Source organism: Aristolochia californica, unplaced genomic scaffold (assembly GCF_029961685.1).
Source record: "Aristolochia californica isolate CCGP_79_NKW_82.1479 unplaced genomic scaffold, dmAriCali1.0.hap1 SCAF_11, whole genome shotgun sequence".
Classification (NCBI taxonomy): domain Eukaryota; kingdom Viridiplantae; phylum Streptophyta; class Magnoliopsida; order Piperales; family Aristolochiaceae; genus Aristolochia; species Aristolochia californica.
In genome coordinates this window covers 8490625-8562713 of record NW_027181782.1, presented here as the reverse complement: position 1 = coordinate 8562713, position 72089 = coordinate 8490625, and the positions used below count along the sequence as shown (strand labels likewise).

The 72089-nt window shown below is 35.4% G+C and overlaps 3 protein-coding genes and 1 pseudogene across 3 annotated transcripts; 3 read left to right on the top strand and 1 right to left on the bottom strand.

The window, feature by feature from the left end:
* The first annotated feature begins 14728 nt into the window (after positions 1-14728).
* On the top strand, positions 14729-15295 carry LOC137943569 (uncharacterized). Its single transcript, XM_068789053.1, has one exon. It carries the CDS (start codon positions 14729-14731, stop codon positions 15293-15295), a length of 567 nt encoding a protein of 188 aa, XP_068645154.1.
* Positions 15296-26153: 10858 nt separating this feature from the next.
* On the top strand, positions 26154-38389 carry LOC137944074 (protein trichome birefringence-like 13). Its single transcript, XM_068789587.1, has 6 exons — positions 26154-26592; positions 26963-27140; positions 27680-27820; positions 32312-32432; positions 37781-37915; positions 38005-38389. The coding sequence occupies exons 1-6, from the start codon at positions 26208-26210 to the stop codon at positions 38254-38256; spliced, it is 1212 nt and encodes a 403-aa protein (XP_068645688.1). The 5' UTR covers positions 26154-26207; the 3' UTR covers positions 38257-38389.
* A 4615-nt stretch (positions 38390-43004) lies between these two features.
* On the top strand, positions 43005-44233 carry LOC137944397 (uncharacterized). Its single transcript, XM_068790072.1, has 3 exons — positions 43005-43245; positions 43413-43677; positions 43857-44233. Exons 1-3 carry the CDS (start codon positions 43101-43103, stop codon positions 44074-44076), a joined length of 630 nt encoding a protein of 209 aa, XP_068646173.1. The 5' UTR covers positions 43005-43100; the 3' UTR covers positions 44077-44233.
* Positions 44234-51157: 6924 nt separating this feature from the next.
* On the bottom strand, positions 51158-71823 carry LOC137943568 (arogenate dehydrogenase 2, chloroplastic-like; annotated as a pseudogene).
* Between the last annotated feature and the right edge of the window lie 266 nt (positions 71824-72089).

The following is a 72089-nucleotide window of genomic DNA, read 5'->3' as shown; positions in this document are numbered from 1 at the left end:
AGGGGTGGCATAGAATCGAGACGAGCTCAAACCTATCAATGTTCGAATTGGGCTTGATTTAAATATTTTGAACTCGAGCTCGACCCGAACCCAGCCTCGAGCCTAAAATTGTAATCGAGCTCGAGCCCAATAATTTTAACCGATTCTGAGCTCCAACATACATTTAAAACTTGTCAAATAATTTTAAATGAGTTCGAGCTCAAAAACATATGTCAAATAAATTGTATATAAAATTATGCATACATTTTACTTAATATTGGGCTTGACCTCTACCTAAAATTAGGTATAACCTATGTACATAATACCTGCAAAAAATTGTCTATACACTCTGCATAAAATTATTCATAAACTCTAGATAATAATATGCATAAACTTTATACAATAATCAAACACAAAAAATTAAATAAATATCAATATCAATTTATACTCACCCAAATAAAAACTATAAATCCAGTATAAATTTATAAACTATACTACTATTGACATCATCGTTTCCATGATGAGCAAATATCTGAGGCATTTTCTATGTTACTAGCATCCTGAACTATTTTTGTGCAATTATTTGACAAATTTAGTTTTGTTTATTAGTATCTTCCATAGCATGAAATCCTGTAAAGGTTTAATCTATTTGTACCCAGTAGCTTCATACTCTTGTCTATTAGACTCAACCATATAGTATTATTTTTAGTAGATGATCATGTGGAGTTAATATGTTTTTGTTTCAAGTTATTCAAAGAGATCATATAGACGACATTTTCCTTCTGATTTTTTCATTGAAGAAAACTTAAACTGGTGGAGTTAAATGGTGGGTCAAGTGGGAAAAGTACAGTAGTGCTATGCTCCTATGTACAATTTTCCTATTGTGCTTATGAAGATATCAACCATTCTTAATGCTCTTTTTAAAGGATATATTCTCACCAATCTTGTGAATTGTCCAGGGATATGTACCTTGTGCCCTAAGGTTTTGAAGTTAGAAATATCTCTTTTGAGAATGAACATTAGAAATACATGCCACTGAATAGTGTTGATATTTTATACTTGCATTCGATTGGAAAATTACCTTCTCTGAAGAAGAATTTTGGGCGCAATACTATGTTAGCTTGAGTAAGCATTGGTGCTGAGATAATGTCTAGACGCAACATTTTCTGATTATATACTGGATGTTTTAATATTAATGTTTATATATAAAGATGTGGCACCTTCATTTTGCCATCTCCATCCCAAAATGTGAGTTGTCACTCCTGAGCATCAATAATTTGGGTTGAGTCTTGAAATCAGAATGCTAGTATAAAGCTGGTCATCAAAAAGAGCAAGGCAACTAAGGAAAGATGATAGAACAGTGCAAAATAATGGAAAGCTCGAATCCAATAACAGGTGAAAAGTTTAAGGACTCAGAAAACCATCACGTTTTGTATGCATCTATTTTTTTTTATATATTGAGAGTCCAATGTAAGTGAGAGATCCTATCCCCAAAAACAAAGAGAGATGAAACACAGAGCCTTGAGGGCATCTTTGGATGTCAGCTTTCTCTTCCTACAATACTATGACCTATATTTGTATAGCTATATACTAATTAAAATCACCGCATATTTGTAGTATATTTGGTTGTCTTTTACAACAGTTCACTAAAGTGAATTGCAAAACACTTGTCTTGAGCATTTACTACTACATTTCTTTTGTTCTTTTTATTGGTCTCATCACCAGCATTATGTTTTTTTGGTGTCATCTGTCTATTCAGCCCTTGATGATGTGCAATAGGAGAAGATTTTTGTGGACATTTGCAGCAAATTCTTGTACTCCTGAGACAACTTTGATGTCAAAACTCTTTTTTTTTCCTAAAGCAACAAATTTTCTGGCATTATGCTTCAAGTGTTTCATGAACACTTATTCTTTGAAAAAAAAACTTTCTCATTTAATTCTGCAAAAGTCCTCTCTGTATGCCGACATGTCTGTATGAATCATGCAAGGTATAAAATAATCCTATACATACCTAAAAGACTGGCAATAATTCATAGAAATAGAACTATAAAACCACCATTAAAACTATAAAAAATGGCAATAATTCACATAAAAATAAGGGTAGGCTGATCTGACTTGAGGGGTGCACGTTTTCCCTCCTTTAATCACTAGCTTGGTTTCGAAAGGCTCTGCTCACCTCTAGCTCTGGTCTCCACTCTAATGGCATCAAGCTCCTCTGGTCACCACTATAATGGCCGCAAGCACCTCTAGCCGAGAGAGAGAAAGGGGAGAGAGGGGGTAGATGAGCTTCCTTTTGTCCTGTAACCTTTCAATAGGTTGCTCAGCTCTGTAAATTGTTCCTTGGTTACAAAAAATTGATTGGCGACGAAGAACGAAGAGATTGAGGAAGAAATCGTAGAAATATATGATGAAATCGAATAAAAATGAAAACTTACCTAAAGGGCCAGATTGCATACCTCTTCTTTCTTTGTTTAGGCTTGGAAAAGATCCGGCTGAGGGAACTTCATAACAACATCAGTGATTTCCTCCAGATTTTCATATGATTTTGTTAAGCCTCTCGAACCCCTGATTCACTACTCCTCAAAATCGAAGCCCAAAGAAACAACAAAAAGTCGAAGAGAGGAAAGGAAGGTTTGCCAAAAATATTAGGGCTCGGGCCCAAAATTGCTCGTTAAGTAATGAACCGGCTCGTAAGCCACCAAACCTAATCATGATTCGCTCGAGCTGGACTCATTTAGTTAAATAAGCCCGAACCTCATCTCGAACTCGGTTCGAGCTTGGGATTTTTTTAACCGAACTAAGCCGAGCTCGAGTTGTTCTTGAACCGATTCGATTCAATGCCACCTCTACCCTTGAGTGTCTCAAACATTTCCAGAGTTAAGTAATTTATCACTTTTATTGATAATTTTACTCAAGTCACATGAATATTCCACTTTGAAGAGAGATCTGAAATTTTATCCATATTTAAGTCATTTCATGCTATGGTGATCACTCAATTTGGATGGAAAATAAAAGTACTTTGGTCTGATAATACCAAAGGGTATCTCTCTAGTGACCTTGACTCCTTTTATCAAGAAAATGGTATTATCCATCAGATATCTTATGTTTATACCCTTCAACAGAACAGTGTAGAAGAATGGAAGAACCGACATCTCCTAGAGGTAGCCCATGACTTACTATACTACATGAAGGTACCATATTTCTACTGGCCACATGCCATACTTACTGCTTGTTTTCTTATTAATAGGTTACCCTCATCTGTACTCGGTCATAAATCCCCATACTCTTTATTATTTCAAAATTATGAACCATTTTCACTTCCTTCAAGATTTTTCGGTTGCACATGTTTTGTTCATGTGACATTACCTCAGAAAAATAAAGTTCACCCAAAATCTATCAAGTGTATCTTCTTGGGATACTCTCTCACACAAAAAGGTTATGTTTGTTATAACCCTATTCTCTAAAGGTTAATTGGGTCTAGGGATGTGACCTTTTTTTAAAACACTTCATACTACTTCAAAAATGCTCATCCGGGTCTCTCATTTGTACAAGCCTCTCCTTGATTGGTTATGCCCTTGTTGCAGATATTTTTTAACCTCTTGAAGCATCGAACGATACCACACCTACGAAGTTTATGGATCCCACCAAAGTAAGCCGTCTTCTTTCTATTGTCAATTTCTTACATCTATTTCTTCCACCTTTGTGCCATAGTCCTATCAGGAAGCTCCGACGCATCCAGGATGGAAAGCCAATGGAAGAAGAAATGCATGCACTATATGAGATTTAGATGTGGACTCTAGTTCCTCTTCCTTCACACAAGAAACTCGTGGACTACAAGTAAGTTTATACCATTAAACACAATCTCGATGAATCAGTTGCTCGCCTTAAGTCACACGTCATTGCCAAAGGCTATATTCAGTGCTATGGAATCGATTATGCAAAAACATTCTCTCTGGTGCCCAAACTGAACTCGGTATGTATATTGTTATCCCTTGTTGCTAATTCATTACGGTCGGTATATCAGCTTAATGTAAAAAAATGTTTTCTTGAATCGGGATATTAAATAAACAATATATATATGCTATAACCACCTGAATTTTTAGTTGAGGGGGAGTTGATATACAGATTGAGAAAATCACTATATGGTCTAAAACAGTCTCCTCAAGCTTGGTTTGATAAATTTAGCTAAGCAATGATACGGGTTGATTTCATTGATGCTCAGTAGATCACTTTGGGTATTTATTAAAGACAACCCCAAAGGGAAAGTACTCCTTACAATCTATGTAGATGATATTGTCTTAATCGGCAATGATTCAAATAACATTCAAGAGGCCAAAAACAAGATATGTGAAAAGTTCAAAATAAATGATCTTGGACTACTTAAATGTTTTCTAGGTATTGAGGTGTTACAATTGAAGCATGAGATCATATTATCTCAAAGAAAATATGTCTTTGATCTACTTGAGGAGATAGGAATGATGGGATGTAGACCAGCAGATACCCTATGGATTCAAATACCGAGCTATCTGCAAGCTCTGGAGAAGATGTTGATATAGGGAAAATATCAAATACTTGTGGGAAAACTTAGTTACCTCAATGTAACAAGACCAAATATATCATATACAATAAGTGTGGTAAGTCAATACATGCACAAACCACAACTTACTCATTGGCAAGTTTTGGAAAGAATATTACGATATTTGAAAGGAGCTCCAGGACGAGGACTTCTCTATAAAAACCATGGTCACTTCAACAAAAAGGCTTCTCATATGCAAACTAGGTTGGATCCTTGGATAATACAAAGGCCACTTCTAGATTTTGTACACTGGTTGGAGGAAATTTGGTTACATAGAGAAGTGAGAAGCAGAATGTGGTTGCAAGGTCGAGTGCAGAGGCAAAATATAGAGCTATGGCACACACATTCAGTGAGCTTATATGGATCGGATCCTTTCCACTGATTTGGGATTCTATAATGGAGCTTTTATGGATCTACATTGCGATAATCAAGATGATATACATATCACTTCGAATCCGATCTTCCTTAAAAAAAACATAACATATTGAGGTGGACTGCCACTTTATATAGGAAAAATTCCAAGTTGGCATAATATCTCTTAGACATATCTCATCACAAGAACAAATTGTAAACATCCTCACAAAGCCAGTCACTCACAAGATCTTATCCACCATTTGCAGCAAGTTGGGCTTTTATAAAGTTTTCCCACCCCTTGCTTGAGGGGGAGTGTTAGAAGATGAGCTCAAGTTCACACGTCCAAGAGAGGTGGCATCATGGTAAATAAGAAGAGATCTCATAAAGATGGCACGAGTATATAATTACTCAAGAAGAAATATGTCTACTTATGTAAAACTTGTAGCCCTAAGGGCATTATAAACATTGTAACATCCTCTCAAAAAATAAAAATAGAGGCCCTTGGATTGGGGTAGAGTATCAAGTTCTCTCCCCTTCTCTCAATTTGTCCAAGCCCTTTGCAAGCCTAAAGACTCTTATCTTCTTTCTCATTCCCTCTTTTCTTCTCTAGCCAAGTTCTCTCTTTCCCTTTCTTTTCTTCTCTTCTTCTTCTCTTCTTCTTCTCTTCTCCTCTCACACTCTTCTTTGCTCAAGGTCCTAATCAAGAGATCCTAAATTCAACACCTACAATAGTCAATTCAAAACTTAAAATCTTCCTCTACAACATAATGGGCCACAATGTTAGAACAATGCTCTGATACCATGTTGACTTTTAAGACTCCATAGATTACATCATGGTGAAAGAAGAAGAACACAAGTTGGGGAGAAAACAAGAGGAAATATGAGGATATGAACTTATTCCAAAACCTCCTCCTTAAGCTCTATTTATAACTAATAAAGGTACAATATTACAATTATATCCATCTCCTAGTAGGAGTGAAGAAGAGACAAGAAACATAAACTAATTACATCAATGACACCCTAATTATATCATATCTTCCAACAGAGTTTGAATTAAAAGATTCAATGGGCAAATCATATATTGGACTCACACAAAAGATATCAAATAAGGAGACAAAAATTTAGCCAAGAACTATTAATTTGAATCAATTTATTTCAAAGAGTGATCAAATATAGTTAGTTACCTTACAACCTTGAGGTAGGTTTCTTCATAAAATTGGATAGAAAAAAAATGTTTCTTTGATTGAGGGAACTCTGAAGAACTGAGGCAGTTGTCTCCACAAAGTTGGGACTAGATATAGTTTAAATAGAATAGATTCCAATATTAAAAAAATAGCCATTTTTCCTCTAAAAATGACTCTTACTACTCTTGAAAAATTGATCAAGGTGGGATTTGTTGAATTTAGGACCCCATTAATAATATCTCGAACAAGGGGAGAGAGAGAAACAAAAAGGAAAAGAGGGCTCTCGGGTAGAGAGAGGAGAAGAAGAAAAAACTAAAGAGAGGAGAGGGATTTCTTTCACGTGAATGAGAGAAGAGTGAGCTTGATTGAATGCCTCAACCAAGACCCCCTATTTATACTATTTCCAATACATAATTAGAGAAACTCCTTAATCAATTAGGATTCCTACTTTCCTTATAATACATCGATTTAAGGAAGATAAATCAATCATATAAATCAAGGAAGATATGCAAATCTTTCCAACTCATGTTGGGAAAGATACCAGCTCGTCATGCCCATGCAGGTCCCACTTGATCCTCATATCTTTCAATGTATTCCAGCTCATGTGGTGACTCCTCTTGGCTGACGTCCTCATGGTGGGTCCCACCATAGTTGCACGTCATGGTGGGTCTCACATTGTAACACTCCTCCTCAAGCTAAGAGTGAGAAAACATCGTAGATGCCCAGCTTGCTGTAGATGGTGGACAAAATTTAATGAGTGACTAATTTGGTGAGAATGTCTACAACCTGGTTTTGCGAAGATATATGTTTGAGGGATAAGATGTCTACAGTAATATTTCCCTTATGAAGTGACAGTCTATTTCAATATGCTTTGTTCTCTCAGAGAAGATTGGATTCGATGTGATGTATATTGCGGTCTGATTATGACAATATAAATCCATAGAAACTTCTTTGTAGAATCCAAGTTTAATAAGAAGGGATCTGATCCATATGAGTTCACAGGCCGTGTGTGCCATGGCCATGTATTCTGCTTCTATACTAGACCATGCCACTACATTCTTTTTCTTGCTTATCCATGTAACCAAGTTCCCTCCAACCATCGTACAATATCCCGAAGTGGATTTTCTATCATCCGGAGATCGTGCCCAATCAGCATCTGAGAATCCTTCGATGTTGAAGTGACCATGATTTTTATAAAGAAGTCATCTTCTAAGTGCTCCTTTCAGATATCGCAATATCCTTTCTTGTGCTTGCCAATGACTGAGTTGTGGGTTGTGCATATATTGACTTACCACAATGACTGAGTTTTGGCCTCATTACGCAGAGGTAAATAAGTCTTCCCACCAATCTTTGATATTTTCCGATGTCTACTTCTTCTCCAGTACCTGCACATAATTTTGTATTTTGGTCCATAGGAGTTTCTAGTGGTCTGCATCCCATCATTCGGGTCTCCTCTAGTAGATCAAGGACATCCTTCCTTTGAGATAATATAATGCCATGTTTGGATTGTAGTACTTCAATACCCAGAAATATTTGAGCAGTCCAAGATCCTTTGTCTGGAATTCTGCACATATCTTTTCTTTTGTTTTCCGGATTCCCTCGGGATCACTACTGGTTATAATGATATCATCAACATATACTGCCAAAACTACCTTCGCCTTTGATGTGTCTTTTATAAATACTGAGTGATCTCCAGAGCATCTGTGAAATATGGCCCTATGAGTGCTTGGCTAAAATTTTCAAACCATGCACGACGAGACTATTTCAGACCATTGAGGGCTTTTTTTAGTCGACAGATGGACTCCCTCTCAACAACATACCCAGGAGGTTATTGTGTATAAATTTCTTCTCTAATATCCCCATTCAGAAAATCATTTTTTACATCAATTTTGTATACCTTCCAGGAAGAATTAGCGGCCAGATATAATAATACACGTACCAAATTCATTTTTGCCACTAGAGAGAAGGTTTCTTCATAATCAATGCCATAACTTTGTGTATAGCCTTTAGCAATGAGGCGAGCTTTCAAGTGAGCCACAAATCCGTTTAGATTATGTTTCACTGTAAATACCCATTTGCAACCGATGGGTTTCTTATCAGATGGAAGTGGTACTAGTGCCCCTGTCTAATTTTCATAAAGTGCATGCATTTCTTCATCCATTGCCGCCTTCTACCCTGGATGTTTGAGAGCTCTTGATAGGACTGGGGTACAAATATGGAGGAAATAGCCGAGAGAAATTGATAACATACAGGGGACAGACGATGATGACACACAAAATTTGTTATGGGATAAAAGTAGATGGCATGGTGCATGATCTGGGTTCTTTTCTGAGGGCAATAGGACAAGTATCATATTACGGGCCAAAAATAACTGGAGAGGATGGACTTGCCTTGGTGGGATACATAAACTCAGAAGGTGTGGTGTCAGCCAATGTTTCTAGGGGCTGATTTGTTTCTATAGCATGGGGCACAACCGGTTGAGAAGAACCTAGTACTAAAGATAGACCTAGAGGAGAATTGCCAAAATAATATGGAAAATCTTCAAAAAATGTGACATCCCTGGACACAACTAAACACTGAAGAGTGGGATTATAGCAAACATATCCCTTTTGGATGCGAGAGTATCCTAAAAAGATACACTTGATAGATTTTGGATCAAGTTTACTGTGTTTGGGGGAGGAAATATGGACAAAACATTGACACCCGAAGACTCTAAAGGGTAGTGAAAAAGGATCATTATTGGGTAATAATAAAGAGTAAGGGGATTTATTACCAAGAATGGAAGATGGTAACCGGTCTATGGGAAAGCATGCGGTAAGGATTGTATGTGGCCAATAAAAGTATGGAACTTTCATGGCATATAGTAAACCGCGAGCTACCTCAATGTTGGAAGATATGGCCCAAGCCCACACAACCATGGAAGGCCCACAAGATGGGCCCAAATCCATAAGAAGTAGGACCTACCATGATTACCACAAGCTGGTATCCTTACCACATAAGTTGGAAGATCAAGGACTCACAAAGACATCTTTATCTTATGGTCATGTCCTAGAGGAGTTCTAGTTTGAGTTATGTTTGTCTTTTATCTATATTGAGTTATTTAATTATGCTAGGATTTATCTTTAACTGTTAGAGTTTGGGTGTAATTAGGACAAATATAGTTTTATTGTAATTGGACTCTACTACCTTCCTCTATTATAAATATAGGTTCATGTATTCTGATTATAATAAGTTAATGAAGTCAATGAAGTATTTTTATTTTCCATAAATTCAATAAGGTATCAGAGCAAGGTCTGTGAGTTGACTTGGTCAACCCACAGAGATAATGAGATCCTTTTCTCTAAACCCTAAAACCTAAGTCTAGGTTCAAAGTTATTTTTTTTAGTCCCTACACCTGTAGTTTGCTTTGCGTTTTTCACCTCTATACTGAGATTTTTATATTACAAAATATATATTGACATAAATATATTTGAGTCTAATTTCCAAGGAAAAATGATTTGTTCCAATTGGATTTATCTACAAAAATAAATCGATATTTGAATGAGCGAAGTTCACATTGCAAAAGAGGTTCGAGCAGCATCAAAAAGCTTCAACTTTCGAGGTATATTATGCTATAAAAATTGAGACTTTATATGGATATATATCAAAATAAAGAAAGATTTGTAAGTATATTCTCTAACATATTCAACCAATTTTCAATCGGATTTATTTACAAAGATAAATCAATATTTGAAGTAGCGAAGGTCAGATTGGAAAAAAAGGTTCAAGCAGTAGCAGAAATCTTCAACTTTCGAGGTATTTTATGCTATCAAGAATGAGACTTTATATGAACAATTATATATCAAAATAAAGATATGTAATTATATTTTCTTTCCTATTCAACCAATTCTCGATCTGACTTTTTTTATAAGGTGATATTGATCTTGGAAGAGTCAATGGTCATGCAGTAAAAAAAGGAGAAACAATGCTTAGTTTGGCCAGATGACAGAGACCGAAATATATCAGATTATTTATATTCTGATAATTAAATTTTATGAAGATAAGTTATACTTGGATGAAAGGTATTTAAGTCTAGTTTCGTAAGGAGAAATTTTATGTCAATTTGATCTATATTTAAAGATATATTTGCATTGGAAGATTCAAAGGTCATGTTGGTATTCTGTTGTATTGAAAAATCTGCATTTATGTCCTTTGTTTTGCATCACTGTTTGAGATATATCAAGAAAATATCTCACTTCTCCCTGGTTTGGGGGCTTATTTACACATCTCTATTATTTGGGCTTATTGCTATATCTATGATATTTGGTTCAAGCTGGTATCACTGCCATTACCCCCCTGCTTGAGGGGGAGAAGTAGAAGAATTACAAGAAAGTGGTATTTTATTTCATATTTTGTGGATAAGTATATGTGACCAAAATATTCAAGAAAAGGGGAGCACAAAAGATGAAACTTCTACATCTAAGAAAAAATATTTATATCTGATTATGATTATTTCATGTGTCCTTCTACAAGGTTTATTATTTGGTTTGAGTTATATGAGTTGGAAGATGGTCGTGTTATATTCAGCTATAGCTATTATATCTCTTTAGGGACATTAGTATTGAAGAAGAGGTGGCCTCATACCATTATTTATTTGTCCCCATAAAAAATATCAAAAATGTCAATGGTTGGGATTCCATGACGAAGGAACTTAATACCCGTCAAAAATATCAAAAATGTCAATGGTTGGGATTCCATGACAAATGAACTTAAAACCCCATAAAAATATCAAATGTCAACGGTTGGAACACCATGATGGAGGAACTTATTATTACATCTATGTTATACCCCCCTGAATTGGCCAGTTGGGCCTCAAGGAAGAGAGCACCAGCATGAGGGGGAGTGTTGGAAGATTGGAGGACTGCCAATTTATACAAAAAGATTCTATACATCATTTGCAACAAGTTGGGAGTTCTTGATGTTCACTCACCCCCAGCTTGAGGGGGAGTGTCGAAAGATAGGGCCATCTTTATCTTATGGTCATGTCCTAGAGGAGCTCTAGTTTGATTTATGTTTGTCTTTTATCTATATTGAGTTATATAATTATGTTAGGACTTATCTTTAAGTGTTAGAGTTTGGGTGTAATTGGGAAAAATGTAGTTTTATTGTAATTGGACTCTACTACCTTCCTCTACGATAAATAGAGGTTCATGTACTTTGATTATAATAAGTTAATGAAGTCAATGAAGTATTTTTCTTTTCCATAGATTCAACACTCAAGAATATGACGGTTCTCCCGTTCAGCTACACCATTTTGTTGAGGAGTATAGGCGCATGAGGTTTAATGAATAATGTCATTTTCTTGACTAAAGGAGTCAAGGTCTTTGGAGGTGTATTCTTCGGCATTATCTTACTAAAGTATTTTAATTTTCTGACCAAATTGAGTGAGTACCATAGCATGAAAAGATTTAAAAATTAATGGTATTTCGGAACACTCTTTAAATAGAAATAACCAAGTGGTACGAGTGAAGTCATCAAAAAATGTGATGAAATATTTTTCTTGAGAAATGTTTGAGACACTCAAGGGTCCGCATACATCAGTATGAATTAAGGCAAATAGAGTGACACTTTTAACTTCTAGTCGAGGTGAGTATGTAAACCTCTGATGTTTACTCGTTTGACAGACTTCACATTGAAACTTTGACTTTATTTTCTAAGTAGAAAAAAAATGATGAAGAAATTGTGCAAACGGATGTCCCAACCGGTTCTGCCATAACCTGGTTTCAGTTTCACTGGTTGAAACGGTATTTATTTTTGGCACATCTAGGTATTAGAGCCCCCCTTGTTCATGACCTCCATCAATCACCTGCTTCGTTATAAGATCATGAAACACACATGAAGTGGGTGAGAAGGTGATGGAGCAATTAAAATGTTTGGTGAGTTGACTAACTCATAAAATATTTAAAGGTAAGGTAAGAACAAAAAGGATATCAGATAGCGGAAGTGATGGTGTAACAGAAGTGGATCATTTCCCTTGAACTTTAGTTTGGGAGCCATTAACTATGGTAACATATTTATGTGAAGGACACAGAGAAACTGAGTGTAATAAATATTTGTTACCTATAAGATGTTCGGAGGCACCAGAGTCAATTATCCAAGATGAAGAAGAGGTAGATAGCATACCTGAAGCAGTGGTGGCAGTGGTAGTTGAGGAAGTGCTTGGAGTAGAACCCGTCATTGTTCTCATTTTTTGGAACATCTCATACAGTTCATCAGTCAATGTTTTCTTTGTTGGAAGTGTGGTAGACTGATCTTCTTTTGTTTCACTCACTAAGGCTTGGTTAGCCTTATTCTAGTATGGTTTTCCAGTGAGTTTATAACAATTTTCTCTTGGGTGGCCTAGGATGCCACAGTAGGTGCAATCTTTCAAATGGAAGTACTGGTCTCTAGTGTGGTCAAATTTCCCACAATAAGTGCATTCCCTTCCATCTGTTCTATCAAACCCATTCCTTCCACCTCTTCCTCGACCTCCTCCATAATTTCAGCCTCAGCCTCGGCCTTGGTTAGATAATGGCCCCCTATGTCCAGAGTACATAACGGAGGATACTTCAATTTTAGAGGAAGAGGCATCTAGAATATGGAGAAGTGTGGCATATACATCATCAAAGGTGGGAACCGCATAAGAGCTAAGAAGTTGACTCTTAGCAACTTCAAGATACGGTTTGATGTTAGCAAGGCCTATGGCTTTGACTAAGGCTTCTTTTTGTTTGTTTTGGACAGAGACATCTATGGGGGTAGGCTAGGCAATTTTCTACTCTTGAAGAAGACCTCTAAACCGAGCCAAATATTCATGAATATTGTCTCCTTTTTTAGTGGTAAGCATTCTTTGGAGAATATCGTATGGTCTATGTAAGTTATCGGAGCTAGAATACAGCTTAGTACATGTCTCCAAAATTTATTTAGTCATGTCAAGATGAATAATATTATTGGAGACATGTTCTTCCATGTTGTTAATAAGCCAACTAATCGCCAAAGTATCATTCTTCAGCCACTTGTTGTAAAAAATATCATCTTCATCAATAGGTGGTCCACGAGTGGTGAGGTGACTATGGAGGTCTTTTGTTATAAGGCATCGGCGAACCAATGTGGACCAACTCCTATAATTTGATACCCCTCGCAAGGGTACATTAGTAATCTTGAGGATATAACTATTTTGACCCATGTATTCTTTAGCCGTAATAGGCAATTCACTTTTAAAAAATTCTCCAATCAACTACTAGTCAAAGAACCCAAGTATAGGTTTTTTAACCAAATCGGTTAATGGAGAGGCTTTAACATAAAAGCTAAAAGATCAAATTTCTGAAAAAAAATTCTCAAATAATCATTCATAAGAGGCTCAATACCATTCTTCTTTATCAAGGAATCTCATTCCCATAGAGTTATAACTCTTTATGCAAAAATTTCAACATAAACTAGTCTCGGTCAAAAAAAATTTCAAACTGACAAAAACTACCTTGATAACTTCTTCTAATCCAAGATGAAAATATTTCCACAACCTCATAATATGAATACATGCATAAAAAAATCTCTAAACCATCCTTTTAATATCCGAAAACTAGTAGCATAAATCAATAATATCATAAACAGAAATAAACTTATCTTATGGGCTTCAATCTTGCTTCATGAAGACCCTTCTATGATCATATCTGCTTAGAGCATTCCTTTGACATGGGGATCCTAAATTGGTTGCTCTGATACCATGTTGAATTTAGGACCCCATGAATAACATCTCAATCAAGGGGAGAGAGAAAGAAAAAAGAGAAAAGGAAAAGAGGGTTCTCGGGTAGAGAGAGGAGAAGAAGAAAAAACTAAAGAGAGAAGAGGGATTTCTTTCACGTGAATGAGAGAAGAGGAGAGCTTGATTTAGTGCCTCAACCAAGACCCCCTATTTATGCTATTTCCAATACATAATTATGGAAACTCTTTAATCAATGAAGATTCCTACTTTCCCTTATAATACATCAATCTAAGGAAGATAAATCAATCGTATAAATCAAGAAAGATATGCAAATCTTTCCAACTCATGTTGGGAAAGATACCAGCTCGTCATGCCCATGTGGGTCCCACTTGATCCTCATATCTTTCAATGAATTCCAGCTCATTCCAACTCATGTGGTGACTCCTCTTGGGCTGACATCCTCATGGTGGGTCCCAACATAGTTGCATGTCATGGTGGGTCCCACATTGTAACAGGATTTAAAAATACAAGAAAGTATTTAAAATCTTTGTTTCGAGCTATTGATTTCAATGTTTGGTCACATATAAATTTTGAAGACCGACAATTGTCAATTCAAAACTCAAAATCTTCCTCTACAATATAATGGGTCACAATGTTTGAACAAATGCTATTGTTCAAACATTTTTGTTCTATCATGTGCTATCTCTCTGGGGGATTGTTCAAACAACTCTCTATGTTCAAACAAGTGGATTTGATTGAAAAATTCTTTCCCTATTAGAAATTTTTGTCTAATATTCCTTAGATGGATAAATTTCTTTTAAGTGTGCTTTGTTTGAAGAGGAAGACATTGTGGAGACAGAACAAGAGGGTCAAGAGATTTCACTTCATGTCATGACTGGCTTGCGCAGTTCTAACACCATGCCGGTTCGGGCCCAGTTGCATCATCTACAGTTACTAGCTTTAGTTGACTCTGGCAGCACGCATAACTTCATCAGTCAGCCAGCGGCAGAACAACTTGGGTTAGTAATCCAGCAGCAAACAGGCCTCTCCGTCTCAGTGCCCAATGGGGCCAAAATTGCCAGTGTGGGAATATCTACAGCCACCCTCTTTAATATTGAGGGACACTCCTTTATTGTAGATTTCTTGTTGATTCCACTGACAGGATTTGATCTGGTACTGGGAGTTAAATGGCTCCAACTGTTGGGGCCTATTTTGTGGGATTTCCAGGCTCTGACCATGACCTTCACAGAGGACCAGCGTCAGATCACATTGCATAGCACCCAGGCACCAGTGCCCTGCACACTTCAAGTCGTTCAGGTCCAGAGCACCGACAACTGTAAGTTATCTCAATTACTTACAAACTTTGATGATATATTTCATGAACCTACTGCTCTTCCGCCTATTCGCCACTGTGATCACCGCATCCGATTGAAGATGGGAATTGAACCTATGGTGGTTCGGCCTTACCGTTACCCTCACCTATAGAAGGATGAAATTGAGAGGCAGTGCCAAAATATGCTCGCCCAAGGAATTATTCAGCCAAGCAGGTCTCCTTTCTCATCCCCGATATTACTGGTCAAAAAGCATGATAAGTCGTGGAGGTTTTGTGTGGACTACAGGCAACTCAACGCTCACACAATTAAAGACAAATTTTCAATCCTAGTGGTGGACGAGTTGCTAGATGAGTTACACGGTGCCACTATATTTACCAAGCTGGACCTGAAGTCTGGCTATCATCAGATCCGCGTTCATCCTTCAGATGTGGAGAAGAATATGTTTCGCACGCACCACAGTCATTTCGAGTTCCTCGTGATGCCATTTGGTCTCTCCAATGCGCCTTCCACATTCCAGGCCCTCATGAATGAGGTATTTTCCTCTCTCTTGCGGAAATATGTTTTGGTATTTTTTGATGATATATTGGTGTATAGCAAAAATTGGGACAAGCATCTTTAGCACCTTCACTAGGTATTTACTCTTCTCCGCTCCCATCGTTTGGTTTTAAATAAGGCCAAATATTCTATGGGCACCTCCGAAGTGGCATACTTGGGCCACGTTATTTAAGCAGTTGGGGTGAAGGTTGACCAGAGTAAGATTCAGGGCGTCACCGATTGGCCTCCTCCCACCTCCATTACAGCCTTAAGGGGATTTTTGGACCTCGCTGGGTATTACAGGAAATTTATCCACAGCTATGGCCAAATTGCAGCACCGCTCAACAACCTACTCAAGAAAAATGCATTCACCTGGTCCGAAACAGCGGCTCATTCCTTTCAGCAGTTGAAAGAAGCCTTATCATCAGCGCTGGTTTTGCAGCTACTGGACTTTGATGAGTTATTTTTGGTGGAATGTGATGCTTCGGGTGGCGGTATCGGTGCAGTGTTACATCAACAAGGACACCCGATCGTTTATTTCAGCCGCCAGCTTGGCCAACACCATCACAAGTTAGCAGCTTATGAGAGGGAATTGATCGGTTTAGCTAAGGCAATATAGCATTGGCGGCCTTATCTTTGGGGGCGCCCATTTCTGATTCACATCGATCATTGTAGCCTCAAGTATCTTCTTGAGCAGCGCCTCACCATCTCCCCTCAGCAGCATTGGTTAAGTAAACTGATGGGGTTTGACTTTACCGTGGAGTATAAACCTGGGAGTTTGAATGTGGGGGTTGATGCTTTATCTCGCCGAGACATTCCAGAGCCGCACTTACATGCTATCAGTCAGCCCAGAGCTCTCTTGTTAGATTCTATTAGGGAGGAGACACAACAGTATCCAGAACTTATTGCATTATATCATGAGATTCAGCAGGCGACATCAAAGAAACAGTGGATGATGCAGGATCGTCTTATCCTATTCAAAAACCGGATTTTTCTGCACCACACGTCACCACTTATTCACAGCATTCTAGCCTCTTTTCATGACAGTACACATGAGGGCCGACAAAAAACATATTTCTGAATCAGTCGGGCCTTTTATTGGAAGTGTATGAAGCGCAGTATAGCAGATTATGTGGCGGCTTGTCAGATTTGTCAACGGAATAAAGCTGAATCACTAAGTCTAGCCGGGTTGCTCCAACCACTTCAGCTACCGTCACAAGTCTGGTCAGATATTTCCATGGACTTCATTGATGGCCTTCCCTCTTCGTCCTGCAAATCCATTATATTTGTAGTGGTTGATTGTTTCTCAAAGTATGACCATTTCCTCCCTCTGGTGCATCCTTATACAGCAACTCACGTAGCTCAGCTATTGATGGATAATATTGTCCGATTACATGGGATGCCTACCTCCATTACCAGTGACAGAGACGCTATCTTTACCAGTACATTCTGGAAAGAACTATTCAAGCTGCAAGGCACAATGTTGGCGTTCTCTTCTGCCTACCATCCGCAGACTGATGGACAGACCGAGGTTGTCAACCGGACGATTGAGATGTATCTTCGTTGTTTCACGGGGGACTCACCTAAATGGTGGGTTAAGTGGCTCGCCTGGGCTGAATTCTATTACAACACCTCCTACCATAGCGCACTCGGAACTACTCCATTCAAGGTAGTATATGGCAGAGATCCGCCTCGACTTTTATCGTATGAACCAGGTGCATCCAAGGTAGCCACTTTGGACCAATCTTTAGTAGAAAGGGACGTCATGCTCAGTGAGGTGCGCACTCATCGCCAGGAGGCCCAGCATACTATGAAATTATATTATGATAAGAAGCACTGAGAAGTATTCTTTTCTCCAGGAGATTATGGATGGCTGCGTCTCCAATATTACAAGCAGCTTTCACTGAAAGCCTCCAAACGCCACAAGCTCTCTCCGAAGTATTATGGTCCCTTTCCGGTGATGGACCGCATTGGCACCGTCGCCTACCGCTTGCAGCTTCCGCCAGAGACAAAGATCCACAATGTGTTTCATGTCTCCCAACTGAAGGCCTTCCAGGGCGACTCTCCCTTGCTGCACACCCCTCTGCCACCACTACATGAGGGACATGTCCTTTCTACTCCAGTGCAGGTGTTGCAGGCTCGTCGCATTCAGGGTGATTGGGAGATACTAGTGCAGTGGGCTAATGCTGACCCCAGTGACACTACATGAGAGCCCATAGCAGCTTTCAGAGGCTTATACCCCTCTTTCGAGCTTGAGGAATAGCTCTTTCTCCAAGAGGGGGGTGATGTTATGGACTCCATAGCATCACGAGTTATCAACAGGTGTAGGAATTAAATTATGTTATTTTCCTATTCATGTAATTCAATTTGGTTTGGTTTGGTTTAGATGTAATGTGACATGAACCAGTTTACCCATGGGTCTACCTTGTATCTCCGTCCTCAACCCTATTTATGGGGACATCAAGGTGAATGAAAGCAAGCATTGAGAAAATTAGAATTAATCAGGTCGGATTCTCCCTCAGTAGTCTAGTTCGGATTCTTCCACTGAGGTCCAGGTCAAGCTTCCTTCAAAGCTCAATCATTCCATTCCGAATCCCACCATTCCACATTCCAGAAACAAGAATCCTCTTCCAGCGTCAATATTCAATATGGAGGGAAGAGAGGAAAGAAGGGTGACTCGATCCATGGCTCGGGAAGATCCTAACATACTGGATTCAATGTAATGTGTATTTCTTCTTGATTGTCATAGTATAGATCTATCGGAGCTTCTTTGTAGAATCCCAATTTATTGAGAAGAGATCTTATCCATATGAGTTCACTAACAGTGTGTGCCATGGCTCTGTATTATGCTTTTGCACTAGATCGTGCTACTATATTTTGCTTCTTGTTTTTCCATGTAACCAAATTCCCTCCAACCATCGTACAAAATCCATAAGTAGATTTTCTGTCATCCAGGGATCCGGCCCAGTTTGCATCTGAGAATCCTTCGATGTTCAAGTGACTATGGTTTTTATATTGAAACCCTCTTCCTAGAGCTCCTTTCAGATATCGTAGTATCCTTTCATAGCATACAATAAACCTCGAGCTACCACAAGAATATGACGGTTCTTCCATTTGGCTACACCATTTTGTTGAGGAGTATAGGCACATGATGTTTGATGGATAATGCCATTTTCTTGACAAAAAATGTCAAGGTCTTTGGAAACATATTCTTTAGCATATCAGACCGGAGAATTTTTATTTTTTGACCAAATTATGTGAGTACCATAGAATGAAATGACTTAAAAATAAATGGTATCTCAGAATGCTCCTTAAATATAAACAACCAAGTTGTGCGAGTGAAATCATCAATAAATGTAATAAAGTATTTTGCTTTAGAAATATTGGAGACACTCAAGGGCCCCCAAACATCCCTATGAATTAAAGAAAATGGAATAACACTTTTGACTTCTGGACGAGGAGAGTATGTACTCCTTTGATGTTTACTCAATTGGCAAACCTCACAACGAAATTATGACCTTAGTTTAAGAAAAGGAAACATATAATGAAGAGATTGTGCAAATGGATGTCCCAACCAATTGTGCCATAACCATGTCTCATTTTTAGTAGTGGAAACTATATTCATTTTTCTCACATCCAAGTAGTAAAGCCCTCCTTGTTCATGGCCTCCACCAATCACCTGCTTCGATATAAGACCTGAATGACACATGAAGTGGGTGAGAAGGTAACAGAGCAATTAAAATATTTTGTCAGCTGACTAACAGATAACAGATTCAAAGGGAAAGTAGGAATGAAAAGAATATCAGTGAGCGGAAGTGATGGTGTGACAAAAGTGGAACCTTTCCCTTGGACTTTGGTTTGAGAACCATCAACTATGGTAACAAACTTGTGTGAAAGAATCGAAGATAGAGAATGTAATAAATTTTTGTTAACTATAAGATGCTCGGAGGCTCCTGAGTCAATTATCCAGGATGAAGATGAGGCAAATAGCATACCTGAAGCGGTAGTGGCAGCAGTAGTTGCGGAGGAACTAGTAGAAGAACCCTACATTGTCTCCATTTTCTGAAATAGCTCATACTCTTCTTCAGTAAAAAATTTATGTGTTGCTGATTTTGTGGGTTGTTCTTCTTTTGTATCACTTATAAAGGCTTGATTAGCCCTTGTCAATTTTAACTGTCCATTGGCTTTATAGCATATTTCTATATAATGGCCATATTGTCCACAATAAGTACACGCCTTGGAATCCTTGTAATAGTATTGATCTTTAGTGTGGCCAATTTTTTTTACAATGAGTGCATTCTTTCCCATCTGCTCTGCCAGCACCAGTCCTTCCACCTCTTTCTCTGCCTCCTCTATAACCTCTGCCTATAATCCTCTATGATCGGAATAAATAGCGGATGACACTTCAGTAGTGGAGGAAGAAGTGTCTGGAATACGAAGTAGTGTTGCTCATACATCATCAAACTTGGGGACAGCTGAATCACTCAGAAGTTGACTCTTGGCAATCTCAAGATGGGGTTTAATATTTGCAAGACAAATAGCAATAATTAAGGCTTCCTTCTGTTTGTCTTGGATAGAAATATATGTGGCTGAAGGCTGAGCTAACTTCCACTCTTGAAGAAAGCCTCTAAAGCGGGCCAAGTACTCATGGATATTTTCTCCTTGTTTAGTATTTAACATTCTTTGGAGAATGTCATATGGTCTATGTAGAGTATCCGGGCAAGAGTACAATTTAGCACATGTCTCCAAAATTTGTTTAGTAGTGTCAAGATGAATGACATTGTTGGAGACATGTTCTTCCATGCTATTGATTAGCCAATTAATCACCAAAGTATCATTTTTCAACCATTTGTTATAAAAAATATCATCTTCATCAATAGGTGGTCCTCGGGTGGTGAGGTGACCAAGTAGGTCTTTTGTTATAAGGAACCTCCGAACCGATGTGGACCAACTCATAAAATTTGATACCCCATGTAAGGGTATGGTGGTAATTCTCAGTATATCACTTTTGATATTCATATTCTTTTCAGGCATGATAGGCCCTTCTTCAAAAAAATCTAATAATAACACCAAGTAGTACTCTTCAAACAACTCGATGTATGGGGAATTTTAGCATTGATGCTAAATTATCATTCTTATTTTTTTCTCTAATACCACTCATAAGAGACTCAATAACAATCTTAAATATCAGATGACTCTTGTTCCCACGAAAAAAAACTCCAACAATCTGATCATGTACTGGTCTCGGTTAACAGAATTTCCAAACTGACAAAATTGTTTTGATAGCTTCTTCTAGATAGAGAGGCATACATATCCATAATATAATAAGATGAAAGCATTCACATACTCATCCTTAAATCACCTTCTAAAATTCAGAAACCAGTAACATGAAAAAAAAATTGAACACTTATCTCACGGCTTGTGTTCTTCCTTAAAAAAAAAACCTTCAATGAGTAGTGTTGATCATCACTTCTTTAGAGCATTCCTTTGATGAGGGATCCTAAATTTAATGCTCTGATACTATGTTGAATTTAGGATCCCTTTTCCATAATTCCGAGCAAGAGAAAGAAGAAAGAAAAAAGAAGAAAAGGGAAGAAGGGCTCTCGGGTAGAGAGAAACAAAAAAGAGAAAAGAGAGGAGGCGCCAAGAAAAGAGAGAGAGAGAGAGAGAGAGAGAGAGAGAGAGAGAGAGATTTACTCAAGAAGAAGATGTGTAACTTGATTAATTCCCAATTACAACACCTATATTGATAGTAGAGGAAGAGGTAGAGTCCTTATACAATTAGCCTTTCAATCCTAATTACATTCCAACTATAACTCTCTAAGATAAGTCTATTCAAACCAATCTACTAGAAGACTAATATGAGTTGAAGTAGAACTCTTTCTTCATTCAGGTGAATATAATGGAGCATGCCAGCTCGTGGCCTTATCCTTGTGGGTCCCTCATGATCTTCCAGGTCATCTTGATAAGGTTGCTAGCTCTTGAGATATTTGTGGTCCCCACTTGATCTTCAAGTCTTCTAACTCATTTCAGTTTGTGCTTCTTAATTCCTTAACTCGTGCTTGCTTGGGTGAGGACTTTTCTTGGTGTCCCACGTCCTCATGGTGGGTCCCACCAGCTCGAGCACCATGGTCGGTCCCCACATTGTAACAAAGACCAACCAAGGCTAGCTCAGGTAGATGGGAGGAGAACCCAAGCTTCTCAGGTCTTTAGGCAAGAAGGGGACCCTCTTAGGCCAGTCAACTTGCTGGCCAAAAATTTATATAATTAATTCTCTAGTCTTCCTTGTAGAGAATAACAAAAAATCAATCATTGAGCAAGAAATCAAGTAAGGTAAGGAAGCAATTCCAAATTAGATCTTTCCAAGATCATTCCAAAAATATATTTGACTCCAGCTTGGGATAAACCAGTATATATTCAATTCCTCATGAATTAGGCAAGATATAATTTATCGAAAATCAAACAAAATCAGGCCAAATCAAGAAGATATTGTAAGATCTTCAAAAACAACAATCTTTCTTCAAATGAATTGGCGTCAACTCGCCACTTCTTTTCTTATTTTGTGTTTGATTCCTTTTATGTAAAACACAATATTCGATGGTTAATTTTCCAAGAACAATCAGCCACCTCATGGTTCTCAAAAAATTCTCCAAAAAATCACAAACCGAGTAGAATTCTTCAAACAACTCGGTTAATGGAGAAGCTTAGCATAGAAGCTAAGTAATTAGATTTTTGAAATCCAATGGATAAAAAACCGCTCATAATAGACTCAAGAAAAATTTTCTTCATCAAGAAAATCTGTTTCCACAAAATTATAACATTTTATGCAGAAAATCTCAACATAAACCAATTTTCAGCCAAGAACTTGCAAACCGACAAAACTACCTTGGTAAACTTCTTCTAACCTAAGATGCATAAATCTCAATAATTTCATAAGATTAAGACAACAATAAAATCATCTTTGAACCATCTCTAAAGATTTGAAAACCAAGAGCATGAAGTAATAATAACAAGAATGAAAAACTTATCTCACAAACTTCAATCATGCTTCATAAAGAGCCTTGTATGAGTAGATTTGATCATAACTTCTTCGAGCATTCTTTTGACGTGGGGATCCTAAATTTGATGCTCTGATATCATAATGAATTTAGGACTCCATGATTGAAACCTCTAGCAAGATGAGAGAGAGAGAAGAAAAAGAGCAAAGAGAGAGAGAGAGAGAGAGAGAGCTCATTTAGAGAGAAGAGAAGAGAAAAGAGAGAAAAAGAGTTTAGGCTAGAGAGAGATTCTTCACGAGTTGAGAAGTGGAGAGTTTGATTGAACCCTTCAAACAAAACTTTTATTTATACTATTTTCATTACATATTTAGAAATAAGATAGGATCCCTAATTGTCAAACGCCTAGCCAATACAACCCAAAAGACCGGTCTATTAAGTACGAAAAGCCAAGTACCTAACCCATCAGTGGACCAGGGGTGGACAGAACCTAACCCAGGTGGATTGGAACCACCTAGTTGTGACACCCACAGTTCCCATTACCTACCGCTTCTATCAGAATTCGAACACAAAACGTGGTGCCCAACTCTGATACCATGTCAGATGTCTAGCCAATACAACCCAAAAAACCGGTCTATTAAGTACAAAAAGCCAAGTACCTAACCCATCAGTGGACCAGGGGTGGACGGAACCTAACCCAAGTGGATTGAAACCACCTAGCTTTGACTCTAATATCTCTAATTACATCAATCATGATTATCCAAATCTACATAAATCAAGGAAAGATAAATTTATTACATTAATCAAGGAAGATTGCCCAATCTTCCAACTCAAGTGATAACGATGTCTGCTCGTGTGATCATGGTAGGTCCCACCTTGTAACATATATATAGTTTACTTAAGTACTTGCTAGATGGTAAGGGTCAATAGTTAATTCACATAAACTAAAGTCAACACAAATAAGACAACATAGGCTATGGCCTATGGGTTCTTAAAGGTAATCATTTATTAATGTTTCATAATAATTATTTAGTTTATTTTTATTTACTCTACCATTCTGTTTAAACAAAGTAAATCATAATTCTTACTAAGATAACATGTATGGAAGTAAAGAGGATTTCAATAACATATTTGACAACAAAAATAACAATTCAAGTGATAAGTCCAATGAAAGAGTAAAAGAGTGTAACGATGCAAGTAAAGATGAAACTAGAGATGATAGTGATGATTTTATCTAAGATTAAGATCAACTACTAAGTATTTTTTTTAATATTTAATGCAATTTATTTGACTTTTTTTATTTGGGACATTTTGACTTGTAAAAGATTCTTTGCATAGTCGAATGCAATGGACCCTTGCTCTTAATATATTTTTTTCGATAATTTTGACTAAAAGACATTAAATCAATGTCTTTTAAGTTTTATTTTTACTAATTTTAGTTATTTTCCAAAAAAATTACCAAATTTTGGAATGACTTGATTTTTGCCTTTTTCTTGCCAATTTAGAAAGCATATAGTATTGAACAAGGTCTCTAATATGATGAAAAACTAGTTAGTAAATTCTACCCACATTAATTATATAGGAATGAAACTCATATTTCTCACGGTTAAATAGTTAATGTATTAGCATTTTATGGTAAGGGTATTTTGGAAAATACAAAGGAACTGTGTTATTTCTTAATTATGTCTTTTTTTTGTATTTTTATATTTTACATTTGACAAAAATTATGGGAGAGAATTTGATTGTACTGGTATTTTAGTAATTTTAAATAACAAGATCAAATGTTTTATAATTATATGATTTCTTAATTTCTTGCTTATATGTTTTGTAGTCGTATGTTTTGCAATATCATATGTAATGAATAAGTTAGGAGAATATTTAAATGTTTCAAAAGTTAGTTTTATAGGAAACTTTACTTTAGTAATTTCAACAAGATGAGTGTGTTTTTTATAACAATATAATTTTTTACTTTTCTATACCATATGTAACAAATAATCTAGAAGAGGGTATTTTTAATGGGTCAAAATACAACCTGTGTTAGATATCATATTTCTAAATATATTTAATCAGATGTTGTAATTCAAAAATGTGGTCACATTCTAAATATGACCAATATAGTTCATAAATTTGAAGGGTAAATTAGTTATTATACTTAATAATTAACTATTTTTAGGGCATTTTTAATGGGTCAAAATACAACCTGTGTTAGATATCATATTTCTAAATATATTTAATCAGATGTTGTAATTCAAAAATGTGGTCACATTCTAAATATGACCAATATAGTTCATATATTTGAAGGGTAAATTAGTTATTATACTTAATAATTAACTATTTTTAGGGCATTTTTAATGGGTCAAAATACAACCTTTGTTAGATATCATATTTCTAAATATATTTAATCAGATGTTGTAATTCAAAAATGTGGTCACATTCTAAATATGACCAATATAGTTCATATATTTGAAGGGTAAATTAGTTATTATACTTAATAATTAACTATTTTTAGGGCATTTTTAATGGGTCAAAATACAATCTTTGTTAGATATCATATTTCTAAATATATTTAATTCAAAAATGTGGTCACATTCTAAATATGACCAATATAGTTCATAAATTTGAAGGGTAAATTAGTTATTATACTTAATAATTAATTATTTTTAAAAATAAAAATTAATTTGAATTTTTTTTAAATTTTTTTTTAACAAACTAATTTTTTTATGGGGTGCATGTGTCGTCCTTAGCTAACAAAGAATGCTTGCACTATGTGAGAAATGCCATTTTCACAACAAAATGGCTTAAGATTTTTGGTCTATCCTACTTTATATTATTTATTACAAACAATTGTTTTCTCCTTAATATGCCTTTAGAGAGAAAAAAAGACTGAGAGATAGAAAATCTTTCAAAATTGATGGTAAGTTTTCATGCTCACTTTTTTTGTTTTGGATTCTTTAGGTTTTGACAATAATAAACAAAACATTAGCTCTCTTTGGACTAATATCGCATATCTCAATGACTCACAAACTTATCTTTATTGAAAAAGAGTTGCTTGATCAAAATAAGATGAAAAACTACAAACTTAAAAAAAAAAAAGATTAGGTCACCTTGAAGGACTTACAAGATGCAACAATAAGATATGAAGACTAGAGTCTAATGTATCACGGATAAATCTCAAGAATTATAGCTTTATAAGAGGATAACCAAGTTCAGTTTCTCCAACTAGGTTAGAAGTTTGAGTTAAACCATAGGACATTAAAAGCTTTTTTCAAAATCATACACTAATTCATCATTTTAAAGGTTTTGAATTCATCTAAATGGCTTTCAATGTTACACCAACAAGATTACATAGATTTTGAAATACAAAACTCATCCTTGAAAGGACAATAAGTAAGGTAACCAAATCGGTATTATAACTGATACCCCGGTTATAAGAGAATAGATGTTCTCAAAGGCACCAACATGGTTCCATTTCAACTAGATTATTTAGATCGCTTGAAAGGAATAGGTGGTCTCTTCCTGGTTGCTGCAAGTCTTATGGCCGAAAAGGACCAGTCTTTCTCCCGCTCCGTCCCCTTCCTTCTCCTCTCGCTTTTATGCTTCTGTTCTCTTTTCTTCCTCTTCTCATATCTTCGGAGCTCCGATGCTTTTGATAATACACTCGATTTGTCCGTAGAACGAGAGATTATGAAAAGGTCGAATCGCTTTTGCAATTACTCGGACGGTGTCTGGATCAAAGATGGAAAGACGAGAACGCGGTATGATGGAACTTGCAAGGAGATTTTCAAAGGATGGAATTGCATGTTGAGTGGTAAACCTAACGCCCATGATTTGGTCAAATGGCGGTGGCAGCCGAGGGACTGTGATCTTCCGCCGCTCGACCCGCTCTGGTTTCTTGAACGATTTCGAGATACTAATATTGGTAATTTCTTCATACTTTTCCTTAAAACCAATTTAAGCTAATTTCCCTGTGCTCGTTGTATATGTGGTCATGACTTTTTAAGTTTGGTTTCTTCTGTGATGTGACCTAATTTCTGTTGTAAATTACTGATGATTAAGATCCATATATTACTAAGAGGAACCCTCTTTGAACCTCAGAACTTAACCTGAAACGATGAACAAGTAGAAAAAAAAAAAGTTCCGTGTCCTTTTGCTAGTTTTATTCATTTAAGGTCTTTATTTTTTTAAGTTAGAATATGTTAAAAAACTAGGTGTTATTATATTAGATCTATTTAAGACCAAAGTTGAGAAAGAAACATTTGTATCAACTTGCAAGTTCTTCAGTTGTGCAGGATTTGTTGGTGACTCTCTTAACAGAAATATGTTCATTTCACTTGTTTGCACCTTAAAACAAGTGTCAAATGAATTTAAAAAGTGGAGACCTGCTGGAGCAGATCGAGGTTTTACTTTTCTGAAATACAACCTCACTGTTGCATACCACCGGACAAATCTTTTGGCACGTTATGGTAGGTAAGAATTGACTGAGTCATGGCTTTCAGGAAGTCTTTAATTGATTGAGTGATATAACGGTTTTGACTATATGGCTTACATTAGACTTTCAATAAATGACAAAAAGGTTTGTTTATGCCAGGAATTGAAATCAATATATTTTTATTTTACAATTGAATATTTTTAGCCTGGAAAAATCTTGAGTGAACAAATGTAATCATATTATGTTGATCTCATCCGAGGTTCTACTTATAGACCTGATGACTTCATCCAATGGATTTAACATGGTCTTTTGTTATCTCTTAGCCAAATTTCACAAATGTGCTTTAATTTAAAGTATGTGCAATGACCGTTTCAGATTACGCTGTGATGTCATTAGATGTTTAGGAGGTTGTTGAATGAGCATCCTCTTTGCAATGCACCTTTTTAGCACCAGCAGATTATAACAATGACTGTACTGTAGACATAGAGTCATCCCTCTTGTTTCTATCATATTAAGCAATTCGCATTATCTGTATATGCCGTGATAAGCTATAATAGCCTCTTGTTATGTTTTTTAGTTGGTCACCCAGCGTAGATGGTGGTGTGTTGGAATCACTTGGGTACAAACGGGGTTACAGAGTTGATGTTGATGTACCTGAACATACCTGGGCCGAGGCACCTAGCTTTCACCACATTCTCATCGTAAATACTGGACACTGGTACTCATAGTTTACTCCTTTTTTTCTCCTTTGATTACTATTAGACATATTATTTTATGAAGGACTTCAAAGCATGAATTGAATTGGAATCTTAATTTTTTATGAACATATCATTATACCTGGAGCCTTGGTACTCTTTTAATAACTGGCTCATATCTTGTTTTACTATCTTCCTTCGTTTGTTTTATTTTACACCAAAACAAACAATTGTCTGCATATTTCAACTTTTATGTTTATCAGCTTCAATTTCAACCTTTGCTAACCTTACTGCTTTTTTCTTAAATCTGCTGCTGTTTATGCTTCTGATTTTTCTTTATCAGATAACAATTTAGTTTAGAAATTCTTTGGCATTTTCACCAAGTATTAATTTTTCAATTTATGTGATTTACCTGTATCATTGGCATGGTGTTGTTGGGGTTAATAATTTTGAGATGAAAATAAAGGAAGATGCTTGTTGGGCTTTTGATGCTCAATAATGGAGAGGGCCGAAGGGTGATAGAGATTTCACAATGCAAAAGTGTCTTACGAGGATGTAACCAATTCAACAGTTAGCCATTTTGCTGACTGGCATCGTAACTAACTTCTTGTTTGTTTGTTTTTTTTATTTCCATGTTAATCAATTGCCACCATTTAAGGCAAAAAGCTAAAACATTTGCTACGTTTTTAAGTTCAGTTTCCTTACACAATGTAAGTAATTGGTAACACATTTGCAGAAGTGGAGAAATATCCAAATCTTCTACCTTATTGATGAAGTATGTGAAAGATCCTAAACATGCACACTTTTTCAATGTCATGGCTGATGCATATAGGGCGTTTAAGTGTCTGATACAGCCTGACCCAGTCTTCTACCAGGCATGCCATGTTGTTTGGTTTTTCTTAGGGGTGTAAACAGATCAGATATTGGAATTCCAGATCCGATCCGTTTTTCAGATATTCGAAATCCGAATAGCTGAGAAACTATCCGAACTCGGTTAGCAGAATCTGATCCATTCGTATGGTTTTTGGATCCAAAATCCTGTAATGAAAAGCATATGGCTCCTCGAGAAAAAAAAACTCTCAAAAGGAGAAGAGAAGATATTTGCCAAATAAATTACCAACGACAGAACTTCTATAACTAAATATTGATAAGAAATAATGTTGAAAATTATGTTGAAGAGCAGGAATGGAAGTCTCACCTGACTCTCACAATAAAAAGTTTTACAGAACTGGAATTATCATAGATGAGTTTCAGTTTAAGGTGTTTTAGTTATATTAGTCTTCTATTTATGTTCAGTTGTTTTATTATGTTAGGACTTATCTTTAAGTGTTAGACTTAAGGTGTAATTGGGATAAATATAGTGAACCATGAGCCAAGAAAGGCATGAGAGAAAAGCATATTGGCTAGTGGAGAGGCCCCAATTCTTGATGGGAAGGGACACCAAACACCTCTGACCCCCTTCTCCTCTCTATTTATCTTAATTGGATTTTACTTATTTCCTCTATTATAAATAGAAGTTCATGTACTCAAATTACATCAACTTAGTAAAGTTTTTCTTTTTTCTAGAAATTCAACATGGTATCAGAATAGGTTTTGTGAGTTGACTTGGTCAACCCATAGAGATAATGTTATCCTTTTCTGATCTATTATCTCTAGTAGTTTGGATTTGTATTCTACTTTTTTTTTTTTTCTTTCTAGTCCTAAGCACATGTTGTTTTATTGGTGTTTGCATTTCCATACTGAGTTTTTCATATTGCAAAATATATATTGACGGAAAGATCTCCGAGTTTACTCTCCAATACAAAAAGAATTTTGGCAATCGGAGTTTTTTACAAAGAGAAATCGATATTTGAAGCAGCAAATGTCAGATTGCAAGAGAGGTTCGAGCAGTAGTAGAAAGCTTCAATTTTTTAGCCTTTTTATGCCATCAAGAATGAGACTTTATATGGAGAATTATATATCAAAAGAAAGATCTATAAGTTTATGTTCTTACCTATTCAAAAATTCTCAATCTAAGTTTTCTAGAGGGAGATATCAATCTTGGAAGAGTCAGTGGTCATGCTGGCCAAAGAAAGAGTACTCAGTTCAGCCAGACTACAGTATGAAATCTATCAGATTTTTTATCTCAAAAGAAGTATATTTTATGAAGAGAAGTTATACTTTGGATGAAATGTATTGAAGTATAATTTCATAAGGAGAAAATTTTATGTCAATCTGATTTATATTTAAGGAGATATTTGCATTGGAGTTGGCAATGGTCAAGTTACATAACGAAGAGAATCAAGAGGCAATGTTGTTTTCAAGTTTTGTGTTTTTTGTTACTCGGTTGTATATCTTTTGCATCGTCAATTCCGGAAAATTTTGCTCACCCTCATGAAATTATCTTGTGGTCATACTTGGTCAATTTTTTTTTATCGCTATAGTCTCCTTCTTATTATCAAGTTGGTTATTTTTCCTTCGTTACATTCATCACTTATCCCTTTTTATCGGTTACTTTTCTCCTACCATCCTTTTTTGACTCTCGTGTACCCCTTTTATATACGTATGGGTATTTTAAGTCAATTGAAACTTTTTTATGAGTACCCTTAAGTGGGTTTTTATCGCTGTCCTTTGAGTAACTGGCATTATCCTTTTTTGTGATTATTATCACTATATTATCACCCATCTTATTTTTTGAGAGTCTGTGTCCGATAGATTTCTTATCCACGAGACACCTTGATGGAAGAGATAATAAATACAATTATGTTTTTGTTTCAGGCTGAGTTTATACTGATACATTCCAATTTGAGGGGGGAGAAGTAGATGAAGAAGTACAAAAAATCGGTATTTTATTCTACATATTTTGGTAATTTTTGTGTGACCAAAATATTCAAGAAAGGGGGAGTACAAAAGATGAAGAACTTTGCATGTATGAAGAATTACATCTGTGAAGAATTTTTTTCAGCTAAAGAAAATTGAAGATAAAAAATTCTTGTCATTGCAAGCTAAAGTTATAAACTCCACTTTGGAGGGGAGTGTTGAAAAGTTGGTATGGAAGAGTCTCGCATGATTCTCACAATAAGAAGTCGTACATAGCCAAAATTATTATAGAAGGAGGTCTCATTGAAGAGTTTCAGTTTAAAGGTGTTTTAGTTATGTTAGGACTTATCTTTAAGTGTTAGATTTTGGGTGTAATTGGGACAAGGGTAGTTTAATTGTAATTAGATTCTACTTATTTCTTCTATTATAAATAGAGGCTCATGTTTACATCAAGTTAGAGAAGTTTTTCCTTTTCTAGAAATTCAACAAATTACAAAATTTAGAGACAAATTCTGAATAATAAGCACATACCATTTTACGAGAAGATGGGTCTTTGGGCAATGTATTCGTGCAAAGGCAGATCCTACATCCTTGAGTTAGAACAAAAAGGAAGAAAACAAAATGGATGAAATAAATTTTCCTGCAAAATAGAGCATTTGGACAACAATAAAATCACAAAATATGCAAGAAAAAAAACAGTTTAGATATTCAAGGTTGAAAAATTACATGGGGAAAACAAATAGGAACGATTGAGAGTTGCAAATTGCAAAACAATCGAGAGAGCTCGATGATTGTTGTCTGCATAGGAGAATGATTGGTGGGAGATAGCGAGGCAGCGAGACATGAGAAGGCAAGATAACAAGGTGAGGGGCGTGAGGCATGAGGTGGTGAGACAACGATGTGTAGAGACGACGAGACGGCAAGATAGCGAGACGGTGAGGCGTGAGGTAGTGAGATGGCAAGACGGTGAAACGGCAAGACAGTGAGACGGCGAGGCAGATAGGTGGAGCCTGGAGTGGCGTTAGGGTTAGGTAGAGAGAAGAGAAAAAGGAGAAAAGAGGGTTAGGATTAGAGAGATTTTGTGGAATGGGGGCATTTTAGGGAAATCCAAAGAGCGGTTTCAAATCCTTATATTTACCTAATCCGAACCTCTTAATTCTGATTCTGGATCTGAAGTTTCCTATTTTCGGATTGGAAGTATCCAAGAAGGATCTAAAAGATCCAAAGTTTCAGATTTTATCTAATTTTTCGAATCCTGAACTTGAGCAAATCCAAATAAAACTCAGATCCATTTATTCCCTGAGCTTTTCTTGTACCTGATATTGACACAAAAAAACATAGTGAAAATGTAGTATCTGTGATGTGGTTGAATCTTTGCTCTGGTGATTTTGTCTTTCATTGATAGAATAGGATTGTGGGTTTGAATTTCAAAGCTCACAGGGGCTCCCCCAAAAAAAGAAAAAAAAAGGCTAAAGTAACATTCGTAATGAAAGTTGTGGGTTCCAATGTCAAACCCTATCATAGAAGCTTACAGGGACCTAAAAAAAAAAAAACTAAAGAAAGTCATTGTTGTTGGAGTAAAAAATTTTATGCATTGGAAGAAATTAAAATGATATTGTGATGAAGGAAGAGGCGCACTTTGGTAACTCTACTTGTTTCATTTGTGTGTGACATTTCATTTGTTTCAAAAATCTATAACTTCATTGTGTTTATAGGTGGCGGGCCCCATCAAAGTTTGACCCAATTCATTCACCAATGATCTTTTTCGAGGGTGGTTCCCCTGTGTTACCTCCTATATCACCTGAGTTTGGTCTAGACATGACTCTCAAATATATGGTATTCACATACCTCCTATTCCTCTTTATTCTTTTAAACGATTATTATTAAATGAAGAGTGTACTTATTTCAGCTACTGAAATGATATAAACCATATTTTTTTTATTTCTTAGTATTCATTTCCATTTTAGAAAATATGTGCTGGAATTCAAATTATTAATTTGTTTTTGATAATAAAGCATGTACTCAAATCATTTGTGTTTCCTTGATAAACAATGTGCTTAATTTTTTTGCACAAAACAAAGAGAAAAAGGGTATGTGATCAATTTCTTTTAATGTGTACAAGCTTGGTTTTACCATTGCAAATGACTGGATATCTGCTAGTGTATGAAAACCCCAAAGTTACTAATTTTACTGCTGTGTTATTCAGTTTAAGTCTAATGCCACAAAACTACAAAGCATAATTGACAGGGTTGGAATATGATTAAGTCAGCCACCAGCTTTCTACTTTAAGAAACTCCTGGTTTTCAAGTTCATATCCAAGATCTTGAATTCACAAATGTTGTCTTCTAACAAGCAGTAGCTAGCCCAGAGCTTGTAGACTCGAAAACAACCATGGACTTACCAAAATAAGTTACATCACTATAATAGAATTTTCTTAGGACTAAAATTCCCAATTACAACTGAATTGTTGCTAAATTGAAAACCTGCTACTTAGGACCAAATGTCTGCCTCTTTCCCTATAGGTTCAATTCCTTCTGATTTGTATTTACCCATTAGTCTTTGAAAAGGTAAAAGGTCATGTACTTCTCATCCTATATCACAATATATTTCTCTTAATTTTTTTGTCCTTGTCCTACATATCCTTTGCTATCTCATTATCTATGTCCACTATATCTCGTTCAATGCAGATATTATGGCATCATTAGAGTAGCAAAGTGCTATGGATGAGGAGGTGGATGCCTTCGTGTCTAGAGGGACGTCGAGTCTTTGTGACCCACCTTTAGGGGCAATTACTGTGGGATGTCGTTGGGTGTACACAATTAAGTACAAAGTTGATAGAACTATGATGAATATAAGGCCGGATTAGTGACCAAGGGCTATACATTTGGCATTGATGATTTTGATACATTTTCACCAGTTGCTCAACTAACTTCAGTTCATATTTTGTGTCAGTGGGAGTTAACAAAGGGTGACTACTATTTCAATTAGATGTAAAAAATGCATTCCTATATGGTGACTTAAAGGGTGAAATGTATATGGAGCAACCTCCGGGGTATATTACTCGAGGGGAGACAGAGAAAGTGTGCCGGTTGAAGAAAGTTATTTATGGACTTAAAAAGTCCTAGAACATGGTTGAAAAATCAGCACTGTGGTGATGAAGCTTGGTTTTATAGAAGTCGTTGTGGTCATTTTATGTTTTTGCTAAAAAGGAAGACAGTATTGTTATTTTGGTGGTATATGTTGATGATATTGTCTTATCTAGGAGTGACCTTGAAGAAATTGAGCATGTACAAATGTATTTGACCATACACTTTCAAATAAAGGATTTGAGACAATTAAAATATTTTCTTGACATTAAAGTGGCTCAAAGTAAAAAAGGGATTGTTCTCTGTTGGAGAAAGTATATTGTAGATATGTTGTAGGAGTCTAGGTCTCTTAGGTGCAAAACCAGTAGATACACTAATGGAAATTAATGCTAGCCTTCATGTCTCTCATGTGGGAAGACAAGACAAGAGTATAGATGCCATGTGAGAAATTTGATTTATGCTCCGATCACTGGGCCTGATATATCATTTGCAGTGGGAGTAGTGAGTTAATTTATGGAAAACCCAAGAATAATACACTTGGAAACTGCTCAGACGATTCAGAAGTATTTGAAATGTCCTAGAAAAAGTTTGCTATACACTTGGAATGAAAAAATTGATGTGTTGTGTTATTCTTTTAAAAAAATGTAAGATTGAGAAGAAAGAAGAAGAGAGGAGAGGAAAATAGAAAGAGAAGAAAAAAAGGGGAAGCAACCAAAAGAGGGCTGCATGAAAATCAATCTCAAAGCTCGAGCCCGATCCCCTTTATCATATCACTTAAGCAAATTTATATTAAAAGTATAATAATACCCCTAAGTATAAAAACACTATAACTCAATATATATCAGAATTCAATGGGACTTGAAACATAAATACATGATAGGTAGTCTAGCTTTCCGTAAACATATGGCACCCATATGAGATGATGAAATGACCAAAATACCCTTGTACTAGTATTCTAAGTCTACCCCTCAAGCTAGAGAGTAAATGTCAATAAGTCCCAGCTTGTCACAAAATACTAGGTGTTCACTTCTTCTAAGGTTTTTTTTATACACTTCTTCAAGTTGCTCTGAGGACTTCATGTAAGGAATGACTACTTTCCCTTGCATGGCTGCATCTCTAGTGAAATGGCAATCAACCTCTATATGTTTAGTCCTTTCATGGAATACTGGATCAGTTGTTATGAATATAGCAGCCTGATTGTCATATTTTATAACCATAGGTTTCCGAATGGGAAATCCACACTCAACAAGAATTGACTTCACACACACAAGTTCACTAATTGTGTGAGCCATTGCCATGAACTCTACCTCGGCACTAAATCTACCCACTACAGTTTGTTTCTTACTCTTCCAACTCATCAAGTTACCTCCAACAAAATAGCAGCAACCGGTGGTGGACCTCCTATACATGTTGCACCCAACATAATTTGCATCACAATATCCCAATATATCAATCTTCTCATTTTGAGTGGACTGTAAGCCTTTTTCCAGGAGCACCTTTCAAATATTTTAAAATTCTCTAAGCAGCTTCTAAATATATAAATCTTGGGTTTTCAATAAATTAACTCAGTGCTCCTACTACGAACAATATATCAAGCCTAGTGATTATAGCATAAATTAATTTCCTCACTAGGAGTCTATTATGGGTCTAGTCCTTGAGCACAAGACTATAAGAAGTATGAAGATTAACATTTTCTTTCATGGGAGTGTCTATTGGCCTAGTACCCAAGAGACTGTATTTTTGCAACATATCTACTATATACTTCCTCTGAGTGAGAACAACACATTTCTTATTTCGAGCTACTTTAATGCCAAGGAAATATTTCAACAGTCAATCATTTAGTTTGAAAATGTGTGGCCAAATACATTTTTACCTCCTTAATTCCTTCCAAGTCACTCCCAGATAAGATAATATCGGCAACATAAACTACTAAGATAAAAATACCGGTCTTATTAGCACTGGCATAATGTGAACACAATGATTTCTATGAAACCAAACAAATTTCATCACCACGGTGGTGAATTTTTCAAACTATGCTCTACAACTTTATTTAAGTCCTTAAATAGCTTTCTTTAATTGTCACACTTTTTCTCTCTCCCTAAGTAACATACCCAAGAGGTTGCTCTATATATACTTCCTCCTTTAAGTCATCGTACAAGAATGCATTTTTTGACATCTAGTTGAAATAGTGGCTACCCTTTCTCAACTGCCATTGACACCAAAATACGAATTAAACTTAGTTGAGCCATAAGCAAAATGTTTCAAACACATCAACACCTACTAATCTGGCATTATACCGATTAGAGGTCGCATAAGCTTTATACTTAATTGTGTAGTCCCAATGACAACCCACAATAGTCGCCTCGGAAGGTGGGTCACAAAGACTCCCCATGTTTGACACTAACGCATCCATCTCCTCATTCATAGCTAATTTCCACTCAGGTGAAGCAATATCATCCTACATTGACCGAGGTATAGAAGACATAAGCAACGACATAGCAAAAGATTTGTAGGATGGGGTAAAACAATCAAAGCAATCATATTGAGAAATGGGATGAGTGGTTCATGACCTTTTACCTTTCCGAATGCTAATAGGAAGATCCAAATCAAAAGAAACTAGACCTATAGGCAAAGAGGAAGATGGTTGGTTTCGAGTCGGTGAGCTTATGAGTTGGAGCGTCAATAGGCACTAGTCCAGGTAATAGACGACGAGAATGTCGAATGTATACCTAAAGTGGTAGAGAAGAATTTTTAGCTAGTGCATCCATAACAACAATGGAAAATAGGTTATCCATAGAGGGACCAGATGAGGACTAAGACTCTGTAGAAGGCACAAAGTGAGTGCTATAAAAAAATGTAACATCGAAGGACACATTCGTCTTTCTTTTAATTAAATCATAACATTTGTATTCTTTTTGTTGATGGGAATAACCTAAAAAGACACATTTAACAGCTCAGAGTGGACAGTTTATCTACAGAGCTGCTAAATAAATTGTCAAAGTATGTAGACCCAAAGAAACGAGGAACAACATCAAATAATTTAAATTGGGGTTTTAAAACCTGCATAGGAACTTATCCTTGAAAAAAACAAATGAAGGCATACAAATGGTCAAGTAACATAATGTTAACATTGTATCTGTCCAAAAAGATTTAGAGACATTCATGTGAAATAAGGTCACTTAAATAAGGTGTTTGTTTTTGTGTTCAATGACCCCATTGTGTTGTGGAGAGTATACATAGGAAGTTTGATGAGTAATACCATGTAAAGTGCAAAATGATGCAAATTTTTTATTGAGAAATTCAAGTCCATTACTAGTAAAAAAAATATTAATACGGGCACCAAATTGATATGTTATTTCATTAAAAAAGTTCACAAATAAATGGTTTGTTCTCCCACAATGGATGCACTTCTTATCCCCTCTATCATTACAACCACAGCCTTGACTAGAGGAATCTCTGCTACGACCTTTACTACTATTGCTCCCATGACCTCAGTCCTCAGGTTTAGTATAGGATGAGTTTAGGTTGAGAGAAGTTGCATCAGAAAGTTAGGTATCTTTCCCACCCTTTACTTGCCACTACACCTGTTGCGTGAATGACAATGTTAAAAGCTTGTTCAAGTGTAGTTACCGTGTTCATTTGCTAGCAGCTGTGCCCGTATAGCATCATATTAAGATTTCAGATCATCAAGGAATCTAGCCACTTGAATCTGGTTTCTCCTTTCGAATGTCATCAGCATTCGTAGTGGAAGGATGGAAAGTGCTGATTTCTTGCAACACACCCCTCATCTCTGATGTCTTTTGCTTTCCTTTTCGCTTTCAGAAATAAAAATAGAACTGGACCAATTCACATAGTTTGATCCATTCAACTTAATTGAAGTAATATGGATGGAATAAGACTCCTTACTGTCTAAGCTTTCAAACGTTTGAAGGGCAGCAAATGTTTGCTGGAATCTGCCATTTGATCCTTCAAATACACAAATGAGAAGTTACTTCAGATCCCGTTTGAAATGTTGTGTGCCGTCAATCTTGCTTTCCAGTTTTAGAACTATCTTGTGTAAGAAAACGAGATGTGACTGAAGAGCATTTGTTTTTGCAGACATTATTCATTGAGAAAAAAATGGGAGCTGATGCACCCAAATTTTTTCGTACACAATCCCCAAGACATTTTGAAGGAGGTGATTGGAATGAAGGAGGTTCATGTGAGCGCCTTCAGCCATTTTCATCAGAGCAGGTACAACCTTATTCTGTTATTCTCTACTTTTATAGGATATCTGAACGGTTACATTTTGGCTTCTTAATAAATGTCGTTTTGGTTTGCAGGTTGAAAACTTGTATTCTCTAAAGAGAAACGGGACAAATTTGGAGGCACGGCAGTTGAACCAGCATGTGTACAAGGCTTTGAAAAGCTCCACGTTTGGCATTTTGGACATTACACGCATGAGTGAGTTTAGGGCAGACGCTCATCCATCGACTGCCGGTGGCAAGAAACACGAGGACTGCATGCATTGGTGCCTGCCAGGAATTACAGATACTTGGAACGATTTGCTTGTTGCTTACCTAAAAGGCTTGTAGATTTTTCCACTAATTTGTTTTTCTTCTTTCTTCTTCTTCGTCTTATTATTATTTGCCCATCAACTGCCTAAGTGTTTGACGGTCTCGCCTTTGTCTTTATTTTCCCTTCAATCATGAGTATCCTTTAGCACAACGTGAAATTGAATGACAATAGCCTGCGCCTTTAGTGCCCTTTCCAGACATGATGGAAATCTGGTTTCAATTAAAAAAAAAAAAATCAGGGAATATTAGCCATGCCCCATTATTTCCTTTTTGAAATATCTTTTCCGTTTGAAATTTATATTTTAAGAAAAGTTAGAAATATTTTTCTTAGGATATACATTTTCAAAAAGCCTCTAAATAAAATCTTATTAGCCATATTAGAAAATTATATGGAAATTTTTTAAAAAAATTGGAAAAATTAAATGGATATATTATGTTTTTTAGGGAAATAAATAAAAAGTGGTATCAGTCTTATATGTTATTATATTTATTCAATAATTTTTTAGTAAAATAAAATATTTAAATTTAAATTTAAGACCTTTTTTATCTAAAAACAAATTAGTATGTTAAATCAACTTTTCAATTTTCAAAAAATAGTGGCGAATGTTAAAGGTTTTTGAAAATAAAATGGACGCGCATGGGACTAAAAGCATGTTTTTTTTAGCTTGGGCTCCATTTGTTTAGTCCCACATTACTAAAAGTAACGGGGACTTCTTGATTTAAATACAACTACTCAAAGTTTTCGAGTTCAAGTGCGGCTCACACGTGTGCACGTGTGAGCACATCTGTTCGCACGTGGGGCAAAGCAGGATGGTTTTTTTTTATCGGAGCAATCCTACGGTTGGTATTTTCATCCACAAATTGGCAGTTCAGAAACAAAAATGGCAAAAATCGATGACGAATTGTAATAAGTTTATCGAAGATATCTAAATTTTCCCTAAAAATACCCCCTCTTGAGCCCGGAGAAGAAGGCTGGTCTTTCCCTCTCGCGCAGGTCAATTTTTTTTTCTTCTTCTTCATGTATAGTTAGACAATGGTCACAAGGCCTTTTTATCGGAAGATTCGTAGTGGCAGGTGGGAGGAGGGCAGTTAATTTTTCCCTTTCTTGCCGCATCTTCTTTGTCTGCCATTGGAAGATTTTTTATTTTTTTTAGTATATTTTGTTTTTTTTTTAAGTAGGCACACCAGAGAGCGGAAGGTGGTGGTACTTGTCCTCCTCGCGGAAGGTGGTGGTACTTGTCCTCCTCTCGCTGCTCCACGACGGAAAATTGTAAATGGGATCGCGTGCCACTGAAGCTGCGTTTTTTATTTGCTTACTTTCGTTTTTCGATAACCGGATTGCTTCCCCATTCGTCCTCCATAGTCCACAGTCCACTGATTTCGTCGGGGACAAGTAAGATCCACGGGATAAAAAAAAAATCTAGAATTTTTTATTAAAAAATAATATAATTTTCTAAATAAGATTTTCCTGTCAAGATGGGCAAGAAAACTGTATAGAAATTTTTTGAATAAGTACTTGATAGTTGATATTATAATACTTTTAGCATGAGACAATTTTCATAGTAATTTTGTGTTTGATATTTTATTTTATTAAAAATTTATTGATAAGTATAGTAATATATTAGATTGATTATTAATTTTTATTTATTTCCTTAGAATAGGCAATAAGAGGTCCATTTAACTTTCCTACGAAAATTTAAAATATTTCTTGTAATTTTCTAGTAAGTCACTAAGGAGGTCATAGTAAATTTATGGCTAGATTCAAAATTTACAAAATAAGCTAGACAATATTTGGGGTAAAAAAAAAATATTGGTGCATTCTAATCCATTACTGAGATTCAATCCCGAACCTACCCTATCATTCTTTTTTTTAAAATGTATGCATAATTTTATATATAATTTATTTGACATATATTTTATGTAGAGCATTAAATGTAGGTTAAGCTCGAACTCGGCTAGAGCTCGGGCTGGAACTCGATTAAAATTATTAGGCTTGAGCTTCATTACAATTTTAGGCTCGGGTCGGTTCAAGCTCAAGTTAGAAATATTTAAATCAAGCTCGGCTTGAACATAGGAAGGTTCAGACTCAATTGGATTTGATGCCACCATTATGCCCAATTTTATGTAAAATGTATGCATAATTTTATATACAATTTATTTGACATGTACTTTTTGAAAAATTTTAAATGTATGTTGGAGCTCGAACTCGAGACATGTATTTTTTGAAATTTTTTAAATGAATGTTGAAGCTCAAACTCGGCTCGAACATAGGCAGGTTCGGGTTTGGCTCGACTCAATGCCACCCCTACTCAAGATGGCGATGCAGAGAGAGAACTCAAAAAATGGTCAAATGTGTGTACAACTAGAATATGACAAAAAAAATTAAGCAATAATATGAGAAAAGAAAAAAATGATAGGTTTTTTTAATCCTAAAAAACCATATATGTCATCCTGAAAATCAATGTTCTGATTCTATGTTGATTTTTAAAACTCCATGGATAAAAGGGGAGACGACATGTTGGAGAGAAAATAGGAAGAAGAAAGAGGTTATGGACTAATGTCCTAACCCTCTCCGCTGAGCTCAATTTATAGATGAATAATATTATAATATTATAATATAATAATACCCCTAAAACTTAAATTAATTACATAAATACCATCTTTATGAAATGACTATTTATTTACCATCATGCCACCTTTGTGTGGACCTTCTCCTTTGTCTGGACGCTTGAACCCATTTTCTAACTCCCTTGGACGTGTTGGTTTGGGCCCATCTTCCAACAATTTGAGTCACCATCAATAGCGATCCAACCTATCTGACTGGAACTCTCAAGACAAGGTTCAATGGGAATAACAAGCTGAATGAGTGACTCGTAGGAGCACCAAATTAAAGAGAATTTTATTCATATCCCATCTCTATGAAGTAGGTATTCAATTGCACTATATATGAGGTTAGTGTATTATCTTAATGATATTGAAGCTATAGTAGCAAGGTATAAAGATACAGTATATCTTTGGATATATCACCGATATGAGTGTGTGACTGTGTAGTCGCAATCTAGCAATCTAACAGAGAATTAAAGTTTGTTCTCTAAGAGGCACTCACAATACAAAATACTTGTATATAGCCATAACATGTTATCCAATATAACTCACATGCAGGATTAGTTGTTTGTTATTCTCAAAGCCTTTACATAAATAAGTTTTATTTCAAGGTTTTTTCACTTAGGACTTGTGTGGGTGGCAAATTTCCAACTAGACCCAAGTTCAAGTCCCAAAGATACCTGTCGTCAAAAGCTATAGTGTATTGATTGTCAAATCTAATCGTATCTTGTTTTTCAATTTTCAAAAAATAGTGGGGAATGTTAGGGTCACAAGGCCTTTTTATCGGAAGATTCGTAGTGGCAGGTGGGAGGAGGGCAGTTAATTTTTCCCTTTCTTGCCGCATCTTCTTTGTCTGCCATTGGTAGATTTTCTCTTTTTTTTTTAAGTATGTTTTGTTTTTCTTTGAAGTAGGCACACCAGAGAGCGGAAGAAGGTTGTAACTGTCCTCTCTCTGCTCCATGACGGAAAACTGTAAATGGGATCGCGTGCCACTGAAGCTGCGTTTTTTATTTGCTTACTTTCGTTTTCCGATAACCGGATTGCTTCCCCATTCGTCCTCCATAGTCCACAGTCCACACACTGATTTCGTTAGGGACAAGGAAGGTTCAGGAGATAACATATAAAAAACGAAGCTTCGATGGAAATCCACAAGTCATCGGTTGATTCAAAGTCCAAGCTTTCGCTTCCAGGTAAAGAAAATGTGGTAATTTATTTATCAAATCTGAAGTGATAATCCGGTTTACCATTTCTGCAACTCAAATTGCGGCCTGCAGGCGGAGAAAATCTAGTTTACTTACCGTTACTAAAGAATGATATGGGAAAGACGGTCGCAGTTTCTCCCCCACCGAAAGTCTCTATCGGAGTTAGAAGTTCAAAGCAAGCGATTCAGATTATCCAATCAAGTTCAAGCAGAAAGTGGAATCAGCCGACCGCTTCTAATGGAAGTTATGGATCTGTATAGGGTTTACAAAAGTTGAACTAAAACAATGGAACGGGAATCCCGATTGCGTAAAAAATGGTTTTTTATTTTTTAAATATGCAGGTAGGACGGAAATGGCGGTTGCCCAACGTCAGCGTGCTACTGTTTGACCTTCCAGACAGCTAAGTCAAAGTTTCCTGTAGCTTTCAGTATTTCTCCTGTATTTTAAAGGTATTTATTTAAATTATTATTTTTATAATTCGTTATAAAAAATTAATAACGTAAGCAAATATTTTATATACGATTTATTTAACAAAAAAATTTATTTAGTGCGAAACACGATAAAAAGATACACGCTTCCGTCTTATCAATATAAAGATTATCATTGTGATCCGTGAAAGTGACGCCCCAAATCACCATCCATCCACCTAATCCTATCATCTCCACCCTACACGTATTCGCAAAGTCAAGGGCAGAATCGTTAAATATCCTTGAAACAAGGGCAGTTTGGTCCTCAGAGGAACGAAGGCGAGCCATCGGTGCTCGCGGAAGGAAAGGCCCAAAAAGCGGGTGACCGTAGCGCGGTAAAAACGCCATCTGTCAGAGACGTTTGTGACTCGAGTCACATTCTCCTGGGTCCAAAAGGGAAGATCCTCCCGAATATGCTTCCGAAATTCTAGATTTTCTTCTCTATTATAAAAACATTTATCCGGATAATCGACGTCTCTCCCGCCCATACGCCTCTTACCCCTATATAATCTACCCTCTTCGTCTTCGTCGCCTGCTACTTTTACAGTTCTTCTTCCTTTTTTGTCTGAAAAGCCTAGCTCTAGTAGGCATGGAGGCTACTGGTAATCTCGTTGAGATGACTTCCCCGTACACGGATGTGAAAATGCTGTTGGACAAGCTGCAAACGTTTAAGATCCAAGGCAGGGATAAAGGCGGAAGAAAGATTTTGAGGATTGTTGGGAAATTCTTTCCAGGTAATTCTAGAGTATCATCCTCTTGTATTTTTCTTTATTTGATCCTGCGATGTCACTGTTACGAGAAGTGCATTCTTTGAATTACAAGAAAAATACTCGGCCGATCAGGTGTGTCGATGAGGCTTGGTGATTCATCTTTACTGACGGATCTATTTCTGGTTTTACAGCTCGAGCTTTGAATGCTGAGGCGTTGAAAAAGTATTTGGAAGAAAGGATTTTTCCGGCGCTGGGCGAACGCCCCTTCTGCGTCGTCTACGTGCACACGCACGTGCAGAGGAGCGAGAACTTTCCCGGATTCTCGACCATCCGGTCGATCTATGAGGCTCTGCCGGTAGCCGTCAAGGACAACCTCGAGGCCGTTTATTTCGTTCACCCTGGTCTCCAGTCCCGCCTCTTCTTCGCTACCTTTGGTCGCCTCCTCTTCAGCGCAGGGTAAAATTTTTAAAACCTAAAAACAGATTTTATTTATTTTAATAGTTAATTTATGTATCCGGACATTCCGGACCCTGGGGCGCGCCCTTTCATCTCGTGTATGTTCACGTTTGGAAGACCTCCCCGAGGTCGAGGTTTGATTTGAATTGGAAGATTAAAGCATGCGCCCGGGTGTGCAGGCTGTACGGGAAGCTGCGCTACGTAAACAGGCTGGAGTTTCTGTGGGGCAACATAAGGAGAGGGGAGGTGGAGATGCCGGAGTTCGTGTATGACCACGACGAGGAGCTGGAGTACCGGCCGCTGATGGACTACGGTTTAGAAAGCGACCACCACAGGCCGTACGATGCTCCGGCCATGGACTCCGCCGCTTCCATGTACTCCCTCAGGTGCATCTCCTAGCAGAAGATTGGTAGAAACGCTAGCTATTTCGCAGTTGGGTAATCTTTTGTTTTTCTTTTTTTATTCCACCTAGGAGAAGAGGAAATTGTAAATTCTGTAAATAGTTTAAGCCAGCGGCCGGAGGCCAGAGAAAATCTGGTGGTTTTGGAGCTTCGAACTTGCTTCTTTGGTGTAGGAACTTAGAAGAGACGAAACTGGAAAGCGACCCTCGAGCAGACGACTCAGTAAGGGGGTACCCCACCCGGAGAGTAGAAGGAGTAAGGGATTAATATTCTAAACTTGGAGGAACCGGTAGTGGTACTATTACCAGTTAAAATATAGCCCGTGACTGATGAGGCTGAAGACCTTATTCGTCCTTAGCATTAAGATTTTGGTTAGTCAGAAAAGATGGGGGGGGGGGGGCACGACAAACACTCTTGACCGTTTCTGTCAAATCTCTAAGAATTGGGTTTGAAAGCCAAAGAAAATTAGATCACTCTCTTTATTCACGCAATATAATAATAGAAAAGAAAGTTAAAAGGTAACCAGATGAAAAAGCTCTTCATTGACCGGACCCGTAACCACCATTTTCATGATTCAAATTGATAATGGGTTCTTATAACAACAAGAAATAACGTAAAGTGGGTATAAGAATAATTGGTGGAATACAACTTTTGAGTGATTGTCAATCATCTTATATTCCAATTTCCATCACTTCATTAAAAAAATAGAAATTAGCCAGTATACCAATGATACAATAATATAAATGATTAAAAGTTATCAATACTATTCATTGGTGATTATTATGTCTCTCTGTGAAACAGGTTATACGCTTTGTTCTTGCTATATTTATTTATTTATATCATTTATGGGGGAGATTTTAATCCCTTGTTTGAAAACAAGGATATGATTGCTAAGAGGACTTGATGGAAGTGACAACTAAGGGCATGTTATTGAGCCTCTCGGTCAGATGATATTGTCATTTGAGGCAGATGCGTTAGTGCAAACGGGTAGCAGCTCAAGTGGATGAACGGATTTATGCACTTGAACTTACCAATGAGTAAAGTGGATGAATCAGGATTTCCACTAAAAGCCTGACTCATCTACTTAACTCGTGTCTGGGCTCACAAAAGTGGATCTCGTTCTCCTCTCAGTACTCTTAACTCCCTCTCTCGTTTATTATTAATTCAGTTCATTATCAAATATTTTTGTTTAATTATTTACTTTTTTTATAATTAATTAAACTATTAACTTTAAAATTTTTAGAAATATATTATAAATTTTACTATGCAAAAAACTATCTTGTGTTATTAATAAAATATTTTATTTATTTATTTATTTATTAGTTTTATTATTATATTAAATTAGTGATTTAGGAGTAGTAATTAAAATATTGTTAAAGTCAGCATTTGATAGAGTATTTTAGTTTAATTATTTTTAATTTTTTAGAGATATATTATTAATTTATATTACTTACAAATCTATCTTATGATATTATTAAAAAATTTATTAAGTATATATATTATTTTATTATTATATTAAATTAGTGATTTAAGAGTAGTAATTAAAATATTGTTAAAGTAAGCAATCGATCAAGTATTTTTGTTTAATTATTCTATTTTTATTATTAATTTAAACTACTAAAAATCTATCTTATGTTATTAATAAAATATTTTATTTATTTATAATTTTTATTTACTATATTAAATTATTGATTTACGTGTGGTAATTAAAATATTGTTAAAGTAAACAATTGATTATTCTATTTTTATCATTATTTAAACTAGTAATTTTTAATTTTTTAGAAATATACTATTAATTTATACTAAATAAATATATATCTTATGTTATTAATAAAATTATTGATTGATATATTTATTTATTATTTTTATTAATATATTAAATTAATGATTTAAGAGTGGTAATTAAAATATTGTTAAAGTAAGCAATTGATCAAGAATTTTTGTTTAGTTATTTTATTTTTATCACTAATTAAACTAATAATTTTTAATTTTGTGAAGATATATTATTAATTTATACTACTCAAAATATATCTTATGTTAATATTAAAATATTTTATTTATTTATTTATTATAATCATTAATATTATTTTTTATCTATTTTTATAATTAATTAGTGCACAAGTTAATTGTCACACATAATTATTGTATTAATTTAGACTAAACTACGATCTATCTTAATTTATTAATAAAATATCTTATTTAATTAATTATTATATTAATATATCTTAATACTATATTAAATTAGGATAGTAACCATGTTTGTATTGGTTAATTATTTGTGTAGGTATATGATTTATTTAGGTATGTTACAAAAAGTAACTCAATCTCTTGTTTACACTACATTTTTTAGTTTGGGCATTGACACAAGAAAGTGTTTTCCTAAGCACACTAGTTCATTTATTTTTACTTTCACTGTCACTTACACTACATCCTTAAGATGATCTGTTTCTCTCAATGTTAACAAATCTTCCAAATACATCAACCCCCGTGTATAGTTGTTCTCAATAATTTGTGTCATTTGAATAGGTAAGCCACTCCATTAGCGTTCTTCTACCACTATTACTTCCTTCCAAGATCAGTTTGTCGTAAAAAAAATTACAACACCATACTATTGCACGACATTCGGTATATGCCACATTTGTGGCTCCATAAACTAAAACAATCTTTTTTTATACTCTTTTATCTTTACTATTCATCCTTTAGCAAATGAAAGAACAAAATACGATCATGCATTAGAAAAAGGTACCTTGGAAAGTAAAATATCTAATAATACATTCCTTTCTTTCTTCAGTTATGATGACTATGACTTCCTAAGCCAAGTCCAATAATACAAAAGAAACCGAATACAATACATTCATTTCATCTAATAATATAGAAGTCTCTCTTTCTCTTGACAAGTCATAATCTTTTCGTTTCTTTTTTGTAAAACGTTTTTTATTTGGTTCTCCTGTACTAGAAAAGGAAATTCTACTCCTCTCTAAGACTGTTGCAAGTAGACTAAAATGTTTTGAAGTGAAGAATACTACTCCAGTGAGTGAATAATGGATGTGTTTCACTCAAACACCTGGTGCACTTGTTGTCCCAAGGCATAATTTTTGTCCCAATGCCATAAAGGAGCCCAAAATGCTCTCCTTGCAATAAGCATTGAAGCCTTTGTAGCAATAGCAGCCATGCAAGCCCAAAGTCACTACATTCCTACTCAGAATAACATTAGGCACTTCTCACTCTAATGGCATCTAAAATAGTGCCAAATTCGTAGTAAACATATACATTATGTAGTAGAACATTGTTCCAGCAATAGGCCCCATTATATAGATTGGAATATTGAAATTTACTTGAAACATGACTCAGTAATCAACTCATTAATCATGTAATAGTTCTAATCAACTCAGTAACCATATAATAGTTCTACCTTACTTGAAACACCAGAAGATACTGATCCATGCAGTTTAGACCAAAACAACCCAAGGGGGCAGATGTATTTCAGTGAATCGGATGGAGCCTATAAGGATCGAGGAATCATGGGCATTGAGCTTCTCCTCTGAAGCTATCGAACCAAAGTAGATCATGCTCATGCACCACCCGTTCCGACATACAAGCTTAGCACCAAGCTGGAACCTTAATAAAAATAATACCCAATTGAGCCTAACATTGAGACTCAATACAACACCTAATAGTACCTACTCAATGGATGACTAGTGTTTTATGCAAAGAAAATCTAAAGTGGCTTTCCTGGGAAATCTGATTCAAGAATTCCATTTTCTACCAAGGAATTCTTTCTCCTTGGTTCCAAGTTTTAACGAAGAATTTCAAAGGAAAGAAAATCTTGTACTTTGTACTAGTGTCTCTTGCTAGGCTATTTCACTAAGAGATGTTCCATCAACTCATCATGTTACCGTATAGTCTAAACACAAAAAAATACTGAAATTCTAAAAAGCTTTGTACCAATGCAATCCAAATTGATCACTTAACCAAAATCAGAAGCATTAGTATGTGATAAGTAACACAAAACTCTCTCTCGTTCTATAATATAGAACCACAATTTCACCTAGTGAAGCTCTCCTAGCTACATTATAAATAGTAACCATAAGAAACCAAAATCAGAAGCATTAGTATGTGATAAGTAACACAAAACTCTCTCTCTCTCTCTCTCTCTCTCTCTCTCTATGAAAAACTGATGTAGAACACTAAAGATTTACAGTTAAGAATTGCCTAATGTATAGAGTATTGCATCTTTCTGTCTTTGTGGCTTGCATATGAAGCTTCCCTTCCAATGATATCTCAGTAATTTTTCTCTCATTCCACCCAATGACTTAGCCAGTCTATTGAACAAAGGCAAGAAATGTGCCATTTTCTTAATTAGGATGCCAAGTTCCAATCATCCAGAGTGCACAATGGTTTCATAGAGCCCTGAAATCGCAAGATTCATGGGGAGCTCAAGTGGAGTTTGGCAGGAAAAAAAATCAAAACACATTTTCAAAGTTTTTTGGTTGGAAGTGTTATGGGAAGCTCAAACAACCAAACTCAATCAAACAACCACAAACTTGTTATGGGAAACTCAAAAAACCAAGCTCAATCAAACAACCACAAACTTGTTATGAGAAGCTCAAACAACCACAACACAAGATTTACGTGGAAAAACCCTTTAGTGTGAAGGGTTTTTCCACAGGGCAAATCCGAATAATCTTCCACTATTAACAATGGGCTTACAATATCAATTTCTCTCAAGTTTGCCCAAACTTGAGGTTTACAAAATCATGAGAGAAAAATAATTTTCTAATTCAAACTCATTCATAAGAATTGAGAGATAACCAAATAAACAAAGGTTAGAGATCACCGGATATGGAGATTTCACCAAAAATAAGGATCTAGAGAAACACCAACTTTGGAGAAGATTTGGAGAACCTTCTTTCTTTCCTTCCTTTCTTTTCTCCTCTTCTTCTTCTCTCGGTCGAACGTCTTCGCATTCTGTTTCTCTCTCGGCTTCTGCGTGTTCCCCCTTTATAGGTTTTTGTGAGACTTTATTCTATCTCTCTTTCACATATGAGAGATTGAGTGGTGGGGCCCACTCATGGGCTGGACCCTACCTACTAAAAACAACAATCTCCCCCTCCAGACCATGAGGAGGGCTCATCACAATCTTCCATACCGGCTAGACTTGTGCATAACTCATGTTTTTCCTTAGTCACCATTTTTGTCATCATATCAGATGGGTTTTTATCAGTGTGGATCTTCACAAGAGATAACATATCATTTTCCAACACATCTCTAATCCAGTGATACCTCAAATCAATATGTTTTGTCCTACTATGAAAAGTAGCATTCTTACTCAAGTCCAAAGCATTTTGACTATCACAATGAATTGCATACCTCTTTTGTTTGAAGCCTATCTCACCCATCAACCTTTTCAACCACAATATTTCTTTCTAGCTTCACTTGCTGCAATGTATTCAGCCTCTGTTGTAGAAAGAACAATGCATTTTTGAAGTTTAGATTGCCAAGAGATGGTTCCCCCTGCAAAAGTGAATAAGTAACCTGACATAGACTTTCTCCCAGCTATGTCACCTGCCCAATCTGCATCTGTAAAACCTTCTAATATAAGTTTTGAACCACCAAAACACAACCACAATTTGCTAGACCCTTTGAGGTACTTGAGAATCCACTTAACAGCAACCCAATGTTCTTTCCCTGCATTTGCAAGAAATCTACTCACAACACCAACTGCAAAAGCAATGTCTAGTCTAGTACATACCATAGCATACATTAAACTTCCTACTGCTAAGGAGTAGGGAATCTTCTCCATGACTTCCTTTTCCTTCTCAATTAAAGTACACTGTTGGGAGTTTAATTTGAAATGATTTGCAAGTGGTGTATTTACCGGTTTTGCATATTTCATGTTGAGCCTCTCAAGAATCTTCTCAATGTACTTTTGTTGTGACAACCAAATTTTCTTCTTCCTTCTATCACGAGAAATCATCATGCCCAAAATTTGTTTGGCTGCACCTAAGTCCTTCATATCAAAGGACTTGTTGAGAACCTTTTTCAACCTGTCAATCAAATTCATATCTTGCCCAAAAATTAGCATATCATACACATACAACAAAAGAAATATAAAACAACCATTTGGGAACCTTTTATAGTAAACGCAACGATCTGTAGATGTCCTCTTGTAGCTTTGACCCATTATAAAGGAGTCAAACTTTTTATACCATTGTCTTGGGGCTTGTTTCAACCCATAAAGCCTCTTTTTCAACTTACAAACCATATGTTCTCTCCCTTTTTCTTTGAATCCTTCTGGTTGTTCCATATATATCTCCTCTTCTAAGTCACCATGGAGAAATGTTGTTTTGATATCCATTTGTTGAATCTCTAAGTCTAGGCTAGCAGCTAGACTAAGAATCAGTCTAATTGATAGCATTTTCACTACAGGTGAAAATATTTCTTCAAAATCAACTCCTTTCTTTTGGCTAAAACCTTTTACAACCAATCTGGCTTTGTACTTGACTTGATTATTCCCTTCTTGTTTCAGTTTGTAAACCCATTTGTTTTTCAAGGTCTTCTTACCCTTCGGCAATGTCACCAACTCAAAAGGGTGGCTCTTATACAAAGAGTTTATCTCCTCTTCCATAGCTTTCAACCACATATTCTTGTTCTTATCTTTCTGAGCTTCTTGAAAAATTTCAAGTTCACCTGCACTAGTAAGAGTAATAAACTCATTAGAAGGATATTTCTGAGAAGGAATTCTACCTCTTTGAGATCTTCTCAATTCAAGTTTAGCCACCGGTTGTTCAATAGGAGTTTCTTCTTCTTCAACTTCTTGAGACGGTTCATTTAGTTGCTCCCCCAATTCAGCATCATTAGGAGTCACATCTTCATGGATAACATTATCCTCTTCATGAGATTCTACACTTTTTTCAATAACTAGTGTAGGAAGAGACACAAGAGGCAAGAATGAGGTAATATCTGGAGTACTTTGACTTTTCTCAACTTTTTCCAGGTCTTCAACGGTTTTGTCTTCGTGAAAGACCACATCTCTACTTCTATGCAACTTCCTGTTTTTAGGATCCCATAATCTGTATCCGAACTCATCATCTCTATATCCAACAAAGACACATGGAATAGATTTCACATCAAACTTTGACCTATTTTCTTCAGGTACATGCATAAAAGCTTTACAACCAAATACATGTAAATGGGAATAAGAAATGTCTTTTCTTTTTCATACTCTCTGAGGAATATCCTCTCCCAAAGGGTATGAAGGTGAAAATTTTATCAAATAAACTACAGCCCTCACAGCTTCCACCCAATAGGATTTAGGTAATTTAGTTGTAGAAAGCATACACCTTACTCTTTCCACAATGGTGCGTTGCATCCTTTCAGCTACACCATTGTGTTGAGGGGTCATTGGAACTGTCAACTCATGCCTAATTCCATGTTTTAAACAATAATCTTTAAATGCTCTAGAAGTATATTTACCTCCATTATCACTACATAAGCATTTAAGTTGTTTACCTGTCTCCCTTTCAACCATGGCATGAAACCTTTGAAATATATCAAAAATTTCTCATTTGAATTTTATAGTGTAGACCCAAACCTTCCTGGAAGCATCATCTATAAAAGTAACGAAATACTCTGCACTACCAAGAGACTTAACATCCATAGAGCATACATCAGAATAAACAAGTTCAAAAATCTTTGTGTTTTTCTTATGAGCATTTCTAGCAAAGTAAGTCTATGTTGTTTACCAAACAAACAATGATCACACGGAAAAATTTTCATACCTTTAGGTAAAATGTCCTTCTTTGGTAGAATCTCTAACCCTTTCTCACTCATATGTCCAAGTCTCTTATGCCATAAATTTGATGAGCTTGCTTCCAGGGCTGCAGTCAAGCCTTCATTAATGACTTCTACTTCAGTTTTGTAAAGAGTACATGACTTGATTCCTTTTGCTAGTATAAGTGATCCCTTGCAAAGCTTCCACTTGCCATTAACAAAACAGCTCTCAAATCCCTCTTCATCTAATATGCCTGCAGAGATTATGTTAAAGCGAAGATCTGAGACATACCTTACATCTCGAAGAATCATCTTGCACCCAAGGTTAGTTTTGATGACTATGTCCCATTTTCCTTTAACTTTCGAAAAACCTGTGTTTCGCATTTTCACTGTTCCATAATCACCTGACTGAAACATAGAAAAATACTCTGCATGAGGAGTAGCATGGAAGGAAGCACCACTATCAACAATCCAACTTGTTTAAAAATCACTTGCTAAAAGAGAATCTACATCACAAGTCATAATAGCAACTTCACTATCCAACACTATTGTATTTTCATATTTTTCATTCTCTTTTTCTTTGGCACTATATTTTCCTTCCTTCTATGCTTTCTTGAGAAACCAACACTCACTCTTGATGTGTCCCTTCTTATGGCAATAGTAGCACTCAAGATCCCTTCTTGACTTTGATTTTCCTCTAGATTTTCCTCTCTCTTAAGGTTTTCTACTTTTGCTTCTACCTCTCTTTTCAAACACCAATGCTTGAGAGTGGGAAGAACCTAGTGATTTTCTTTTTGTCTCTTCATTCAACAAGCTGCTAGTGACAAAGCTCATACTCACAATTCCATCCGGAGCGGAGTTGCTCAAAGACACCACTAAGGTTTCCCAATTATCTAGTAGAGAACTCAATAATAAAAGGGCTTGAAGATCATCATCAAGAACCATCTTCATGGCTGCCAATTAATTTACAATGCTCTTTATCTCATTGAGATATTGTGCAATAGAACAATTGTCATTGTCATTGTACTTCAAATTTACAAGCTTCCTTATGAGGAAAGTTTTATTTCCAGCTGTCTTTCTCTCATATAAATCCTCTAATTTTTTCCATAATGATTTGGCTGAAGTTTCACTTGAGACACGATGAAAAATATCCACCCATTGTCGGATATGTCCCACTGCTTTTCTATCAAGTTTCTTTCATTCTTCATATGAAATATTTTCAGGTTTTTCCCCTTCAATGGGTGCATACAAGTTTCTGCAATACAAATAGTCTTTCATCTTTGTTTTCCATATTATCCAATTTTCTTCATTCAAACCAACCATTCTATTAACTACACTTGAACTCTCCATTGGATCAAAAACACCTCAAACAACCAAGCTCTAATACCGCTTGTAATGGGAAGCTCAAACAACCAAACTCAATCAAACAACCACAAACTTGTTATGGGAAGTTCAAACAACCACAACACAAGATTACGTGGAAAAACCCTTCAGTGTGAAGGGAAAAAACCACGGGGCAAATCCGAATAATCTTCCACTATTAAAAATGGGTTTACAATATCAATTTCTCTCAAGTTTTCCCAAACTTGAGGTTTACAAAATCATGAGAGAAAAACAATTTTCTAAATCAAACTCAGTCACAAGAATTGAGCGATAACCAAATAAACAAAGGTTAGAGATCACCGGATATGGAGACTTTACCAAAAATAAGGATCTAGAGAAACACCAACTTTGGATAAGCTTTGGAGAACCTTCTTTCTTTCCTTTTTTCTTTTCTCCACTTTTCTTCTTTCTTTTCTCTCATTCCACCCAATGACTTAGCCAGTCTATTGAACAAAGGCAAGAAATGTGTCATTTTCTTAATTAGGATGCCAATTTCCAATCATCCAGAGTGCACAATAGTTTCATTGAGCCCTGAAATCGCAAGTTTCATGGGGAGCTCAAGTGGAGTTTGGCAGGAAAAAAAATCAGAACACAATTTCAAAGTTTTTTTGTTGGAAGAACAAACTCGAATTTACAAGTACTGTAAACACCAAATTTTTCGTATTTCTTCCATATTTACATGGAATTCCATCATGGAAAAAACAAAACTCCGTTGGGATCTTAAAATACCTTTTCCATGCTCAGTTCCAATTAGAATCTCCCATGGCTAGAATTTGGCATGGTTGTTTGATTTCGTTGCAACTCCATAAACATCTGAAAGTATCCCTGCACCAAATGCCTACATTTTATCTAGAAGCCCAGGATCAAACATTCAAACATTCTACAAAAAGCTTCCTGAAAACTTGTAAACAATTGTTTAAAATTTGTAAATAATTCTTCAAAAAGAGCCATCCCTCAACCTTTTGAAGGCACTTAAGAAGTGCTACTGGCTTTATGTCACAGTACACGCACCTGGTCCTGGGTGTTATGGGACACCCTAGTCCTGGTGGTCCTGGGCTAAGGGTTAAGTACTTATGTCTTCCGCTCCTAACAGGCCAGTTTTTTGGATAGTATTGGCTAGGTGCTTAACATTTCCACATGGCCGACCTGGAGAACTGCGAAGGGGCACTAGGAGTGGGGCAGCCGCATGAGTAGGCTAGCTGCAGGTGAGCCGTCGTGGGCGTCGGCTCGCAAAGGGGGGGGGGGGGGGGGGGGGGGGTGATGTCACAGTACATGCACTCGGTCCTTGGTGTTATGGGACGCCCTGGTCTTGGTGGTCCTGGGCTAAGGGTTAAGTACATATGTCTTCCACTCCTAACATGCTGGTCTTTTAGGTAGTATTAGCTAGAGTTTAACACTTTACTTCTATATCACACTAGAGCCTCTCCATCCACGTGGTGATACCAGAGTCCACCACACCAAATATTCTAGTTAAAGTAGAATAAAAGATATAATCGTTCCATACCACATATTTAGGAGTAGTGGTCTAGCAACAAGTCCAAAGATACACCATATTTCCTTTTCCTTTTGCTCTTGAAAAGGGCTGCCATGACGGGCCTTTCACTGAATGGCGACAAAGGGGGTCTCTGTTGTGAGGTTCTTAGATTCAAGTCTCACCGGGGGGATCAAACATGAAATCCGTTCATGCAAACTTCTTACTTAACAAATAAAATAGTATTAAAAAATGATATGATGTAAAATGAATTAATTACAGGAGGCTCCAACCACCTAATTGAGTGGTGACGGTGGAGTAATTTTAAATAAATATATCAAATAAACAAAAGAATATGAATATAGTCCATCTGACCTATTTCAGGGCCCTGAGGAACGGGGGAACAATGTCTTTGCGTGTTCCAGTTGCTCTCTAATCATCTTCGGAATTAAACATTTGTTTTCTCAATACATTATGCAACTGGCTAAAAAGCTTCTTTTTCACAGAGTCAAATGCCATTTCAAGCTTCTCTAGTTCTGGGATCCGGCCGCATATTTATCATATTCTTCACATCTCATTTCCTTCATATCACACCCTTCTTGCTCAAAAATCTTTAAAAACTTGTCGCAACGATTAATCCTGTATTCACCACTCCCAATTATCACTTTCTCGTACACAAATGTAAGACCTTCCCAGCCGTCTTTTCCACTTTCTGGACCAAACATTGGGTTACAAAGAATGTCAAATTCCGGGGGCAGTAGCTTGAGGAAGACCTTTTTCACAAATTCTTTTACAGAAAGAACATCAACAAATAGCGTATTTCTCTTTAACCGCTGAAGGGGCAAAGATTCTAGAATAGATTCGGTGGATGTTATCGAAGTGGAGAGAACAATTACCTCAGGGTGCTCCTCGCAAAGATCATGAGGGTCATTGGAGAAGGAGACACCCAATTTCCCAGCAGTTTCTGAGTAATCCGTTCGAGAGAAGGCTACAACAATATGCCCCTGCTTAATAAAGGTCTTTGCCAGGAATTGCCCAAAATTACCAAATCCAATAATCGCAATTTTGAGTTTGTTACTTTTTTCAAATCGGTTGTGGATGTGAGCTTCGTAATCATAGGGCTACGCAGCGTCAATAGCTTCGGCGATGAGGTTTGCGAGTCGGAATGAAAACGAGACATGAAAGTGAAGACTGGAAAGAGTAAGCAAATTGACACAGACGTTTTGGATGTACGACTCGTTTGATCTCAGAAGAGCAGAGGCAATAGTTCAAGCACCCCAAATTTGTAGTAGAAGAGACAATCGCAGACTTAGAAGTCTACAAAATGGGGAACGAAATGGAAGAACCGGCGGTGACAACACTCCGTGCGGAGCTTGTCGCCAAGGAGAGCCGTCTCGGCGGCACGACGTAAAGGCGCCAAATAGATCTAGGGTTGTCTGGTTGGACCATAGCACAGGGAGGAGCTCAACTTCTCCACGAGCTCGCTCTAAACACGCGTGATAGGGTTGATAAATCAAAAAATTAATAAAATTAAGCCTAACAATTAGAAATTAGGTATGGGCTTCTTCCAATGCGCTCTCAACCCCGAAGTCTAAGTGAGCGTAATAAAAAAATATTACTAGAAAAAAAAAGTAATTTTTAATTAATTTATATAAAAATTAAAAAAATATAAAATTAATATTAAGGACATCTTTTCGAGGGAAAACTTCAGAATAACTGTGACGAATGTATACATTGGGTATACTAAATGATTAAAAGTTACCAATACTATTCATTGGTGATTATTATGTCTCTATTTGAAAGAGGTTATCTCTTAGTTCTTGGTATATCTGGAATGGAAAATATAAGAATTTAAATGATAATAGATGAGAACATTATATTAAAATCAATTATGCCTATTAATTAACATAATTTCTAATCCTTTTTTGTAGTTTAAAAAAATCACTGAAGCTGATTTTATAGAGAGTGATGTCATTGCAAACATCATTAATAAGATGAACTCTCATATTTGAAGTCAGTGATCAACAAGTCTAAAAAAACTACTTGCAATCTTGATGATAAAGTTGATTATGCTATGAATATTTCGTTGCCAACTAATGCATGTATATGATCATCCTGAATTTTCTAGTATTAGATAAAAATTTCAAAATAATTAAAAATAAAATAAAATCACAATGTTGACAAAATAGTAGGGTAATTTTTTTTTTATATTTGAGCCAAAAAGTACCATATCAAGATTATTTTTTTATTTTTTATTTGTCTCTAAGAAAAAAACAATCTAGTTTCTACTCAATCGCACTTTGATTGTCCATCTTTGTTTAGAAAAATTAATATTCTAGAACATTTCTAATATCCTGAAACTCTTGGGAATCTATAAAAATATTTTTTTATTATCTATGAGAAAAAGAATAAAATTTAGTATTATTACATGTGTTACTAGAAAATAATAATGGAAATCATGAAATTGATCTTGCATTGAAAATTATAGTACACAATATATATATATATATATATATATATATATATATTGTTAGCTCATAACTGATAAATTTTTATTAAGTACTACTTTATACATAATATCTTGCATATATCCTTCTTGGACATTATCTCTTTATTTGGCGAGGATTTTAAATCCACTTCTTCAAGTAGTTTTAAATATTCTGGATCATTTCTAATATCCTGAAACTCTTGGGAATCTATAAAAAATATTTTATTATCTATGAGAGAAAGAAGAAGACTTAGTATTACACGTGTTACAAGAAAATAATAAGGAAAATTATGAAATTGATCTCATATTGAAAATTATAGTACACAATATTTTTGTATACACACACACACACACACACATATATATATATATATATATATATATATATTGTTAGCTTATACCGGACGAATGTTTATTAAATACTACTTTATACATAATGTTTTGCATATATCCTTCTTGGACATTATCTCTTTATTTTAGGAGGATTTGAAATCCACTTCTTCAAGTAGTTTTAAAGATAGCAATATATAGTTGTCCATGGCTGAATATAAGTTTTGGCAATTATATTCCAACATAATTATATGTTTAGTCTTGACTTTTATTTATTGTCAATACAAGATATAATTTCATCGAAAAATTGTCTCATTCTCAAAATAAAAGGTACTTGTGCTCATACGAGGACATTAAAATTCTTAATATAAACACTCTTTCACCATCATTCAACTCTGATTAATTCTCTTGCCTAGTTTTAGAATTATTATTCTTGTGTCGTCACAAAGTTTTATGTTACATCCAAATTTCTTAAAAAAATACAAGTGTGATAACTTTTAGTTGCAAACAATGGTTAGGCATTGTGGAAAACTTTAGTGTGTTAAGAAACTTAATAGGCTGCACTAAAGTAGTAATGACTATGACAAAGAAATAGATTAAACACAAGCGAATTTACTTCTTCAACATCTTCATAACTTGTAGGACCGAACATTCCTCGATCGAAATAATAATTTTTCTTTCTATAGTTTCCATGTACGTTATTGTAAGTCAAATATATTATAGAAGCAACAAGTTCTTCACTAACTGGAACTAAATGACTATTTCAAATTTTTATCCCATATGGTTCTTCCTATGTAATTATAGATTCCAAGTATATCACCTTCTATAAAATAGGGAAGTGTATTTTTCCGTGTGTTGATTCCTATAGAATGAAGAGGTAATTTATACAAGAGTTTTAGAATCTATAATCACCATTCTCGTGATTTTATATAATCCATTTACAATGATTGAGTTTATTTTTTATTTCTACTGTGATTTTCTCAACACTCCCCCTCAACTTGGAGAATGAATGTCAAGAAGTTCAAACTTGTGCATCGTAGTTGAGAAGGCTTCCTTTCCCAATGGCTTGGTGAACACATCCGCAAGCTGATTTGTTGAAACAACATATTGTTTACAACCAAACCATCTTGTATTTTGTCACGAATAAAATGACAATCTATCTCTTTAGGTCTGGTTCTTTCATGAAAAACGGGATTGGCTACTATGTGTAAAGCAGTTGTGTTATCATAATATAACAGTGTTGGCTTTGGATATAATATTTTCAACTCTGTCAACAATAACCGTAGCCAAGATAATTCACAATATGTACCTGTCATGACTCTATATTTGGTTTCTCTTGAGGAGTGAGATACGATTTTCTGCCTCTTTGTCTGCCAGGAAATAAAAGAAGATCCCAAAAAAACACAATAACCTATAGTGGATCTACGAGATATTGGACAACCAGCCCAATCCGAATCAGAAAATGCTCACAAGGATAAATCATTTCGAGAAAGTAAAAACAAACCTTGTCCTAGACTGCTTTTTAAATAATGCAACACACGCTAGACAACTTCCATGAGTGGTTTGCGTGGTGCATGAATCTGCTTAACACATGGACCGAATAGGTAATATCCGGTCAGGTGATAGTCAAATAAATTAGGTGTCCAACAAGTCACTTATATTGAGATGGGTTATTAAGCAATTCTCCTGAATCTAAAAGTTTTATGTTTTGTTCAATTGAAAAGTTCACAAGTTTAGCACCCAAAAATCCACCATCTTTTAAAATTTCGAAAGTATATTTTCGTTACGAGATGGAAATACCTTTTTTTGACCAAGAAACTTTGATGCCCAGTAAATACTTCAAATTACCCAAATCTTTAATCCAAAAATGGCTATGCAGACATTTCTTGATGATTAATATGGCATTGACATCATTACCCGTAATAAGAATGTCATCAACATATATCAATAGAATTGTAAAAGATTTTACTTTTCGATATGTGAATAACGAGTAATCTGCTTTGGATTGAACAAATCCAGCAGCTTGGATAGATGTAGAGAATTTGGTAAACTATTGTTTGGAGGCTTGTTTTAAGTCATATAACGACTTGTGAGGGCAACACACAAGATTCTCTCCTTGTTGTCGAAGACCATGAGGTGGAGACATATAAATTTCTTCATGGACACCATGAAGAAAAGCATTGTTGACATCAAGTTGGTGAAGCGACCAACTTTGGGTGGTGGCTAAAGCTAATAAATAATGAACAATAACCATTTTAGCAATGGGAGAAAAAGTGTCATGGTAATCTATACCTTCCAGTTGAGTGTAACCTTTCGCAACCAAACGAGCTTTGATACACTCAATAGTACCTTTCGAGTGTCGTTTGATTTTATAAACCCAACGACAACTGATGGGTTTCTTACTAGGAGAAAGAGAAGTGAGGGACCAAGTGTGGTTGGCTTCTAAAGCGGCCAATTCAGATTGCATTGCTTCTTGCCAATGGGAATGAGAAACTGCTTCCATATAAGATGTAGGCTCAATATATTGACTCACAGCAGCAGTATAAGAGTAATGTTATGGTGAGTAACGATGATAAGAGACAAAATTGCTAAGAGGATAACGTGTACCTTTTTGTGGACTTGATGACAAAGGCAACAAATGGTCGGGAGACGTCACTTGGTTGTAGACATAGTCACGTAAAGTCAAGGGAGGGTTATGAAGACACTAGGAACGGCATAAAATTGGTTCAAAATGAAGAGTAGCAGATGATGGTGGAGGAGAAACAGGAATCGGTGGTAACAGTTGTTGGTAAGGATCGAGTACAGAAAGAGGAATCACCAGGGCTGAATTTGAGGGAGTGAATGGAATGGACTCATAAAGAAAAATAGTTTCATGAAAAACAATATCACGGCTAGTGAAAATTTGATGAGTGGTAAGATCATATAGCTTCTAAGCTTTCTGACCAACTGGATAACCAAGAAAAATACAGTATTTAGCTCGAGGAGAAAATTTATGGGGAACGTGCACATCAATAGCATATGCAAAACACCCAAAAACTCGAAGATGAGAATAAGAAGGGAGTTTGCCATAAAGTTGTTCAAAAGGAGTTTGGCGAGAAAGGAGTGGTGTGGGCAAACGATTAATTATATGAACAATAGTAGAAACACTTTCTGCCCAAAAATGTAAAGGAAGGTGGGCTTGAAAACGAAAACCTCGAGTTGACTCAATAATATGGCGGTGCTTGCGCTCTACAACCCCATTTTGTTGGGGAGTATAGACACAAGAATGCTGATAAATGGTCCCTTTTTGTTTAAAAAATTCTCGCATAGAAAAGAATTCTCCACCATTATCAACCTAAATGTTGTCTATAGAAACATGACATTGTGTTTGGACAAAAGAGAAAAAAATTGACAAGTAAATGTTATGTTTCACTTTTTTTATGCATAAAAAATACCCTTGTGAATCTAGAATAATCGTTCACAATAGTCAAAAAATATTTCGCACCAGAAAGAGAGGTTGTTTTATAGGGGCCCCAAATGTCACAATGAATTAATTCAAAAGGTTTAACAGAAAAAATTGAACTAACAGAAAAAGGAAGTTTACTTTGTTTTTCATAAGCACAAACATCACAAACATTATTAGATTGGAAAGAGAAATCTAACAAATATTTTGCCATAAAGTTTACTCTAGAGGAAGATAAATTTCCCAATCGGCGATGCCACAAAGCGGTGAAGGAGGTGACCGGGTGACCGACAGGAAGTGGTTGATGCAAATGGAGGTGGAGGTTTTGGCTTCTCTGATGCTAACGCAACCAAATGATAAAGTCCATCTAGTTGTTCACCCAAACCAATCGTCTTTGATGAATATTGTTGCGTTTGAAATGAGTACTTCCTCTAATAGGCCTTTTTAAAACATGTTTAGAGTGGTCTGGTGGGTACCCATTTAGCTTCCAATATGTTTCTCGGACATGATGATCACGGTCATAATAAGAGCAATGCAAAGGTTTTCGATTAGGAGTAGAAGATGAACCTTGTCCATGTCGAACATACAAAGCTACTGGTTCAGTCCGATGAATGACCATGGCTGAGTTCTCCATCATCTCACGTACAGTCCCAAGGCTTCACTGCTTCTCTTCTTGTACAATGTTAGCATTCATATGTAAATAATTAGTTTAAATAAATTTTATAAGTGTTTTTAATTTAATTTAGATATTTAATATATTTTATTTAATACAAATTTTTTTATGATTAGAATAAATAATTTATCATCATTATTTTAATAAAATATCATTAACATGATATTATTGATTCTAAGCATTTTAACTTTATTATCACTATTTTAAAGTTATATAATATTTTTTATAAGTAGTTAATTCCATATTTGTTAAAAATTGATAAATTATGCCAATAATAATCATTTAAAAATAGATATAAGGAAATAAAAAGCTTATTTAGTCTTTTAAATGAGTTCTAGACACCATTAATATTTTTAAATAACAAAAATGAAAAATATTTTTTTATATTATTCTTTGTTTTTTGTTTTATATTGATTATAGGTTGACTCCCATATTGCTTTTGATGATAAAAAACTTAATTTATGTAACAACTTAACAATCTAAGTATTTCAGATATTTCATCTTCCAGAGTAAAAGCATCTCGAGGTTTAACGCTTCAAGCCAAAACTCAAGACATCAAGCACAATTGAAGAACGTCACTTGAGGAAGCACCCACAAGGGAGAAGACAACGAGAAGACTAGACTTCAAGTATAATAGACAAATGTATAAACTCAATCACTTTTGTAAGAGAACATTCTAAACTCCCTTTCCTTAAATACATATGTGAAATCGGAATTTTAGGTTATAATTTACATTTAGACATGTTTAGAATCATCATAAACATGATTTAGAACATGCTAGAGCACTTAGAAAAAAATATTCCCATGCTTTAAAAGTCTAAACTTTTGAACTGGCATTGGAATGATCGGTTAGCCACTGGTAATGATCAATCATCTAGAACAGTGTAGGCCAGAAATATAAAGCATGATCAATCAACTATAGTCTATTGATCGATCATCTAGCACATGGCCATTTCATGTTAGCCGCATGATTGATTATCTCACTTGATTGATCGATCATCTCTACCCAGACAAGCTAATTTCTCATAGAATGATCGATCATCCCACCTGATTGATTGATCAGTCAGTACCTTGCTAGTAAGGGACTTAAAGCATGATCCATCATAGGAAAATACAATCATACTTATAATGCACAGCCGAAGGGAATCTCGATTGATCAATCAACCACTAGCAATGATCGATCAACTTAAAATTTTTGGACCAACGATAACCTATTGATCATCAATCTATTGATCAATAAGTCACTGACTGATAGGAAAGTAGCCATTATCACTTTACAATGATCGATCAATCCTCTGATTTTTACAAATGGGCAAATAACAACTAGTTTGTGTTATGGAAGGTATAAATACCCCACCAAATTGTGTGTAGAGGAGGAAATGAGCATTAATTGGCAAATCCTCAAGCTATTAGTCTTTATCTTGTAAATTTCCCTTAAAAATGCTTTACAGTGAAACAGAGAGTCCCACACTTTGAAAAATCTCTTTTCTCTTTCATTCATCCTTGTATTCATATAATCCAAGCTCCCTGATCATTCCACATCTTGCTGCAAAGGAGGAGGAAGCTTGAATCTCTCAAGGAGAAGCATCTCTTCAAATAAGGGTGTAATTTTTACCTTTCTTTTATTTGTATTTGTGAAAGGTTCATCTAGAATCTAGAACCTATTTAATCTAGATAGAAAGGCACAACTAGAGCTAGAATCTAGCAACAATCTCTGGGGAGATTGAGATTGTACGAATCATGTATTGAGCTACATGTGGCCAATTAGAGCCAACGTTTCTTTTGTAATTTCCAGTTACTAGAGCATATAGTGGAAATTTCCCAAGTAAGGGTTCTTGGTGTGTGCATGTTATATTTAACTTGAATTACTTGTATGCATGAATTTTTTAGTCACACACACATCTCACTTTTAATTTGATTATCTCAATTTACCCCTCCTCTTGAGAAGCAATTTGGGCCAAATATTGGTATCAGAGCAAGACAAAAACTTAATTGAAATTAAAATCCTCTCGATTTTGAAAAAAAAGATTAAATGGCATCTCAAGTAGAATTTATGTTCCAAGAGGGTCATGATCCCTTTTCGGTTTCCTTGCTCATTACTTCATGATACATTGGTGGAGATTAAGAATCAAAATTTTCTTACAATCCATTAGATTTGAATTATGGGAAACTATCTTGAGTGAAACTTTTATCCCATCCCAAAATATAAAAGGAAGACTCATTCCAAAACCTGTTTATGATTGGGATGACTTTGATATTGCAAGAGTAGATGGCAATGCTAAGGCTATGGAAATCATTTTTAGTTCCTTGAGTGATGAAATGATTGATTCTTGCTTATCTTGTAAATTAGCCAAGGATTTATGGGATAAATTAGAATCTGATTTTTCTAGTAATAAAGAATGTTGCTCTTCAAACTCTCAGTGCGATACATCTAGTGATAACATTGAAATTATTAATTGTATGCACTTATGTTTATATGGACACCTTAGATTGAGATGAAACTTCAAGGAGTGATAGTTATGAGGAATTGAACAAAGAAGAATTAATGAGAAAACCTGATGACTCCATATCCACCCATAGAAGAAGTGACAAAGAAAATAAGAAACTAAGGAGGCAATTTTCCAAACTAGAAAAGGAAATCAATTCATTGAAAGCTAACTTTTCCTCGAAGCTAGAAGAGCTTAGAGAGGAGAACATTAAGCTCATTTTAGAATGTGTCAAACTAGATTGCTAAAGTTCTTAAGTCCTAGACTTTTATCCAAGGCTATAATACTCAATTTTTGTGCTCCTCTTCTTGTAAGTTCTTATTCATAACATCAATTATTCGATGTCTTTTTTGCTTTGAGTCAAGACTTGGTAACTTGATTCTTCAATATCTTGTCTTGAGTTTTTGCCATAAATCATGTATATTTGTGTTGGAAGGCATATATCTAAAATATATTAATAACACTGTTAGTAACACATGTTCAAGCTAGCCATTTTGTTATCATCAAAAAAATAGAAATCAACTTCATTTTACCCCTTGGTCTAACAATAGGTTGGTTGACTTGATTAAGACAAATCATCGTAACTTAGCAACTAATATTTTGAGGGTCCAAATGCAAGACAAATAAATGCAAATCAAGGGTTTTTTTTTTTGCCTCTCTTAGGTGGAGATATCTACGTGGAAAAAATGGTCATTTTCGAAGGAAATGTTTTTAGGGAAAAACAGAAGGATAGTAGGGTTCCCTATAAATGGGTTTTTGACAATTGTTGGAAATGAAGTCCTTATAGTGCATTTTTAGTAATTAATATGTAGAGCTAGCATGGAGTAGGCGTGGAAACGAGTTGAGTCATGTTCAACCAAGGCCAAGCTTGAGTCATAATCACACCACTCAGGCTCTGACTCAAGCACAAACTCAAGCCCCATATTTGAGCTCAAGCTCTGTTGTAGTTGATGCAGTAGGGCAAGTCAACATCTCCCTTGTTTTCATAAATCTAGTCAAATGGAAGACTATGAAGAGTTTCAAGTAACAATTTTTATATAAAGACAAAATTTCTATTTAAGGTGATATTTAGCTTGCTTCTGAAAATTTGTTTTTACATTACAAGTGGAACATGTGGACCAAGAGGAATTAAAATAAACTTGATTGAAAATGACCCATCAAGAGCAAACAATTCCAAATTCTGAAATTTTGTGTTGAGACAACTCAAACCTACCTCAAGTCTACTTGAGCTAATGCTCTTGGGTTTGAGTTGACTTCAGCTCTAATTGCTAACGTAAGTTTCTCACATATTGGCCTCGAGTCACCTCCACTTCGGGTCGAGTTGCCTCAACCCCCACCTAAAACTTAAGTTTCTCTCAGCTTTACCTCAAGTCGCCTCCACTTTGGGTTGAAGGACCTTGACCTTCAATGGTCCAAAAAATGGGTAGTTGCTTTTTTTAACTATAAAAGTGCCCCATTTGGGTCATTTTTATGAAAAATGATTGTCCATTCTCCCAAGAATTGAAACTTGCATATTCTTGAGAAAATTATTATGTCAAAATTGGCAAAAGACATTCCCAATTCTCTAAAGGTCAAAATATTTTTGGTTTGTCCACATAAAAAGAACATTCAAGCTAGTGGTGGTTTTGAAAAAGAAAATCTGAAAGTTCTCTAACTAGTATTTGTGTTTATTTATATTTTTTTCCTTTCCCTCTTGACTAATATCTTGTTTGGATGTTATGTGTGAATCAATGGATTGAGATAAGTAGGTTGCTTGGTTTGTTGTAAAAGAGTAATTTGTTCTTGTGTGGTTTATCCCTCTTGTCTTCTTCATCTTCTCCCTCTCGGCTTCTTTGTCTGCGCACTCCCTTCTCCCTCTCATTGCTCTCCTCCTCTTGGCCTCCCTCTCTCTCTCTCACACTCGCTCTCCCTCTAGGCCTTCCTATCCCTTTTCCCTCTCTCTTCTCCCTCTCGACCTCCCTATCCCTTCTCCCTCTCGCTGCTCTCTTTTTCCCTAAAAATCTTCCCGTTTTCCTTCAATTTCCCCCATTTTGGTTTCAATGTCCTTCAATTTTCTCCATTTCTGCTTCAATTTCTTCGATTCTACTTCATTTTTCCTTGATTTCCCCACTGGGCTTTAGTTTTCCCCAAATTTCAAAAGGTAACCCTAAACCCTATTTTTTTCAATTAATATGCTATTGTATTTGATTTAACTTTAATTTATGTGTGCAGTATTTGTATTGATTGTTTAGTTACTACATAATTTTTGGATTTAGGGTTAGGGTTTATGGTATTTAGGGTTTAATTTTATCTTTATTCGGTATAATTTTGGGTTTAGGGTTTTTTTAAGGGTTCTTAGTCTTAAGGTAGGGTTAATAGAAATTAGGGTTTGGGGCTTTAAGGGTTTAGGGTTTAGTTTACTTTCTAGAATTAGGGTTAGGGTTAATAGAAGTTAGGTTTAGGGTTTAGGGTTTGGGGCTTTTAGGGTTTTTAGGGTTTATGGTTTAGTTTAGTGTTTGGAATTAGGGTTAGGGTTAGGGGTTTAGGGGTTAGGGATTAGGGTTTAGGGTTTAGGGGCTAATGGAGGGTGGGTTGAGCCCAGTTCAAACTAGGCTGAGTCGCTTACGCAGGTATCTATTAGCCAACGAAACCCAACCCCCGTCACTGACGAGTTATGGTTCATAGTAACTGCGAAGTAATATGGGGATCTACTAGGGGTGTTCGATGAATTTGGACTTGATTAATGTGTTTTTACATTTTTTAGGGCATCTGCAATGGAATTAGTTTGATTCATTTTTAAATGTTATAAAATATTGTTGAATAATTTTGAAGTGTTATGGAATGATTTTGCCATGTGGTAAGGGGATTCAGATGTTATAAATAGCCACCTTGTGTAAATGATGATGCAGATAGCGATGATAACGATGGTCTTGTGGATGAGGACAACCAATCAAAAAATATTCAAAGGCAGCATGCATTAGAATCCATAAGAGCCGCACAATATTGAGATGCCATAGCGACTTCATGTGGAATGATAATTGATGGTTATATCTTATTGCTTTTGAACATGTATTTAATCATTCATATGTAGTAAACTAGTAACTTGTTGATCTTAATATTAAAGGTACAAACTCGTTGTTATCTTCCAAGGCATAAACGTTTGCTTTTATGCTGTAAATTGTGGACTTACAAGTAACAAGGATCATTTTCAAGCATTTTTTTAATTTTTAATTATATATATATATATATGTGTGTGTGTGTGTGTTATTAATAATCTATCTTAGGTTATTAATATAATGGTATATTTATTTATTTATTATATTTATTAATTTTATTACTATATTAAATTAGATATTTAAGATTGGTAATTAAAATATAGTTAAAGTAAGCATTTGATAAATTATTTTTCAATAATTATCCCATTTTTTAATTAATTAAACTAATCATTTTTAATTATGTGGAAATATATTATTAATTAATATGACGTAAAAAATTCATCTTGTGTTATTAATAAAAAATATTTTTATTTATTCATTATATTTATTTTTTAATTAATGTATTGAAATAGTGATTTAATAGTGGTAATTAAAATATTGTTAAAGTAAGCGTTTGATCAATTATTTTGGTTTAATTAACCCATTTTTATAATTAATTAAACCAATGGTTTTAAATTTAGTGAAAATATATTATTAATTAATAATACATAAAAATATATATTGTGTTAAAGTAAGCATTTCATCAATTATTTTTGTTTAATTATTCCTTTTTATGTTAAAATATATATTATGTTATTAATATATTTATTTATTTATTTATTTATTTATTTTATTCGTTAATGTTATTTTTTTACTTTTTTAATTAAGTATTATAATTAATCAGTGCACAGATAATTGTCACACATAATTATTTTATTAATGTACAATAACCTGCAATTATTAATTAATTAGTATATTAATATATTTTAATTCTACATTAAATTACTTATTAGTGTAGTAATCATGTTTTTTTTGGTTAATTTGGTATTTAGGTATATATGTTCTATTTAAATATACTATTACAAGTTACTTATTCTCTTATTTTGGCTATATTTCTCATATGGGGGCACTACACTGGAAACTGTTTTCCAGTGCACTTGAACTCGTCCACACTGACACATAACTTGAACTTGAAGTTAAATTACATCATTCAATTGAATTTGAGTTTGAAGTTGAATTAGTTATAAATGTTGAGATGACAATGTGAATGCTATGAAACTATTGCCCAATGCCTAAGGAATTAAATTGTCATTGTACATTATCTTGTAATCCGTCATGATGTAGAGGTTAAAACTAGATCAATTTTTTTAAACATTGGCCACAATGAACTTGAAATTAAGTGAAGAATTCAATTTATCTTAAATGAATTGATTCAACTTCAACTCATCCTTGGGTATTAGGGGGGTAAGTCAACAAAACGAAAATTTGATCTTGATCTTGATCTTGATCTTGATCTTGATCTTCATCTTCATCTTAATCTCATGCATCTACATGATCTTCATCTTCGAAATGGGTGTGTGGACAAGTTCATCTTCATCTTCATCTTCGAAATTTAAAACAATTGAATTTCTTAATTATAACAATAAGTTAATTAAACCAAGTGTTTGAGTTAATAATATTTTATTTACCACTATTAAATCACTAATACAATAGAGTAAATAAAAAAATATGCTTAATGAATAAAAAAGTATTATATTAATAACATAAGATAGATTTTTTACATGGTATTAATTAATAATATATTTTGACAAAATCAAAAGTAATTAATTAATCAAATACATACTTTAATTATATTTTATTTACCAGAGACTTAAATATGAAGTTTAATATAGTAATAAAATTGAACAAAAATAATAAATAAATACATATACAACTTTATTAATAACCTAAAAGAAAGATTATTCTAATAACGAGTTCGTGTGTTTAATATTAAAATCATCAAGTTACAAGTTTAGTACATATTAACGACGCATGTTCAAAAATAATAAGATACAACCATCATATATCGTTCCACATGGAAGTCGATATGGTATCTTGAAATTGTGCGGCTCTTGTGGATTCTAATGCACTCTGCCTCCAAAAGCATGTTACTTGGTTACCCACATCCTCAAGACCATCGCAATCGTCGCTGTCTGTATAATCCATTGCACCTAATTGGATATCATCACCTCCTCCATAGAGCTCGGCACCCGAATCAACATCTTCATCTTCAAATATATCATCATAATCCTCTCCACGTATATAATTGTGCAATATGCTACAAGCATGTACAATTTTCACCTGGAACTTAAAAGAAAATGGAGGAGTGCCTTTTAACATTTAAAATCTAGCTGTTAAAGCACCAAAAGTTCGCGCAATAATATTCCGTAAAGATGAGTGTCTTCGGTTGAATAATTCTTTTTCATTTCTAGGAATATTATCTTCAATTCTTGTAGATGATATTGGGTTCCTCGATATGGAGCCAAAAATCCCGGAAGATTTGCATAACCAGCATCGACAAGATAATATTTTCCTATAATAGAAATTACATACCACATTAAATAATTGAAGATAAAATAGATAAAAATGACTGCATAAAAATATGTTACTTACCTTCAGGTACAAAGATTTTATCTCGGTGAGTCAATGCGTCCTTCAGTACACGAGAATCAGTTGTTGGTCCCTCCCATCCAGCAAATACATAAGTGAATTGCATGTCAAATGAATATGCTACCATCACATTTTGTAAGAGATAGCCTTTTCTATTCCAAAACCTTGGTTGATCTTCAAGTGGAATGTTCACTTTGATATAAGTTCCATCAATAGCTCCAATACAATCCTAATTATACATTTTCAATTAATATTGACTAACTTTGTATATTAATCTAAAATTATTTAGTTATAGGAAGTGATGTTTCCTTGAAGTACATATAAAACATTGAACTTGTTAAATTCTTCGAGTGTGTGATTTCCGAAGTTCCTTTGACGTAATCAACGTGAAGTTTGAGGATTGCATCCAACACCTTGTTGAAATACTTACTTATGGTCCAGTTTGATCTATCAAACATATCTGCTATGACACTATAAGATTGTTGTTGACCAACAGTTAGGAGGAAATATGCAAGTTGTTCTTCAACCGAGATGGTCTTTGTGGCTGATAAAAACCCTTTACTAGTAAGTATATCTGCCAATTTGTGAAATACTTGTTGATTCATCCTGTAAACTTTCCAAAATTTAACTAGTGATTTGTCTAGTGCCTTTTGCAAATACAATGGACCATTCATCCCACAAGAATGTGGTACACGTCTGTTGTAATGGTACATATAGTATCTTCCCATGGCGATAAACAAAGTTGTGAATGCAACCATAGTTGCAACCTGTTCTTCGTCTGTCATAGTATCCATGGAAATCTATAAATTCAATCACCTAAATGTCATAAACACAAGTAAACATCAATCTTCAATCATAACCTATTTGCAATCACACCTATACACAACCATATTCATCCACATTCCCACATCCTATATGCAATCACATCCCTACGCAACCATATTCATTTAATTGTCCACATCCAAACTCATCTACCATATTCATCCATGCAATATATAAACACAACAACATATCAAATTTAAATATTATCCATACTAATAGGTCTTGCAACGTCATAATTCAAACATCGTACCTAATACATAACAATATTCCAAAAGAATAGTGTATTTATAACACATTACAATTAGTTTTCAAGACAAAATTTAAGCCTCTCGACCCTCTCTTCCACTGTCATCTCCACAAATATAACCTTCTTACTTGGCGTATTCATCCATAAAGGAGCGCGAAACTTTAATTTTGCAAACAGGTCCGAGATTTTCCTGAGGGCTTTGACCCAATCTCTTTCAATATCGGGCTCTTTCTCTTTAGGCATCATCATGAAATTCTCAAATGTCTGAGCTATTCGATCCATTGCATCAATGAATCTACTAGTGTCATCATCGGGCATTTCGGTTCTCTTTCTACGACGACTTGAAGATGACCACTTACTTCTTTCAAATTGATTACCTGGAGACTCATCCATGCTTAATAATGGCGATGGAGCCTAACTATATCAACATCCTCGGGCTCATCCATCGGGACATGTTCCAATTCATAGATGAGTTCATCGCCCTGATCTACAAAGGTTGCACCTCCTGACCCTACGGCTATTGTGTTTCCCACCACCACAACTAATTTGTCGTAAAGGGGCAGCCTTCACGTCTGTACTTCTCAGCATCTTTATGCACCTACAAGAATAAAACATCCTTTATATGTCTTGGAATAGAGTTATACTACCACGTAAAACATAAAAAATATTTTATAGTACATCATGATTTACTGACCTTTATGTAGTCGAGCCATACAGAATTACATGTAGTAACTCATTGTGTGGTTGCATCCCAACCGAACCCACTAGTGTTGATACAACTAGTTACTGTTTGGTATATTTTCTTCCATGATCTTGTTCGATTCTTCACCTATTCAACAGTATTTTTATTGATTGCGCCTTCATTGAACTTATTAACACAATCCATATATACCTCATGCTTCCATACTCCGTTAGGCACCTTGTTCCCTAGATTAACCTGCTCGACCAAGAGATCAACCATTTTGCTATCATCTTCGAAGGTCCAAATGTCATATGGTGGACCAGTTGGTTGCCTTCTTGCAGCCATGTATAATCTAAATCCGAGAAGGTCCTCATGGCAAAAACTTTATCAGACAACCTTTACCCGTCATAGAAACACAAACCATAAAAAATATAATACCATGTGGTGGATATGTATAACACCCGAATCTCCTCACCACATGGCAAAAACATTCCATAGCACTTCAAAAATTCACAACAACATTCTCAAATATTTCAAAATTAATTAAACTATTTTCACTACTCCATATACACTAAACAATGAGAAAACACACACATCAAGTCCAAATTCAC

Excerpts from the sequence above, each read along its gene's own strand:
- LOC137944397 (XM_068790072.1), top strand. The coding sequence starts at position 43,101 with ATGGAGGCTACTGGTAATCTCGTTGAGATGACTTCCCCGTACACGGAT. Across the intron at positions 43,246-43,412 it reads TGTTGGGAAATTCTTTCCAG|CTCGAGCTTTGAATGCTGAG; the intron begins GTAATTCTAGAG and ends CTGGTTTTACAG. Across the intron at positions 43,678-43,856 it reads CGCCTCCTCTTCAGCGCAGG|GCTGTACGGGAAGCTGCGCT; the intron begins GTAAAATTTTTA and ends CCGGGTGTGCAG.
- LOC137944074 (XM_068789587.1), top strand. The coding sequence starts at position 26,208 with ATGGCCGAAAAGGACCAGTCTTTCTCCCGCTCCGTCCCCTTCCTTCTC. Across the intron at positions 27,821-32,311 it reads ATCGTAAATACTGGACACTG|GTGGCGGGCCCCATCAAAGT; the intron begins GTACTCATAGTT and ends TTGTGTTTATAG. Across the intron at positions 37,916-38,004 it reads AGCCATTTTCATCAGAGCAG|GTTGAAAACTTGTATTCTCT; the intron begins GTACAACCTTAT and ends TTTGGTTTGCAG.
- LOC137943569 (XM_068789053.1), top strand. The coding sequence starts at position 14,729 with ATGCCGGTTCGGGCCCAGTTGCATCATCTACAGTTACTAGCTTTAGTT.